Here is a 72,089-nt window from a genome sequence, read left to right as displayed (position 1 = left end):
TCGCCCTCGAAATTTTCTCTTCAAAATTTAAAGTAACCATTGGCCTGTACCTTCTCCGTCTTCAGAGTCAGAAGAAACGAGGTTCTTTATTCCAGTCCCTTCTCCACTTGACGGTCCAGGGTCGGTCTTGATTGGTTGTTGGGTTCCTTTCTTTTCACGCGCTTTAATCGTGCAATGAGCAATTCGATGCTCGGCGCTCCCACAGCGCAGACATCTCCTTCCCTTTTTCCAACAATCCACTTCAATATGATTGGATTTTCTACAATAACCACAAATTGTCACACCACCCGCTCCACGGCCCTTCTTAGCAATTGATCTACCAGCTTTACCCTTTTTCTTTGCATGAAAGATCTTCAGTTGTGGCCTTGCAATTCCCGTCCTTTGAGCTTCCTCTGGAGTCCCCCTAGAAGTATTACCTTGTGCCATAGCTACGGTCTCTTGGAAATCTCTTCGTATTTCCTCTTTAACTCCATGTTTTGGTGTAAGAGCTCAAGTTTCTCTGAATATTCTTGCTTCCATCGCCCTTCCCAGTACTCGGTCAGCCTCCTTTGAACCTCTATTTCATCTCGGAGAACCGAAATTTCCTGATACGGATCAACCCAATGTGTCATCTTACGGAAGTGCTGGAACTCGGATGCTAGCCTGTCGGGCAAAACAATGGGTCATAATACATTCCTAAGTACAAGTGGCACTCTCGGTCCTTGTCCAGCTATTGTTTCCCTTTTCTTCTCTTGATTCTTGGCCTCGCTTAGTTCCACGGCCATGACCACGTCCACGACTACCTCTTCCTCATATATATATATATATATATATATATATATTTTCCTACCTTTTTTTTCCCCTTTCCCCAAGGTAATTCAACGCATAAATACAGTAAAGTGACAAAAGTAATTATATTCTAGCACACCAATTACACCAATGACATATACACATATAACACACCATGTATCAAGAAAACGGTTAATCAAATACACCAATACATGCCAAATTAGACAGATAATCCTATGCACAATACTCAAACCACTGTTATGTCATAGCGGTATCAAAGCAAATCAAGAGTAAAGGCGATATAGTCCCAGACCCAATTAAAATAACCCCGTCAGATCCCTCACGTCACTTACTATGCAAACTAGATATCCAATAACCTCTTGTACTCATTCCAGTCAAACAAAGCCTATTCATGTTCCCAAAATGCAACTCTCACCTACGAACACCGCCTCAACTCTGGAGTACTCAGGCACAAGAATCCGAAATAAGACAATTCACCTCTCGAGCTGGCCAGTCCCAAGAGTAAATCATAAAAAATCGAAATTCCTACCAGACGTACCTATCTATGGTCCTCACATACCACAAGAAAATTTAAAGCCTATAACATTCACAATTCAGAGCTTAGGCTCAAACGAGCGCTTAATCCTTCATACCTATCCACCACTTAGTCCAGGCTCACCCCGCGCAGAGACCACGCGAAGCAGGCTCTGATACCAACTGTGACAGCCCCACCTCCCCCTAAGGCGAACCAGAGGGTTCGGCGGGCCGCCTGCCCAGTTCTCGCCAGGACTAACGGTTCAGATTAGAGCGATCGAATACGTTCCGAACCGTACAACGCGCATAGACAAGTCAAAATCCCAGAATAAAACAAAACGAAATCGGAGTCGGCCATGAATAGGAACCGACATGGCAAAACCCAACCAAACGTCAAACAAATATTTACATCTCAAAAGTTAGCATATACAACCCAAAGGGCATACCAAAGTGATTCAAAAGTGGATACATGTACGGTTTGCCAAATCCAAAAGAGAAACGGACCCAAAAGTATATTTAGGGTTTAAATCAATGAGCTATACAAAAGATATGTCTAACTAGCTCAATTCGGCAACTATTTGTCAAATCCAGTCCAAAAGTATTTGTTTTCCTGTAAGGAAAACAAAAAAGAACAGAAAGGGGTGAGCTTGCGCTCAATGAGGTACCAAACATATAGCAGAAAATCATGGCATTTCACATTTAACAAATCAGATACACATGCCAGATGTAAAGTAAACTAACTAATGATTCAAATCAGAAGGATACAGGTGGCTCTCAGGAGCCAAATTTCCAGCGCAATACTTGATCCAAACCGGTTGACTCTCCGTCAACGTATATAGAACCAACGCGTCCGTAGACCTCACTTCGCACCGAATTCCGTCCACCAAACACCCCTTTACCGGGCCCGCTCACCGTATTCGAACATAAATGGTAATACTCGAGTATACCGGAATCAAGGGTCTCAATACCCAAAGATCCCAAAACAGACTACCGTGGTTCGTTATCTAATCGTCCAGGCCCTTGCCGGCCCGACTCGAATAACTTAGCCACAGGATTTGAGCTCATAGGTCACAGATACATATACAGATACAGATACAGATATCAGATACAGATACAGATTCAGATTGACACCAAAATTGGCATATGAACAGACAAGAGAACGAGTGTGATAAAGTACACCCTCGTCTCAAACAAATTAAACAGATTGCAGAGCAGAAATCAAGTTTAACAGCAATGGAGGGGAGTGGTACACTCACCGATTCAACTTCAAAAGTTTTTACTTCAGATTGGCCTTAATCGCCAAGAAACCCTAAAATAATCAAAATAAACCAATTGAAGGTTTCACATCCATAATCGAGTAAACAAAATGCACATGAGGCTCGACTACTAGTCGTATGCCTCGCCAAATAATTACAAATGCAAGGGTACAAAACATGATTTTTGGGAATAAAAAAATAATATGAAGACCTAGATTCAACAACCCAAAAGCCCTTTCATTTCTACCAAAAGGCAAATCCAACATAAAAGAACCAAACGGCCTAGAAAATCGGGCAGCACTTCCCCTAAATTTCTTACTTTTCCAGCCATTAAGGCTTCATTATTTCCTCAAATCAGTCCCAACATCTCACACAAAAGTCATCTCATTTCCCAAAAGCCGTTCACGAGGCTCAAAGTAGTACAAGTACAAAAGTTAGCTAGGAAATGTCCGGAATGAAAGCAAGCCCTAGAACATGCAAACAAGTACAAGGAGACTCGATAACGAGTCATAAACCAATGCCAAGTATGACCCCAATAGGGTTCCATAAACATATACAAACATTAAAGAAAACCAGAAATTTCGGAAATGCAATTAACTTTGGCCCTGAAAAAAACAGGTTTTGACTTTACTTTGCGGTAATAGCACCAAATGCACCACGATTATCGGATGAGGGTGAAAGACCCACCATTTCGAAGCTAAAATACAGGGCTACAACATCATAGAAGGTCACTCAACCCAGTTTTGAGTGCAAACAGGTCAAAAATGCAAGATACTTCATCAACAACGTAAAACAGATTCACCAAAACGCATTCTAGCGGAAACATCATAACTCAGGCTCTACAAGTCCAAATCCAGAAATTCCAAAACAAGTTGAAAGCTAAGAAACAGGGATAAATTTCATCAGAAGGCCTCAACAACCAATTCGGAAGAAATTCCAGCCAAAACAACGAATTACAGTCGCAAATCCCAATTTCGGGTAGAACCAGAACAGCAATAGTAATTTCGACTTTTCTCACTCTACGCTACTCCAATTGACCTGAAATTTTGTAGACACCTCTAAAATGTCATTACCTACAACTTTCATGTTTTGAGGTTAGTCCAATTCGGCCTATATCTAGGACCAAAAATTTCGGACAGAATGAAGAACCAAGAACCCTAATTTTCCAGATTTCTTCCAAAACAGAAATTAATTGCAATCTTCCACTTTTTCCACCTCCTAGAGTCATTAAACATCAGTTCCCATCATCAAGGATAGCCACAACATCACATTCATATTAAACCAGAAAATTCATCAATAAATTGAAACTTCATCAATTCATCCAAAACCAAGAAGTAAACCACAAAATTCATCACTTTAACTACCACTAGGCACTAATTAAGCTTCATTAAGTGAAGGAGAAAGTTCAATCACCACTCACCTAGTAAACAAGAGAGGAAGAGTTGTTTGTCACCTTAGCTTCCCAAAACACTTCACCAAACCACTTACTAACACCTAAAGAAGAGATTTTATGGAGTAGAAACAAGTCTAAGTGATTGCTTTGGATGATTTGCACTAGATGGATGCCAAACTTTGAAGAGTTTTTCTTTCTTCCTTGCTCAAGGTGGCCGGCCACAATGGAGGTAAGAAATGATGATTTTTGTGGTAATTTTTGAGATATTTAATCAATTGGTCAAATAAGTCAAAAAGGTGAATAGTTGTCATAAGTTACAACCACTCTTAAGGTGACACTTGTCACTTCCTTTAAAACATCTCTATCCTTTAAGTCCCTCTCACATCAATCACATCTCAACCTCTACTTATCTCTTAACACCCGATAAATTTCAACCAGTATCCGAAACTTAACCTAATTGGCCGAATTTTTCCGAACTTCTCACACTAGTGGATCCCACGTCCGGTATACGCTCTTAATTTCTCAAAATCTATTCGATACTAGAAAAATCATCTAAAAACTATATTTACTCATAAAAATTATCTAGAAAATGTTCCGGATACAGAAAGTGCAGAAAACAAGTCATGAAAAATGCGAAAACCTAGAAAATGCAATTTACGGGTTCTCACACTCTCTCCCCCTTAAAGAAATTTCGCCCTCGAAATTTTCTCTTCAAAATTTAAAGTAACCATTGGCCTGTACCTTCTCCGTCTTCAGAGTCTTCAAACTCAAAAGTCCAAAAGGTAAATCCCTGTAAGGAAAACAAAATTCACGGAGTGAGCTTTCGCCCAATGAGGTACCATCACCAAAATATACCCGGATCACATAAGCACAAGAATATTCAGTCCAAATACGCACGTCAAGTAAGTAAAATCAACAACACCCAAGTATAGGGAATAAAAGGATACGGATGGCTCTCAAGAGCCCTTTTCCTCTTTTGCCATGCTTGATCTCATCTCATTGACTCTCCGTCAATATATACCAGGTAATCATGACCGTAGACTCCTCTTTACTCCAATTATCCGTCCACCTCACTTTCCCCTTACCGGGCCCGAACACCAAACAGTACAGAATTGGTATTACTCGAGTATACCGGAATCAAGGGTCTCATACCCAAAGATTCCCAAATACAGTCCCCATGGCTTGTCAAATGTCCCCGACCAAGTCCTTACTGGCTCGAGTCCATTGACTTCCAATGAGGTAGAGCTCAGAGTGAACAGTAAAGATTGGTATCCAAGCGATACCAAATCCAGTATAGTCAAGAATATTCAAGTCATATCATAAACAGTCAAGTAAGCTTAGTAGAATAACCAGTCAAGAAGGCCAGAGAGTACGAGAGTGGTAAAGTACACCCTCACCTCACCTAGCTCAAACAATCATCACAACTAGCCCAAATCACAGAATTCAAGTACAAGAAAGCCACAGAATAACAAACATGTGAGTAGTACACTCACCAAGTTTAACAAAGAATTTCACAAGTTTTCGCCCGACGTGAGCCTCGGATCACCGGCACGCCCTATAGCAATCAAGAAAATACAATGAAAACTCAAACACAAGTCGAATACCTTTTTCTAGGAACTATTAAGGCAAGACCCAAATATAGCTTGGAAATGAAAAATACATAACATTTAGGGTTAAAAGGAGAAACAAACCCAAAACCGTTCATTTCTAGTCCATCTCAACCCAACTCACAAGAATCTAATACCCTAGACACTCGGACAGCATTTCCCCTAAAATTTCAGCTTTTCCAACCTGCAAGACAACCAATAAAACTATCCAACACAACCACAAGCACCCAAACAAGTCATAAGCCATTCAATATACTTCATTAGGGTCACAATACCCTTCAATTATAGCCAATTAGAAGGTCAACAATCAACTATAAAAAACCCCCAATTTGAAACCCTAAATCTGAAATTTTCCGCACAAACGGAAATTGTCCGCAATTAACCACAATTAACGCACAAGAGAGCTATAAAATGCCATTTAGAACCATCAATTCCAGCTCAATCATCTCAATCATAGGAAAACAGAAAAAATCCAGAAAAAATCAGAAAATTAGGAAACTTCACTCCAATCCACCAAATCTTCCGTAAAATCGCGTAAATAGCTACTATAAGGCACCAATTGGCCAAAATTAATAACAAAAGATGAGTTCCAAGCAAGATACCTTAGTTCTTCAAGAAAGGTTGTAGCTTAGGTGATTTTCTTCCAAAACAACACCACCAAGTTCTTCAAAGACCCTAAGCAAGATGTTTTTATGGACTAATTCAAGAAACAAACGGCTAGTTTTCAAGATTTGAGCAAGGATTTGAAGATGAAGGTTGAAGAATCTTTTCCTTTTGCTTCCAAGGAGCATTCGGCCAAGAGGGAGGAAGAAGTGAAGTCATCTTGGTCAAAATTAGACTTTAAGTAAAGTTAAAGAAGTTAGGCCAAAAGTTAGGCAAGTTTAAGCTAATGACAAGTGGACACTTGGCACCTTATTGTTGCTAGAAGTCATGTTCTTGTCTCCTCAGTATTAATTCATCTAGGTAACCTCCAATTATCTCCTAACACCTAGTAATTAAATCCCTATATGCAATATTTAACCGAATCGGCCGAATTTCTCTCACTAAATGCACTAGCGGGTCCCACGTCCAAAATACGTTCCAATTTTCTCACGAACTACCTTATACTAAAAAATGATTTTAAAACTATATTTACTGATAAAATGTTGATAAAAGTAATATAATAAAGAAAATAAAAAAAAAACGGGTGCACAGGAATAAAATAATAAATAAATAAAAATAAATTTTTTTTTTTCTGGGTTCTCACACTCTCTCCCCCTTCAAGAATTTCGCCCTCGAAATTGCTCACCTGGGTTACTAAATAGCTCAGGGTATTTCGTTTGCATCTCTTCCTCCAACTCCCAAGTTGCCTCTTCTATTCCATGATTTCTCCACAAAACCTTTACCAGTGGAATTTGCTTATTCCTCAGTTCCTTAATCCTTCGATCGAGTACTTGTACAGGTCTTTCTTCGTAAGTAAGTGCCTCATCTAACTCAATCTCCTCTGGTCGCACAACGTGGGTTGGATCAGGATAGTATTTTTTTAGCATCGAAACATGGAAGACGTCATGAATCCGAGACAAACTTGGCGGCAACTCGAGTCGGTACGCTACCTTCCCAACTCGTTGGAGAATTTTGTAAGGCCCCACGAACCGTGGTTGAAGTTTCTTTCCTCTACCCGCAGTGACACTTCGTAGTGGTGTGATTTTAAGGAAAACACGGTCTCCAACTTCGAACTCCAAGTCTTTCCTTCGGTTATCTGCGTAGCTCTTTTGTCGGCTTTGAGCTGTTTGGAGTCTTTGACGAATCAATTTAACCTTCTCTTGTGCATCCTCCATCCAAGGAATGGTTGTTGGATCTAGAGCTTTCTTTTCCCCTACTTCATCCCAATAAATGGGCGAACGACACTTCCGTCCGTAGAGAGCTTCATATGGTGCCATTTGAATGGACGAATGGAAACTGTTATTGTAGGCAAACTCTACCAAAGTCATATGTTGACCCCAATTACCCCCAAAATCCAGAATACAAGTTCGTAACATATCCTCGAGGGTTTGAATGGTTCGCTCTGACTGTCCATCCGTCTGGGGGTGATAAGTGGTACTAAGGTTGATTTTGGTCCCCAAGTTCTCCTGAAACTTTTGCCAAAACCTCGATACAAAACGAGGATCTCGGTCTAAAACTATACTCACTGGAACCCCATGCAACCTCACAATTTCATTCAGGTACAATCGAGCCAGCTTATCCATGGAATCCTTCACATTCACAGGTAAGAAATGGGCCGATTTGGTTAACCGATCAACGATCACCCAAACGGCATCATGTCCTTTTTGAGTTCTTGGCAGTCCAGAAACAAAGTCCATCGTGATATTTTCCCATTTCCATTCGGGTATCTCAAGAGGTTGTAACAGTCCAGAGGGTTTTTGGTGTTCAGCCTTGACTTGCTGGCAAATCAGACAGGTTTGGATATATTGAGCAATCTCTCTCTTCATCTTATCCCACCAGTACAACCGTCGCAAGTCTTGGTACATCTTATTACTACCAGGATGGATCGTGTATTTCGATCGATGGGCTTCCTCTAAAATTTCTCTTTTCAGGTTTTCATCATTGGCTACAACTACTCGGTTCCTATACCTTAAAATCCCTTCAGGACCCAAATTGAATTCAGGTAATGCTTCCTTTTCTACCTTTTCCTTCCACTTTTGTACCATCGGATCTTTTTCTTGGGCTACTTTAATTTGATCAAGAATAGCAGATGTGACCCGAATATTTCCAAAAGTTATTTTCTTGCATCCCATCCTAGGGTTCCATTCACTAGCTGCTCCTAACATTTCCCACTCCTTGACCATCAACCTTGCTACTTGAGCCTTCCGACTTAAGGCGTCCGCTACTACGTTAGCCTTACCGGGATGGTAGTTGATCGTGCAGTCATAATCTTCTAAGAGTTCCATCCACCGGCGTTGCCTCATATTCAACTCTTTTTGGGAGAAAAGGTATTTAAGACTCTTATGGTCTGAATAAACCTCAAAGGTAACCCCGTAGAGGTAGTGTCTCCACTTTTTCAGAGCAAAGACCACAGCAGCTAACTCCAAGTCATGGGTAGGGTAGTTTTGTTCATGGGTTTTCAGTTTCCTAGAGGCAAAAGCAATCACGTTCTTGTTTTGCATTAACACACACCCTAAGCCTTCCCTCGAAGCATCGGTATAAACAGTAAAACTGTCCTTCCCATTAGGCAAGGCCAAAACAGGAGCCCTGGTTAACCTTCGCTTCAACTCCTGAAAACTGGTTTCACACCTAGTATCCCACACAAAACGGCTATTTTTCTTCGTTAGATCGGTTAAAGGGCCGGCCAATTTGGAAAAGTCTTTAATAAAGCGTCTATAGTACCCAGCCAACCCTAAGAAACTGCGAATCTCAGTGGGATTTTCGGGCCTCTTCCATTCAGCCACTGCCTCTACTTTCGCGGAATCCACTGTAATACCTTCTTTTGAAATCACATGTCCCAAGAAAGAAATTTTCTCCAACCAAAATTCACACTTACTAAATTTGGCGTATAGCCGATGATCTCTCAGGGTTTGTAACACTAGCTTCAAATGCTGCTCATGTTCCTCACGGGTTTTAGAATAGACCAAGATGTCGTCAATAAACACGACAACAAATCGGTCCAGGTAGGGTTTGAAAACCCGATGCATCAAATCCATAAAGGCGGCAGGGGCATTGGTCAACCCAAAGGGCATGACTGCAAACTCAAAATGCCCATATCTAGAATTGAAAGCAGTCTTGGGTATATCTTCTTTCTTAATAAGCAACTGATAGTAACCCTGTCGGAGATCTAACTTTGAAAAGACCACCGCGCCTTGCAACTGGTCAAACAGTTCATCGATATGGGGAAGTGGGTATTTGTTCTTAATGGTCATATTGTTTAATCCCCGATAATCGATACACAATCTTAAAGTTCCATCCTTCTTCTTAACAAAGAGTACCGGAGCCCCCCACGGAGATCCACTCTCCTGAATAAACCCACGCTCCAACAGGTCTTGCAACTGTACTTTCAACTCCTTGAGTTCCGCAGGTGCCATTCGATAGGGGGTCTTAGAGATAGGTGATGTCCCCGGTAACAGGTCAATCTTAAACTCTATCTCTCTCTCCGGAGGTAAAGTTACTAATTCATCAGGAAACACATCCGGATACTCACTTACTACCGACACATCTTCAACCCTCAATTTATCAGTGGGAGTGTTTATAAGAAAAGCTAGGAACCCTTGGGCCCCTCTATACAGAAATTTCCTAGCCCGAATACCCGAAATTAATGCAGATGAGGCTAAACTACCCCTTATATCAAGCCTTAGGGTTGCCTCCCCCGGTATACGAAATTCCACTACTTTTCTCTTACAATCAAGTTGTGCATCGTACTTCGCTAGCCAGTCCATACCCAATATAACGTCATACCCCTTAATAGCTAAACTTATAAGATTCCCCAAAAGCTTTCTCTCTCCTACCCAAATTTCGCAATTTGTATACATCAAACCAGTAATCAAACGTTGGTCCCCCGTAGGAGTACTAACTTCTAAGTCATAAGGCAAGCTAACAGGGGTTATATCAATGCCGCACATAAAATCGGGGTTAACAAAGGAGTGGGTAGCACCAGGGTCTATCAAAATCCTAGCTAGACGATGGAAAACAGGGATCGTACCTTCTACAACCCCAGAGGAATCAGGGACTTGTTGTTGCTCAAGGGAGTAAACCCGAGCTGGCACCTTCGGCTTTGTCCCTTCTACCTTGGACTGTCCCGAGTTGGCCTTCGACGACTGGGTGGTTACTCTAGCCTCCCGAGGTAACACCGGACAGTTAGCTATTTGATGCTCTGCACTCCCGCAGCGCAAGCATTTCCTTTCTTTCCTCCAACAGTTGTCCTCAGTGTGGTTGGGTTTCCCACAAAATCCACAGGGTCCACGTGCAACTGAGGCCGACCTTCCTTGTGAGACGCTTCTCTGTGGGCCTCGTCCATTGTGACCACCCCTCGGCGGAGTCCCTCGCGTCATTCCCGGTTGCCTTCCTCCTCCGGCTCCTCTTCCAAACTTAGGAGGGGTCCCTTTATCCCCTTGGTTCGAACTACTCGCAGAGAACCCCCGTTTTTTCACCTGAAAATTCCTTACTTGGAGCCTTGCATTTTCAACTCGCAAAGCTTTCTCCACAGCGTCACTAAAGATATTGATCTGGGCTACTGCCAGATCCTTTTGAATTTCCACATTGAGTCCTTGAATAAAACGCCGAACTCTCCTTTGCTCCGTTAGAATGAGTTCAGGGGCGAACTTAGATAAACGAGTAAACTGGCTCTCGTACTCAGCCACCGATTGCGTCCCCTGACGGAGTCTAATGAACTCGTCCTCCTTCTTTTCCTGGACTAGAGGGGGAAAGTATTTCGCATTGAAGTCCCTCACAAAGTTTACCCATGTTCTTGGGGTTTGTTCCCGGTCCCACTTCATTCGTATCACGTTCCACCAAGAACGCGCGGCCCCTTCCAATTGGAAGACTGCGAAAGTAACCTGCCTCTCCTCTGAATAGTGTAGGGCGGCAAAAATATCTATCATTTTCTCTAACCATTTTTCGGCTACGTCCGGATCTGGCCCGCCCAGAAATTTTGGCGGAGAAAACTTCTGAAATCTCTCTAGGGCCCGATCTTCACTCTCTACTACATGGCCAGGGTTCCCAGGTTGCTGGATAGGAGGTTGGCCCTGCTGTTGCACTACGTGGGCTAACAGGTCGGTCATTTGCTGCATAGCAGCAGCTATCTGGGCATTAGGGTCAACCCTAGGTTCAGGATTTGGTTCAGTCGTGGTATCCCTAGTACCCTCGTCAGTTGTGGGTTGCCTAACCCCGCGCCCGCGGCCTCGTCCACTACGAGTGCCTTCCATTGCCCTAATGTCACTCTAAAGTCGAGGTACAAAATAATATTAAAAGTGCATAGAAATATAGTCACATAAGCATGATCGAAGAACCAAAAATAAACATCACATAAGATATGTATACACATAGAACAGTAATACACAGAACACATAACTGTGACAAACAGTCATACATGAGCAGTCAAGCAAATATATACAAAAGTACTCCCGTGAAGCCCAAAAGAGGGTCTGTCAAAATACACTGTACAACCTAGGTCCCAAAAGGTACAAAAGGTACAAAACAGCTAACCAAAAGCGTTTCCTAGGTATCCCTCACACGGGATCAAAACAAGGCTCAAAAACCCTAATCTAGTCCTCGACGGAGCCAACCGACTCCCCCCCAGAGCTAGAGCTAGGGGCGCCTCCCTGACCTGGAGCTCCGCCACCTGGAACTCCCCCTGGCGCATTGGCGCCAATCACTCCCTGGATGAGTGCCCCACACTCATCGATAATAGCGCCGGACCGGTCTCTCACCTCCCGGACTACCCTAGTGAGGCGGTCGTTAACCACCTGCAACTGCTCTCTCAGAGCGTTCGTCCTCTCCTGCTCCATGGTCACGTCCCCCTGGAGCTCCCCAATCCTATCGGCCTGCATCCGCGTGATGCCCCTAAGCCTAAGGGTCTCAGTGCGCTCCCTGGCGGCGGCACACCTAAGCCTCCGTCGCTCAGCAAGCACTGCCACAACCACGTGGTCCGCGTAAGAATAAAACTGGCAACGCCTACAGCGGCGGGTCCGGCTAGCGGTATACCACAGCCGGATCGGACCTCCTGGTCTCTCCTGGTAGTCGATAACCCGTGGGCGCCTCTGAGGTGGCTCGTCTCCGCCCGCTCCACTAGTGCCAGCCATAACCTACAAAGATAGCAAAGGTTTATAGCTTGGACAATATATTCACACTTAATGGCGTCTAAAAGCAATCCCAAAAGTTCTAAGGACCAGGTTTTAGGTTCGCCCAGGGTATTTCTAACCTAGGCTCTGATACCACCTGTGACAGCCCCACCTTCCCCTAAGGCGTACCGAAGGGGTTAGCGGACTGCCTGCCCATCTCTCGCCAGGACTACTAAAACGGTAAAACATTAATTCAAGTCGTTCGGGAAAACTACTAACGCGCTTAACCCAACCATCAATCAAGAAACGAAAAACAAAAGTTAAAACATAAAGTAAATAGTGACTGCCACGTCACAAACAGCCAGGATCCAATCAAATGCAAATAACTGCTTACAAACTCTGAAAGGAATATATATACAAGCCAAGTATAATACATGGAACATGAATACACACACTGTTACCAACCACATTGGTATGATTACAAGCCAAAAGGAAACATGTAAATTCAAGTACAATCAAGTTGCCAACTATTGAGGAGCTATACAAAATCTCTCAACTAGCTCTACTCAACTCAGCTTCAAACTCAAAAGTCCAAAAGGTAAATCCCTGTAAGGAAAACAAAATTCACGGAGTGAGCTTTCGCCCAATGAGGTACTATCACCAAAATATACCCGGATCACATAAGCACAAGAATATTCAGTCCAAATACGCACGTCAAGTAAGTAAAATCAACAACACCCAAGTATAGGGAATAAAAGGATACTGATGGCTCTCAAGAGCCCTTTTCCTCTTTTGCCATGCTTGATCTCATCTCATTGACTCTCCGTCAATATATACCAGGTAATCATGACCGTAGACTCCTCTTTACTCCAATTATCCGTCCGCCTCACTTTCCCCTTACCGGGCCCGAACACCAAACAGTACAGAATTGGTATTACTCGAGTATACCGGAATCAAGGGTCTCATACCCAAAGATTCCCAAATACAGTCCCCATGGCTTGTCAAATGTCCCCGACCAAGTCCTTACTGGCTCGAGTCCATTGACTTCCAATGAGGTAGAGCTCAGAGTGAACAGTAAAGATTGGTATCCAAGCGATACCAAATCCAGTATAGTCAAGAATATTCAAGTCATATCATAAACAGTCAAGTAAGCTTAGTAGAATAACCAGTCAAGAAGGCCAGAGAGTACGAGAGTGGTAAAGTACACCCTCGCCTCACCTAGCTCAAACAATCATCACAACTAGCCCAAATCACAGAATTCAAGTACAAGAAAGCCACAGAATAACAAACATGTGAGTAGTACACTCACCAAGTTTAACAAAGAATTTCACAAGTTTTCGCCCGACGTGAGCCTCGGATCACCGGCACGCCCTATAGCAATCAAGAAAATACAATGAAAACTCAAACACAAGTCGAATACCTTTTTCTAGGAACTATTAAGGCAAGACCCAAATATAGCTTGGAAATGAAAAATACATAACATTTAGGGTTAAAAGGAGAAACAAACCCAAAACCGTTCATTTCTAGTCCATCTCAACCCAACTCACAAGAATCTAATACCCTAGACACTCGGACAGCATTTCCCCTAAAATTTCAGCTTTTCCAACCTGCAAGACAACCAATAAAACTATCCAACACAACCACAAGCACCCAAACAAGTCATAAGCCATTCAATATACTTCATTAGGGTCACAATACCCTTCAATTATAGCCAATTAGAAGGTCAACAATCAACTATAAAAAACCCCCAATTTGAAACCCTAAATCTGAAATTTTCCGCACAAACGGAAATTGTCCGCAATTAACCACAATTAACGCACAAGAGAGCTATAAAATGCCATTTAGAACCATCAATTCCAGCTCAATCATCTCAATCATAGGAAAACAGAAAAAATCCAGAAAAAATCAGAAAATTAGGAAACTTCACTCCAATCCACCAAATCTTCCGTAAAATCGCGTAAATAGCTACTATAAGGCACCAATTGGCCAAAATTAATAACAAAAGATGAGTTCCAAGCAAGATACCTTAGTTCTTCAAGAAAGGTTGTAGCTTAGGTGATTTTCTTCCAAAACAACACCACCAAGTTCTTCAAAGACCCTAAGCAAGATGTTTTTATGGACTAATTCAAGAAACAAACGGCTAGTTTTCAAGATTTGAGCAAGGATTTGAAGATGAAGGTTGAAGAATCTTTTCCTTTTGCTTCCAAGGAGCATTCGGCCAAGAGGGAGGAAGAAGTGAAGTCATCTTGGTCAAAATTAGACTTTAAGTAAAGTTAAAGAAGTTAGGCCAAAAGTTAGGCAAGTTTAAGCTAATGACAAGTGGACACTTGGCACCTTATTGTTGCTAGAAGTCATGTTCTTGTCTCCTCAGTATTAATTCATCTAGGTAACCTCCAATTATCTCCTAACACCTAGTAATTAAATCCCTATATGCAATATTTAACCGAATCGGCCGAATTTCTCTCACTAAATGCACTAGCGGGTCCCACGTCCAAAATACGTTCCAATTTTCTCACGAACTACCTTATACTAGAAAAATGATTTTAAAACTATATTTACTGATAAAATGTTGATAAAAGTAATATAATAAAGAAAATAAAAAAAAAACGGGTGCACAGGAATAAAATAATAAATAAATAAAAATAATTTTTTTTTTCTGGGTTCTCACACAAAACAATGGGTCATAATACATTCCTAAGTACAAGTGGCACTCTCGGTCCTTGTCCAGCTATTGTTTCCCTTTTCTTCTCCTGATTCTTGGCCTCGCTTAGTTCCACGGCCATGACCACGTCCACGACTACCTCTTCCTCATATATATATATATATATATATATATATTTTTTCCTACCTTTTTTTTCCCCTTTCCCCAAGGTAATTCAACGCATAAATACAGTAAAGTGACAAAAGTAATTATATTCTAGCACACCAATTACACCAATGACATATACACATATAACACACCATGTATCAAGAAAACGGTTAATCAAATACACCAATACATGTCAAATTAGACAGATAATCCTATGCACAATACTCAAACCACTGTTATGTCATAGCGGTATCAAAGCAAATCAAGAGTAAAGGCGATATAGTCCCAGACCCAATTAAAATAACCCCGTCCGATCCCTCACGTCACTTACTATGCAAACTAGATATCCAATAACCTCTTGTACTCATTCCAGTCAAACAAAGCCTATTCATGTTCCCAAAATGCAACTCTCACCTACGAACACCGCCTCAACTCTGGAGTACTCAGGCACAAGAATCCGAAATAAGACAATTCACCTCTCGAGCTGGCCAGTCCCAAGAGTAAATCATAAAAAATCGAAATTCCTACCAGACGTACCTATCTATGGTCCTCACATACCACAAGAAAATTTAAAGCCTATAACATTCACAATTCAGAGCTTAGGCTCAAACGAGCGCTTAATCCTTCATACCTATCCACCACTTAGTCCAGGCTCACCCCGCGCAGAGACCACGCGAAGCAGGCTCTGATACCAACTGTGACAGCCCCACCTCCCCCTAAGGCGAACCAGAGGGTTCGGCGGGCCGCCTGCCCAGCTCTCGCCAGGACTAACGGTTCAGATTAGAGCGATCGAATACGTTCCGAACCGTACAACGCGCATAGACAAGTCAAAATCCCAGAATAAAACAAAACGAAATCGGAGTCGGCCATGAATTGGAACCGACATGGCAAAACCCAACCAAACGTCAAGCAAATATTTATATCTCAAAAGTTAGCATATACAACCCAAAAGGGCATACCAAAGTGATTCAAAAGTGGATACATGTACGGTTTGCCAAATCCAAAAGAGAAACGGACCCAAAAGTATATTTAGGGTTTAAATCAATGAGCTATACAAAAGATATGTCTAACTAGCTCAATTCGGCAACTATTTGTCAAATCCAGTCCAAAAGTATTTGTTTTCCTGTAAGGAAAACAAAAAGGAACAGAAAGGGGTGAGCTTGCGCTCAATGAGGTACCAAACATATAGCAGAAAATCATGGCATTTCACATTTAACAAATCAGATACACATGCCAGATGTAAAGTAAAGTAACTAATGATTCAAATCAGAAGGATACAGGTGGCTCTCAGGAGCCAAATTTCCAGCGCAATACTTGATCCAAACCGGTTGACTCTCCGTCAACGTATATAGAACCAACGCGTCCGTAGACCTCACTTCGCACCGAATTCCGTCCACCAAACACCCCTTTACCGGGCCCGCTCACCGTATTTGAACATAAATGGTAATACTCGAGTATACCGGAATCAAGGGTCTCAATACCCAAAGATCCCAAAACAGACTACCGTGGTTCGTTATCTAATCGTCCAGGCCCTTGCCGGCCCGACTCGAATAACTTAGCCACAGGATTTGAGCTCATAGGTCACAGATACATATACAGATACAGATACAGATATCAGATACAGATACAGATTCAGATTGACACCAAAATTGGCATATGAACAGACAAGAGAACGAGTGTGATAAAGTACACCCTCGTCTCAAACAAATTAAACAGATTGCAGAGCAGAAATCAAGTTTAACAGCAATGGAGGGGAGTGGTACACTCACCGATTCAACTTCAAAAGTTTTTACTTCAGATTGGCCTTAATCGCCAAGAAACCCTAAAATAATCAAAATAAACCAATTGAAGGTTTCACATCCATAATCGAGTAAACAAAATGCACATGAGGCTCGACTACTAGTCGTATGCCTCGCCAAATAATTACAAATGCAAGGGTACAAAACATGATTTTTGGGAATAAAAAGATAACATGAAGACCTAGATTCAACAACCCAAAAGCCCTTTCATTTCTACCAAAAGGCAAATCCAACATAAAAGAACCAAACGGCCTAGAAAATCGGGCAGCACTTCCCCTAAATTTCTTACTTTTCCAGCCATTAAGGCTTCATTATTTCCTCAAATCAGTCCCAACATCTCACACAAAAGTCATCTCATTTCCCAAAAGCCGTTCACGAGGCTCAAAGTAGTACAAGTACAAAAGTTAGCTAGGAAATGTTCGGAATGAAAGCAAGCCCTAAAACATGCAAACAAGTACAAGGAGACTCGATAACGAGTCATAAACCAATGCCAAGTATGACCCCAATAGGGTTCCATAAACATATACAAACATTAAAGAAAACCAGAAATTTCGGACATGCAATTAACTTTGGCCCTGAAAAAAACAGGTTTTGACTTTACTTTGCGGTAATAGCACCAAATGCACCACGATTATCGGATGAGGGTGAAAGACCCACCATTTCGAAGCTAAAAGACAGGGCTACAACATCATAGAAGGTCACTCAACCCAGTTTTGAGTGCAAACAGGTCAAAAATGCAAGATACTTCATCAACAACGTAAAACAGATTCACCAAAACGCATTCTAGCGGAAACATCATAACTCAGGCTCTACAAGTCCAAATCCAGAAATTCCAAAACAAGTTGAAAGCTAAGAAACAGGGATAAATTTCATCAGAAGGCCTCAACAACCAATTCGGAAGAAATTCCAGCCAAAACAACCAATTACAGTCGCAAATCCCAATTTCTGGTAGAACCAGAACAGCAATAGTAATTTCGACTTTTCTCACTCTACGCTACTCCAATTGACCTGAAATTTTGTAGACACCTCTAAAATGTCATTCCCTACAACTTTCATGTTTTGAGGTAAGGCCAATTCGGCCTATATCTAGGACCAAAAATTTCGGACAGAATGAAGAACCAAGAACCCTAATTTTCCAGATTTCTTCCAAAACAGAAATTAATTGCAATCTTCCACTTTTTCCACCTCCTAGAGTCATTAAACATCAGTTCCCATCATCAAGGATAGCCACAACATCACATTCATATTAAACCAGAAAATTCATCAATAAATTGAAACTTCATCAATTCATCCAAAACCAAGAAGTAAACCACAAAATTCATCACTTTAACTACCACTAGGCACTAATTAAGCTTCATTAAGTGAAGGAGAAAGTTCAATCACCACTCACCTAGCAAACAAGAGAGGAAGAGTTGTTTGTCACCTTAGCTTCCCAAAACACTTCACCAAACCACTTACTAACACCTAAAGAAGAGATTTTATGGAGTAGAAACAAGTCTAAGTGATTGCTTTGGATGATTTGCACTAGATGGATGCCAAACTTTGAAGAGTTTTTCTTTCTTCCTTGCTCAAGGTGGCCGGCCACAATGGAGGTAAGAAATGATGATTTTTGTGGTAATTTTTGAGATATTTAATCAATTGGTCAAATAAGTCAAAAAGGTGAATAGTTGTCATAAGTTACAACCACTCTTAAGGTGACACTTGTCACTTCCTTTAAAACATCTCTATCCTTTAAGTCCCTCTCACATCCATCACATCTCAACCTCTACTTATCTCTTAACACCCGATAAATTTCAACCAGTATCCGAAACTTAACCTAATTGGCCGAATTTTTCCGAACTTCTCACACTAGTGGATCCCACGTCCGGTATACGCTCTTAATTTCTCAAAATCTATTCGATACTAGAAAAATCATCTAAAAACTATATTTACTCATAAAAATTATCTAGAAAATGTTCCGGATACAGAAAGTGCAGAAAACAAGTCATGAAAAATGCGAAAACCTAGAAAATGCAATTTACGGGTTCTCACACTCTCTCCCCCTTAAAGAAATTTCGCCCTCGAAATTTTCTCTTCAAAATTTAAAGTAACCATTGGCCTGTACCTTCTCCGTCTTCAGAGTCAGAAGAAACGAGGTTCTTTATTCCAGTCCCTTCTCCACTTGACGGTCCAGGGTCGGTCTTGATTGGTTGTTGGGTTCCTTTCTTTTCACGCGCTTTAATCGTGCAATGAGCAATTCGATGCTCGGCGCTCCCACAGCGCAGACATCTCCTTCCCTTTTTCCAACAATCCACTTCAATATGATTGGATTTTCTACAATAACCACAAATTGTCACACCACCCGCTCCACGGCCCTTCTTAGCAATTGATCTACCAGCTTTACCCTTTTTCTTTGCATGAAAGATCTTCAGTTGTGGCCTTGCAATTCCCGTCCTTTGAGCTTCCTCTGGAGTCCCCCTAGAAGTATTACCTTGTGCCATTGCTACTGTCTCCTTGGAAATCTCTTCGTATTTCCTCTTTAACTCCATGTTTTGGTGTAAGAGCTCAAGTTTCTCTGAATATTCTTGCTTCCATCGCCCTTCCCAGTACTCGGTCAGCCTCCTTTGAACCTCTATTTCATCTCGGAGAACCGAAATTTCCTGATACGGATCAACCCAATGTGTCATCTTACGGAAGTGCTGGAACTCGGATGCTAGCCTGTCGGGCAAAACAATGGGTCATAATACATTCCTAAGTACAAGTGGCACTCTCGGTCCTTGTCCAGCTATTGTTTCCCTTTTCTTCTCCTGATTCTTGGCCTCGCTTAGTTCCACGGCCATGACCACGTCCACGACTACCTCTTCCTCATATATATATATATATATATTTTTTTTCCTACCTTTTTTTTCCCCTTTCCCCAAGGTAATTCAACGCATAAATACAGTAAAGTGACAAAAGTAATTATATTCTAGCACACCAATTACACCAATGACATATACACATATAACACACCATGTATCAAGAAAACGGTTAATCAAATACACCAATACATGCCAAATTAGACAGATAATCCTATGCACAATACTCAAACCACTGTTATGTCATAGCGGTATCAAAGCAAATCAAGAGTAAAGGCGATATAGTCCCAGACCCAATTAAAATAACCCCGTCCGATCCCTCACGTCACTTACTATGCAAACTAGATATCCAATAACCTCTTGTACTCATTCCAGTCAAACAAAGCCTATTCATGTTCCCAAAATGCAACTCTCACCTACGAACACCGCCTCAACTCTGGAGTACTCAGGCACAAGAATCCGAAATAAGACAATTCACCTCTCGAGCTGGCCAGTCCCAAGAGTAAATCATAAAAAATCGAAATTCCTACCAGACGTACCTATCTATGGTCCTCACATACCACAAGAAAATTTAAAGCCTATAACATTCACAATTCAGAGCTTAGGCTCAAACGATCGCTTAATCCTTCATACCTATCCACCACTTAGTCCAGGCTCACCCCGCGCAGAGACCACGCGAAGCAGGCTCTGATACCAACTGTGACAGCCCCACCTCCCCCTAAGGCGAACCAGAGGGTTCGGCGGGCCGCCTGCCCAGCTCTCGCCAGGACTAACGGTTCAGATTAGAGCGATCGAATACGTTCCGGACCGTACAACGCGCATAGACAAGTCAAAATCCCAGAATAAAACAAAACGAAATCGGAGTCGGCCATGAATAGGAACCGACATGGCAAAACCCAACCAAACGTCAAGCAAATATTTACATCTCAAAAGTTAGCATATACAACCCAAAGGGCATACCAAAGTGATTCAAAAGTGGATACATGTACGGTTTGCCAAATCCAAAAGAGAAACGGACCCAAAAGTATATTTAGGGTTTAAATCAATGAGCTATACAAAAGATATGTCTAACTAGCTCAATTCGGCAACTATTTGTCAAATCCAGTCCAAAAGTATTTGTTTTCCTGTAAGAAAAACAAAAAGGAACAGAAAGGGGTGAGCTTGCGCTCAATGAGGTACCAAACATATAGCAGAAAATCATGGCATTTCACATTTAACAAATCAGATACACATGCCAGATGTAAAGTAAAGTAACTAATGATTCAAATCAGAAGGATACAGGTGGCTCTCAGGAGCCAAATTTCCAGCGCAATACTTGATCCAAACCGGTTGACTCTCCGTCAACGTATATAGAACCAACGCGTCCGTAGACCTCACTTCGCACCGAATTCCGTCCACCAAACACCCCTTTACCGGGCCCGCTCACCGTATTCGAACATAAATGGTAATACTCGAGTATACCGGAATCAAGGGTCTCAATACCCAAAGATCCCAAAACAGACTACCGTGGTTCGTTATCTAATCGTCCAGGCCCTTGCCGGCCCGACTCGAATAACTTAGCCACAGGATTTGAGCTCATAGGTCACAGATACATATACAGATACAGATACAGATACAGATTCAGATTGACACCAAAATTGGCATATGAACAGACAAGAGAACGAGTGTGATAAAGTACACCCTCGTCTCAAACAAATTAAACAGATTGCAGAGCAGAAATCAAGTTTAACAGCAATGGAGGGGAGTGGTACACTCACCGATTCAACTTCAAAAGTTTTTACTTCAGATTGGCCTTAATCGCCAAGAAACCCTAAAATAATCAAAATAAACCAATTGAAGGTTTCACATCCATAATCGAGTAAACAAAATGCACATGAGGCTCGACTACTAGTCGTATGCCTCGCCAAATAATTACAAATGCAAGGGTACAAAACATGATTTTTGGGAATAAAAAGATAACATGAAGACCTAGATTCAACAACCCAAAAGCCCTTTCATTTCTACCAAAAGGCAAATCCAACATAAAAGAACCAAACGGCCTAGAAAATCGGGCAGCACTTCCCCTAAATTTCTTACTTTTCCAGCCATTAAGGCTTCATTATTTCCTCAAATCAGTCCCAACATCTCACACAAAAGTCATCTCATTTCCCAAAAGCCGTTCACGAGGCTCAAAGTAGTACAAGAACAAAAGTTAGCTAGGAAATGTCCGGAATGAAAGCAAGCCCTAAAACATGCAAACAAGTACAAGGAGACTCGATAACGAGTCATAAACCAATGCCAAGTATGACCCCAATAGGGTTCCATAAACATATACAAACATTAAAGAAAACCAGAAATTTCAGACATGCAATTAACTTTGGCCCTGAAAAAAACAGGTTTTGACTTTACTTTGCGGTAATAGCACCAAATGCACCACAATTATCGGATGAGGGTGAAAGACCCACCATTTCGAAGCTAAAAGACAGGGTTACAACATCATAGAAGGTCACTCAACCCAGTTTTGAGTGCAAACAGGTCAAAAATGCAAGATACTTCATCAACAACGTAAAACAGATTCACCAAAACGCATTCTAGCGGAAACATCATAACTCAGGCTCTACAAGTCCAAATCCAGAAATTCCAAAACAAGTTGAAAGCTAAGAAACAGGGATAAATTTCATCAGAAGGCCTCAACAACCAATTCGGAAGCAATTCCAGCCAAAACAACCAATTACAGTCGCAAATCCCAATTTCGGGTAGAACCAGAACAGCAATAGTAATTTCGACTTTTCTCACTCTACGCTACTCCAATTGACCTGAAATTTTGTAGACACCTCTAAAATGTCATTCCCTACAACTTTCATGTTTTGAGGTAAGGCCAATTCGGCCTATATCTAGGACCAAAAATTTCGGACAGAATGAAGAACCAAGAACCCTAATTTTCCAGATTTCTTCCAAAACAGAAATTAATTGCAATCTTCCACTTTTTCCACCTCCTAGAGTCATTAAACATCAGTTCCCATCATCAAGGATAGCCACAACATCACATTCATATTAAACCAGAAAATTCATCAATAAATTGAAACTTCATCAATTCATCCAAAACCAAGAAGTAAACCACAAAATTCATCACTTTAACTACCACTAGGCACTAATTAAGCTTCATTAAGTGAAGGAGAAAGTTCAATCACCACTCACCTAGTAAACAAGAGAGGAAGAGTTGTTTGTCACCTTAGCTTCCCAAAACACTTCACCAAACCACTTACTAACACCTAAAGAAGAGATTTTATGGAGTAGAAACAAGTCTAAGTGATTGCTTTGGATGATTTGCACTAGATGGATGCCAAACTTTGAAGAGTTTTTCTTTCTTCCTTGCTCAAGGTGGCCGGCCACAATGGAGGTAAGAAATGATGATTTTTGTGGTAATTTTTGAGATATTTAATCAATTGGTCAAATAAGTCAAAAAGGTGAATAGTTGTCATAAGTTACAACCACTCTTAAGGTGACACTTGTCACTTCCTTTAAAACATCTCTATCCTTTAAGTCCCTCTCACATCCATCACATCTCAACCTCTACTTATCTCTTAACACCCGATAAATTTCAACCAGTATCCGAAACTTAACCTAATTGGCCGAATTTTTCCGAACTTCTCACACTAGTGGATCCCACGTCCGGTATACGCTCTTAATTTCTCAAAATCTATTCGATACTAGAAAAATCATCTAAAAACTATATTTACTCATAAAAATTATCTAGAAAATGTTCCGGATACAGAAAGTGCAGAAAACAAGTCATGAAAAATGCGAAAACCTAGAAAATGCAATTTACGGGTTCTCACACTCTCTCCCCCTTAAAGAAATTTCGCCCTCGAAATTTTCTCTTCAAAATTTAAAGTAACCATTGGCCTGTACCTTCTCCGTCTTCAGAGTCAGAAGAAACGAGGTTCTTTATTCCAGTCCCTTCTCCACTTGACGGTCCAGGGTCGGTCTTGATTGGTTGTTGGGTTCCTTTCTTTTCACGCGCTTTAATCGTGCAATGAGCAATTCGATGCTCGGCGCTCCCACAGCGCAGACATCTCCTTCCCTTTTTCCAACAATCCACTTCAATATGATTGGATTTTCTACAATAACCACAAATTGTCACACCACCCGCTCCACGGCCCTTCTTAGCAATTGATCTACCAGCTTTACCCTTTTTCTTTGCATGAAAGATCTTCAGTTGTGGCCTTGCAATTCCCGTCCTTTGAGCTTCCTCTGGAGTCCCCCTAGAAGTATTACCTTGTGCCATTGCTACTGTCTCCTTGGAAATCTCTTCGTATTTCCTCTTTAACTCCATGTTTTGGTGTAAGAGCTCAAGTTTCTCTGAATATTCTTGCTTCCATCGCCCTTCCCAGTACTCGGTCAGCCTCCTTTGAACCTCTATTTCATCTCGGAGAACCGAAATTTCCTGATACGGATCAACCCAATGTGTCATCTTACGGAAGTACTGGAACTCGGATGCTAGCCTGTCGGGCAAAACAATGGGTCATAATACATTCCTAAGTACAAGTGGCACTCTCGGTCCTTGTCCAGCTATTGTTTCCCTTTTCTTCTCCTGATTCTTGGCCTCGCTTAGTTCCACGGCCATGACCACGTCCACGACTACCTCTTCCTCATATATATATATATATATATTTTTTTTCCTACCTTTTTTTTCCCCTTTCCCCAAGGTAATTCAACGCATAAATACAGTAAAGTGACAAAAGTAATTATATTCTAGCACACCAATTACACCAATGACATATACACATATAACACACCATGTATCAAGAAAACGGTTAATCAAATACACCAATACATGCCAAATTAGACAGATAATCCTATGCACAATACTCAAACCACTGTTATGTCATAGCGGTATCAAAGCAAATCAAGAGTAAAGGCGATATAGTCCCAGACCCAATTAAAATAACCCCGTCCGATCCCTCACGTCACTTACTATGCAAACTAGATATCCAATAACCTCTTGTACTCATTCCAGTCAAACAAAGCCTATTCATGTTCCCAAAATGCAACTCTCACCTACGAACACCGCCTCAACTCTGGAGTACTCAGGCACAAGAATCCGAAATAAGACAATTCACCTCTCGAGCTGGCCAGTCCCAAGAGTAAATCATAAAAAATCGAAATTCCTACCAGACGTACCTATCTATGGTCCTCACATACCACAAGAAAATTTAAAGCCTATAACATTCACAATTCAGAGCTTAGGCTCAAACGAGCGCTTAATCCTTCATACCTATCCACCACTTAGTCCAGGCTCACCCCGCGCAGAGACCACGCGAAGCAGGCTCTGATACCAACTGTGACAGCCCCACCTCCCCCTAAGGCTAACCAGAGGGTTCGGCGGGCCGCCTGCCCAGCTCTCGCCAGGACTAACGGTTCAGATTAGAGCGATCGAATACGTTCCGAACCGTACAACGCGCATAGACAAGTCAAAATCCCAGAATAAAACAAAACGAAATCGGAGTCGGCCATGAATAGGAACCGACATGGCAAAACCCAACCAAACGTCAAGCAAATATTTACATCTCAAAAGTTAGCATATACAACCCAAAGGGCATACCAAAGTGATTCAAAAGTGGATACATGTACGGTTTGCCAAATCCAAAAGAGAAACGGACCCAAAAGTATATTTAGGGTTTAAATCAATGAGCTATACAAAAGATATGCCTAACTAGCTCAATTCGGCAACTATTTGTCAAATCCAGTCCAAAAGTATTTATTTTCCTGTAAGGAAAACAAAAAGGAACAGAAAGGGGTGAGCTTGCGCTCAATGAGGTACCTAACATATAGCAGAAAATCATGGCATTTCACATTTAACAAATCAGATACACATGCCAGATGTAAAGTAAAGTAACTAATGATTCAAATCAGAAGGATACAGGTGGCTCTCAGGAGCCAAATTTCCAGCGCAATACTTGATCCAAACCGGTTGACTCTGTGAGGCCCCAGTCCGATCGTAAGTCGATATTAGGGTTATTTGATATTTGGTTTGGAAAAAAATAGGGTTTTATGGCTAGGAAGGAAACCCTAATTCGGTTAAGTTGGAAAATCCTAGTTTACGTATTATGATTATAAGGTTCAAGCTATAATTTATATTCGGTTAGATTTTGAGAAAATAAGAACGGATTTCAGACGTGGGACCCACTAGTGCGAAAAGTTCGGAAAAATTCGGCCAATAAGGTTAAGTTTCAGATACCGTGTAAAATTTATCGGGTGTTAAGAGATAAGTAGAATGTGTGAAGTGATTGATGTGAGAGGGAAAGAAAGATAAGAATGCATTAATGAGTGTGACAAGTGTCACAATATGATTGGTTGGACTTTATGGTTTACTATTCACATTTTTTACTTTTGACCAAAATTAGTTAATATCTCCAAAAATTCACAAAATTCACCATTTTCTTACCTTGTGTTGGCCGGCCCTCTCTCTTGCAAGAAGGAAGAAAGTTCATCAAATTTCAAGCTTCCATCTCACTCAATCTTCCACAAACAAGAGCTTAGACTAGATTTCACTCCATAAAAACCTTTCTTCTAGTGCTAATAAGTGTATTAGTGAAGTTGATTTGAAGAGCTAAGGTGTCCACAAGCCCTATCTCTCTTGATTTCTTGGTAAGTGATGCTTGAACACCCTACTACATCTAATGATGCTTATGTTTGGCTTAGAAGTGGCTAAAGTGATGGATTATATGATTTATATCTTGGTTTGAAGTGATTTGGTGAAGTTTTTATTTTATTGATGATTTTTCTGGTTTAATTGGATTATGATGGTGTGGTTGTTTCTGAAGATTGGCAATGGACTATAATAACTCTAGTAGGTGTGAATTGTCGATAATTGCAATCAATTTTGGATTTGGAAGAATTTCTGGAAAATTAGGGTTCTTGGTTGAACATTCTGTCCGAAATTTTAGGTCATAGATAGAGTCCGAATTGGACTTTTCTCAAAACATGAAAGTTGTAGGTATTGATGAGGTTGAAGTGCCTGCAAACTTTCAGGGAATTTGGAGTAGTATAGAGTGAGTTATGCCGTTTTTACTGTTGCTGTTTTTGGTGAACAGAATGTCCGAACTGCGATAGTAATTGTCTGTTTTGACTGGAATGGGTTTGGATTTTGTTGTTGGTGTCTTCTGATTAAATGTAGCTTGATGTCTTAGCTTTCATATTCCTTTGGAATCAATGCTTTTGGACCTGTATAGACTGACTTGGACTGATTACAGTTTTGTGTGATTTGGGAACCTGCAATTACGGTTCTGGGTTGGTTTTCTGCATTTTGACTTAGTTGTGCTTGGATTTGGATTGAGATGCCTTCTACATTGTTGTAGCCCCTTAAGTCCTGGATATCCCTGTAAATTTTCAGGATTAACGGAGTGGTATAACCTGAGGTCTAAACGAAATACTCAGACCTGTTTTGACCGTCAAATTCTGTTCTGTTCTTATATCCGGACAGTTTACGACTGGAACTTTGGCTTCACGTTTGACTAGGTTACAAGATGTTTGGGCTTGCGACCAAAACACCAAACTTATAGCTCTATATCAGAGCTTTCTAACGCCCTTGGAATTTCATGAATCGGATTTATAGAACCTGAGATATAGCCGAGCAAATAAGGCCTGCCCGTGAAAATGACCATTTTCTGGTCAGATCTGTTTTGGTCCTGATGACCAATTTCCGTTCCGAATTTGGATTTCCGACCTTCATGAAAGTTGTTCCATTTGGAATGAACCATCTAACTACCAATTTTCAGCCCTTTTGACCATGTGTAGCATGGACAACAGTTTGCACTCAAAACTGACCATTTGTGTATTGGCCAGATTTCATAAGTGATTGTGTTTGGTTCATTTGGGACTGAAGCCTCCAGTTTCAGTTCTGGATGTCTTCATAACAATTGTTGTTCATCCTTTAAGCTTCGATATGGTGTCTCATACGCCTTAATCCGATATTCGTAGCTCAACTTATGATTACAATAGAAACGAGTGTCAAATCTGCCGTTTCCGCTAACGGCCGTTTCCGTTTCCGTCCGTCATATTTACGTGCGCGCGTGTCGTTTTTGCCGTTTTGCTTGTTTTAGGCACGACAGTAGCCGTTTGCGATATTATGTGACACAATCTTCTATGTCAGACGGTGGTGAGCTGGGCGGAACTGGTGGGGCCCACTACTAGCTGTTCATTTCGATCCGACTTCGTGTTTTTGCTATTTCAGATTCTGAGTAAGTATTCAGGCCAGTTTGGTGTGTTTTCTTTGCTATGTGTTTGAGATATGTGAAAAGGGTACTTAGGCGAGGGTGTACTTTATCGCACTCGACCTAAACCCTCTTTTGAATGTATAATTGTACTTGACATATGTATATGAACCTTTTGGAACCAAAACCCTTGAGCTGGTGGCTCGGGGCGACTTTCGAGTAAAGTTTGTGAAGTTTGCAAAGTTTGTGAGTTCGTGGGCCCGATCTAAGACCTGTTTGGACTATTCGAGCCGGTTAGGGCATGGTCGAAGTCAGTCCAACTTAGTCTGAGGTCACCAAGTTTGTAGGTTCATGTTATGAACCAATTTTGTGAATCCGGTTCACCGAGAAGGTGACCAAGTTTGTGACCCGAGCTTGTGACTCAAGCTCAAGTTTGTGATTTCGTTCGCCCGGGCAAGTTTGTGAGGTGACTGGCCAGTGAGGGTGATAAGGTGTCGGTGGGTGTACAAGTGAAGTTCTACGGACCATTGAGTGTGGTCGACGGAGTGTCGGCAGGAGATCACGCATGGCATATGAATTGGCTTTGGAGCCACCTGTATCCTTATTATGTGATGTTACTTTTCTGCTTTTGCTTTACTCTTATTGTGTAATTGTTGCTACGTGAATTTATGCTTTCGCCCCTGTTTACTTACTAAGCATTTAGCTTACCCCTTTCCTTTTGTTTTCCTTAGCAGGGGCCGACGCGGGGACTTTTGGTTCGTACACTAGTATAGATAGATTGGCTTGTATTAGTTAAACAGTTAGAATGTTTGTTTTAGTTTTGGTGGTTTGTATAAGGACCCTTCTTAGGGTCTATCTTCTGCTGGTTGTGGTTATAGTGTATTAGAGTGGTTTGACTCGAGACTTTTGAGGATGTAAATGTAACTTTTGGGATTGTATATATATTGTATATAGTGCTCTTTCGATTTATCTAGTTTTACTGCTTTAAGTTTTGAGTCCTGGCGCGAGCTAGACAGGCGGCCCGCTGATACCCTTGGGTTCGCCCTTGGGAGAAGTGGGGTCGTCACAGTTGGTATCAGAGCGCCTAGGTTAGAGGACTTGGGCAGGTGGGACATACGCGATAGAAACTAGGCATATTTGACCATTTTAAGTTGAATGATATCTTTTAAGCTGAAATGCTGGTTGACTGACGACTTAATGTTTTGTAGGTATGTATCCGGGCGGTTCGAGTGGTGCGGGACCCAGTGGCGTGGGACCGAGATTTCCGAGTTCGAGAGTCGTAGAGGATCGAGTGCTGCGTAAGCGGGCGATCCGTTATAGGCAGAGGCTGGGAGAGCCTTACACTTTGTACTCCCCTTTCGGCTAGGTGTCGTGCCGACCCTGTGCGTGTTGGTATACTTTTGGCTATCCTGACGAGGTCGTCTTGTCATTGGATGACGAGCGTTATCACCTAGACAGGACAGTCGACTCTTTGAGAGCGCAGCTGGAGGAGGCCAAAGAGGTTGGCCAGGGACGGGCGTCACGCATTAGGCACGTGGAGCGGAGTCTCCGAGAGGAGAGGGAGAGGACGGATGCTTTGCACCGTCAGCTCCAGGACACACACCAGCACCTCTTCGTTATGAAGAGGCAGCTGAGGGACAGGGCTCGGAGTATGTCTGTAGACTGCGAGCTCTTACTAGATTTAGCCGCAGAGGCTCCGCCACGAACCACCGGTCTGGAGATGATGGATGAGGTGGATACGTTAGGTTCCGTTGGGAACCTGGGTCCTAGGGGAGACGCATAGGGCCGCTTTTGTACTTTTGACTGTAAGGCGGGTTACTTTTGTTAGAACTAATTCGGCTAATTCCTTTTGTTACTTGGCCAACTAACTAGTTTTGGAGCCGGAGTGCTCGTGTATATTGGGTTTTGTACCGACTGGAGGTCGGTAATGTGTAAATCTTTTGGTGTGACTTTGTAAATACGTGTATATATGTGAATGGAATTTTGAACTTATCTTTTGTGTGCCTTTTGTGCGTAAGTTTTGTGTCTCTTCTTTTGCTCATAGTCTGGATGATAAGTATACGGATTGTTTCGAATTATAGACTTGTACACTAGATGGCCTCCGGTACTCGAGGTGGAGGTAGAGGGCGAGGACGAGGCCCTGAAGTGGAACATGAACAAGAGCCAGACCAAGTAGCTACAGCCATCCAACGAATGGCTGACTTGATGGAGCGTATGATTGACCAACAGGCTCAGGGCCACGGGAATGCTGCTGGAAACCATGGACATAATCCGGGACATAATCATGAGGGCGAGGACCGTGCCTTAGAACGGTTCCAAAAGTTTGCACCTCCTAAGTTCATAGGAGGACCTAATCCTGATTTAGCAGAAACCAGGATGGACCGAATGCTCGATATATTTGCCGCGCTTAGGTATTCGGAAGAGCGGCAGATATCTTTTGCTGTTTTCCAGTTTGAGGGGGCCGCTCGAGCCTGGTGGAATGTGATCAGAGCTAAGTGGGAGCGGGAACAAACCCCTTGGACCTGGATCAATTTTACCCGAGAATTTAATGAGAAGTATTTGCCGCCCATCGTGCAAGAGAAACGGGAAGATGATTTTATTCGCCTGCGTCAAGGTGCATCTAGCGTGGCAGAGTACGAAACTCAGTTCACTAAACTTTCTCGCTTTGCCCCAGAGCTGGTGTTAACGGAGCAGAAACGAATCCGTCGATTCGTTCAAGGTTTAAATGTGGAAATTCAGGAATCGCTAGCAGCTGCTCAGTTGAACACGTTTAGCCAAGCGCTAGGAAAAGCACAGCGGATTGAGACTGCCAGAGGACAGGTGAAAGCCTTTCACGATCGGAAAAGGAGGCAACCGAGCTCAAATGACTCCATGGTCGGACAAAGCTCGCGAAACGAGCCACCTGCCAAGATAAATAAAGGTACGGATGGTCCACGACCTGCAGGGACCCCGAAAAACTTTGTGCGGGGTCAGGTCGTGCAAGAGGGGCCGAGGAGTGTCCAGCGTGGAGGGGCAAGTACAGCCGCCAAGTCAACCTGTGGTTTCTGTGGGGGCAATCACACCGATGAAAATTGCTGGAAGAATAGTTCGGTACGCAAATGCTTCAAATGTGGTAGCACCGAACACCTGATTGCCCGGTGTCCTAAGATGAAAAAGGAAGAATTTAAGTCACCGACTGAAGGGACCACAACTAAGCCGTCCAATGCAGGGGACAATCGACCTAAAGGGCCAGCAAGAGTGTATGCAATGGGTCAACAGGAGGCGAATGACCCTTCGGCAGGTTTTGAAGGTACGCTTTGATCAACGAATTAATTTCGAGGACGAAATTGTCCTAAGTGGGGGAGATTGTGAGGCCCCAGTCCGATCGTAAGTCGATATTAGGGTTATTTGATATTTGGTTTGGAAAAAAATAGGGTTTTATGGCTAGGAAGGAAACCCTAATTCGGTTAAGTTGGAAAATCCTAGTTTACGTATTATGATTATAAGGTTCAAGCTATAATTTATATTCGGTTAGATTTTGAGAAAATAAGAACGGATTTCGGACGTGGGACCCACTAGTGCGAAAAGTTCGGAAAAATTCGGCCAATAAGGTTAAGTTTCAGATACCGTGTAAAATTTATCGGGTGTTAAGAGATAAGTAGAATGTGTGAAGTGATTGATGTGAGAGGGAAAGAAAGATAAGAATGCATTAATGAGTGTGACAAGTGTCACAATATGATTGGTTGGACTTTATGGTTTACTATTCACATTTTTGACTTTTGACCAAAATTAGTTAATATCTCCAAAAATTCACAAAATTCACCATTTTCTTACCTTGTGTTGGCCGGCCCTCTCTCTTGCAAGAAGGAAGAAAGTTCATCAAATTTCAAGCTTCCATCTCACTCAATCTTCCACAAACAAGAGCTTAGACTAGATTTCACTCCATAAAAACCTTTCTTCTAGTGCTAATAAGTGTATTAGTGAAGTTGATTTGAAGAGCTAAGGTGTCCACAAGCCCTATCTCTCTTGATTTCTTGGTAAGTGATGCTTGAACACCCTACTACATCTAATGATGCTTATGTTTGGCTTAGAAGTGGCTAAAGTGATGGATTATATGATTTATATCTTGGTTTGAAGTGATTTGGTGAAGTTTTTATTTTATTGATGATTTTTCTGGTTTAATTGGATTATGATGGTGTGGTTGTTTCTGAAGATTGGCAATGGACTATAATAACTCTAGTAGGTGTGAATTGTGGATAATTGCAATCAATTTTGGATTTGGAAGAATTTCTGGAAAATTAGGGTTCTTGGTTGAACATTCTGTCCGAAATTTTAGGTCATAGATAGAGGCCGAATTGGACTTTGCTCAAAACATGAAAGTTGTAGGTATTGATGAGGTTGAAGTTCCTACAAACTTTCAGGGCATTTGGAGTAGTATAGAGTGAGTTATGCCGTTTTTACTGTTGCTGTTTTTGGTGAACAGAATGTCCGAACTGCGATAGTAATTGTTTGTTTTGACTGGAATGGGTTTGGATTTTGTTGTTGGTGTCTTCTGATTAAATGTAGCTTGATGTCTTAGCTTACATATTCCTTTGGAATCAATGCTTTTGGACCTGTATAGACTGACTTGGACTGATTACAGTTTTGTGTGATTTGGGAACCTGCAATTACGGTTCTGGGTTGGTTTTCTGCATTTTGACTTAGTTGTGCTTGGATTTGGATTGAGATGCCTTCTACATTGTTGTAGCCCCTTAAGTCCTGGATATCCCTGTAAATTTTCAGGATTAACGGAGTGGTATAACCTGAGGTCTAAACGAAATACTCAGACCTGTTTTGACCGTCAAATTCTGTTCTGTTCTTATATCCGGACAGTTTACGACTGGAACTTTGGCTTCACGTTTGACTAGGTTACAAGATGTTTGGGCTTGCGACCAAAACACCAAACTTATAGCTCTATATCAGAGCTTTCTAACGCCCTTGGAATTTCATGAATCGGATTTATAGAACCTGAGATATAGCCGAGCAAATAAGGCCTGCCCGTGAAAATGACCATTTTCTGGTCAGATCTGTTTTGGTCCTGATGACCAATTTCCGTTCCGAATTTGGATTTCCGACCTTCATGAAAGTTGTTCCATTTGGAATGAACCATCTAACTACCAATTTTCAGCCCTTTTGACCATGTGTAGCATGGACAACAGTTTGCACTCAAAACTGACCATTTGTGTATTGGCCAGATTTCATAAGTGATTGTGTTTGGTTCATTTGGGACTGAAGCCTCCAGTTTCAGTTCTGGATGTCTTCATAACAATTGTTGTTCATCCTTTAAGCTTCGATATGGTGTCTCATACGCCTTAATCCGATATTCGTAGCTCAACTTATGATTACAATAGAAACGAGTGTCAAATCTGCCGTTTCCGCTAACGGCCGTTTCCGTTTCCGTCCGTCATATTTACGTGCGCGCGTGTCGTTTTTGCCGTTTTGCTTGTTTTAGGCACGATAGTAGCCGTTTGCGATATTATGTGACACAATCTTCTATGTCAGACGGTGGTGAGCTGGGCGGAACTGGTGGGGCCCACTACTAGCTGTTCATTTCGATCCGACTTCGTGTTTTTGCTATTTCAGATTCTGAGTAAGTATTCAGGCCAGTTTGGTGTGTTTTCTTTGCTATGTGTTTGAGATATGTGAAAAGGGTACTTAGGCGAGGGTGTACTTTATCGCACTCGACCTAAACCCTCTTTTGAATGTATAATTGTACTTGGCATATGTATATGAACCTTTTGGAACCAAAACCCTTGAGCTGGTGGCTCGGGGCGACTTTCGAGTAAAGTTTGTGAAGTTTGCAAAGTTTGTGAGTTCGTGGGCCCGATCTAAGACCTGTTTGGACTATTCGAGCCGGTTAGGGCTTGGTCGAAGTCAGTCCAACTTAGTCTGAGGTCACCAAGTTTGTAGGTTCATGTTATGAACCAATTTTGTGAATCCGGTTCACCGAGAAGGTGACCAAGTTTGTGACCCGAGCTTGTGACTCAAGCTCAAGTTTGTGATTTCGTTCGCCCGGGCAAGTTTGTGAGGTGACTGGCCAGTGAGGGTGATAAGGTGTCGGTGGGTGTACAAGTGAAGTTCTACGGACCATTGAGTGTGGTCGACGGAGTGTCGGCAGGAGATCACGCATGGCATATGAATTGGCTTTGGAGCCACCTGTATCCTTATTATGTGATGTTACTTTTCTGCTTTTGCTTTACTCTTATTGTGTAATTGTTGCTACGTGAATTTATGCTTTCGCCCCTGTTTACTTACTAAGCATTTAGCTTACCCCTTTCCTTTTGTTTTCCTTAGCAGGGGCCGACGCGGGGACTTTTGGTTCGTACACTAGTATAGATAGATTGGCTTGTATTAGTTAAACAGTTAGAATGTTTGTTTTAGTTTTGGTGGTTTGTATAAGGACCCTTCTTAGGGTCTATCTTCTGCTGGTTGTGGTTATAGTGTATTAGAGTGGTTTGACTCGAGACTTTTGAGGATGTAAATGTAACTTTTGGGATTGTATATATATTGTATATAGTGCTCTTTCGATTTATCTAGTTTTACTGCTTTAAGTTTTGAGTCCTGGCGCGAGCTAGGCAGGCGGCCCGCCGATACCCTTGGGTTCGCCCTTGGGAGAAGTGGGGTCGTCACAGTTGGTATCAGAGCGCCTAGGTTAGAGGACTTGGGCAGGTGGGACATACGCGATAGAAACTAGGCATATTTGACCATTTTAAGTTGAATGATATCTTTTAAGCTGAAATGCTGGTTGACTGACGACTTAATGTTTTGTAGGTATGTATCCGGGCGGTTCGAGTGGTGCGGGACCCAGTGGCGTGGGACCGAGATTTCCGAGTTCGAGAGTCGTAGAGGATCGAGTGCTGCGTAAGCGGGCGATCCGTTATAGGCAGAGGCTGGGAGAGCCTTACACTTTGTACTCCCCTTTCGGCTAGGTGTCGTGCCGACCCTGTGCGTGTTGGTATACTTTTGGCTATCCTGACGAGGTCGTCTTGTCATTGGATGACGAGCGTTATCACCTAGACAGGACAGTCGACTCTTTGAGAGCGCAGCTGGAGGAGGCCAGAGAGGTTGGCCAGGGACGGGCGTCACGCATTAGGCACGTGGAGCGGAGTCTCCGAGAGGAGAGGGAGAGGACGGATGCTTTGCACCGTCAGCTCCAGGACACACACCAGCACCTCTTCGTTATGAAGAGGCAACTGAGGGACAGGGCTCGGAGTATGTCTGTAGACTGCGAGCTCTTACTAGATTTAGCCGCAGAGGCTCCGCCACGAACCACCGGTCTGGAGATGATGGATGAGGTGGATACGTTAGGTTCCGTTGGGAACCTGGGTCCTAGGGGAGACGCATAGGGCCGCTTTTGTACTTTTGACTGTAAGGCGGGTTACTTTTGTTAGAACTAATTCGGCTAATTCCTTTTGTTACTTGGCCAACTAACTAGTTTTGGAGCCAGAGTGCTCGTGTATATTGGGTTTTGTACCGACTGGAGGTCGGTAATGTGTAAATCTTTTGGTGTGACTTTGTAAATACGTGTATATATGTGAATGGAATTTTGAACTTATCTTTTGTGTGCCTTTTGTGCATAAGTTTTGTGTCTCTTCTTTTGCTCATAGTCTGGATGATAAGTATACGGATTGTTTCGAATTATAGACTTGTACACTAGATGGCCTCCGGTACTCGTGGTGGAGGTAGAGGGCGAGGACGAGGCCCTGAAGTGGAACATGAACAAGAGCCAGACCAAGTAGCTACAGCCATCCAACGAATGGCTGACTTGATGGAGCGTATGATTGACCAATAGGCTCAGGGCCACGGGAATGCTGCTGGAAACCATGGACATAATCCGGGACATAATCATGAGGGCGAGGACCGTGCCTTAGAACGGTTCCAAAAGTTTGCACCTCCTAAGTTCATTGGAGGACCTAATCCTGATTTAGCAGAAACCAGGATGGACCGAATGCTCGATATATTTGCCGCGCTTAGGTATTCGGAAGAGCGGCAGATATCTTTTGCTGTTTTCCAGTTTGAGGGGGCCGCTCGAGCCTGGTGGAATGTGATCAGAGCTAAGTGGGAGCGGGAACAAACCCCTTGGACCTGGATCAATTTTACCCGAGAATTTAATGAGAAGTATTTGCCGCCCATCGTGCAAGAGAAACGGGAAGATGATTTTATTCGCCTGCGTCAAGGTGCATCTAGCGTGGCAGAGTACGAAACTCAGTTCACTAAACTTTCTCGCTTTGCCCCAGAGCTGGTGTTAACGGAGCAGAAACGAATCCGTCGATTCGTTCAAGGTTTAAATGTGGAAATTCAGGAATCGCTAGCAGCTGCTCAGTTGAACACGTTTAGCCAAGCGCTAGGAAAAGCACAGCGGATTGAGACTGCCAGAGGACAGGTGAAAGCCTTTCACGATCGGAAAAGGAGGCAACCGAGCTCAAATGACTCCATGGTCGGACAAAGCTCGCGAAACGAGCCACCTGCCAAGATAAATAAAGGTACGGATGGTCCACGACCTGCAGGGACCCCGAAAAACTTTGTGCGGGGTCAGGTCGTGCAAGAGGGGCCGAGGAGTGTCCAGCGTGGAGGGGCAAGTACAGCCGCCAAGTCAACCTGTGGTTTCTGTGGGGGCAATCACACCGATGAAAATTGCTGGAAGAATAGTTCGGTACGCAAATGCTTCAAATGTGGTAGCACCGAACACCTGATTGCCCGGTGTCCTAAGATGAAAAAGGAAGAATTTAAGTCACCGACTGAAGGGACCACAACTAAGCCGTCCAATGCAGGGGACAATCGACCTAAAGGGCCAGCAAGAGTGTATGCAATGGGTCAACAGGAGGCGAATGACCCTTCGGCAGGTTTTGAAGGTACGCTTTGATCAACGAATTAATTTCGAGGACGAAATTGTCCTAAGTGGGGGAGATTGTGAGGCCCCAGTCCAATCGTAAGTCGATATTAGGGTTATTTGATATTTGGTTTGGAAAAAAATAGGGTTTTATGGCTAGGAAGGAAACCCTAATTCGGTTAAGTTGGAAAATCCTAGTTTACGTATTATGATTATAAGGTTCAAGCTATAATTTATATTCGGTTAGATTTTGAGAAAATAAGAACGGATTTCGGACGTGGGACCCACTAGTGCGAAAAGTTCGGAAAAATTCGGCCAATAAGGTTAAGTTTCAGATACCGTGTAAAATTTATCGGGTGTTAAGAGATAAGTAGAATGTGTGAAGTGATTGATGTGAGAGGGAAAGAAAGATAAGAATGCATTAATGAGTGTGACAAATGTCACAATATGATTGGTTGGACTTTATGGTTTACTATTCACATTTTTGACTTTTGACCAAAATTAGTTAATATCTCCAAAAATTCACAAAATTCACCATTTTCTTACCCTGTGTTGGCCGGCCCTCTCTCTTGCAAGAAGGAAGAAAGTTCATCAAATTTCAAGCTTCCATCTCACTCAATCTTCCACAAACAAGAGCTTAGACTAGATTTCACTCCATAAAAACCTTTCTTCTAGTGCTAATAAGTGTATTAGTGAAGTTGATTTGAAGAGCTAAGGTGTCCACAAGCCCTATCTCTCTTGATTTCTTGGTAAGTGATGCTTGAACACCCTACTACATCTAATGATGCTTATGTTTGGCTTAGAAGTGGCTAAAGTGATGGATTATATGATTTATATCTTGGTTTGAAGTGATTTGGTGAAGTTTTTATTTTATTGATGATTTTTCTGGTTTAATTGGATTATGATGGTGTGGTTGTTTCTGAAGATTGGCAATGGACTATAATAACTCTAGTAGGTGTGAATTGTGGATAATTGCAATCAATTTTGGATTTGGAAGAATTTCTGGAAAATTAGGGTTCTTGGTTGAACATTCTGTCCGAAATTTTAGATCATAGATAGAGGCCGAATTGGACTTTGCTCAAAACATGAAAGTTGTAGGTATTGATGAGGTTGAAGTGCCTGCAAACTTTCAGGGTATTTGGAGTAGTATAGAGTGAGTTATGCCATTTTTACTGTTGCTGTTTTTGGTGAACAGAATGTCCGAACTGCGATAGTAATTGTCTGTTTTGACTGGAATGGGTTTGGATTTTGTTGTTGGTGTCTTCTGATTAAATGTAGCTTGATGTCTTAGCTTTCATATTCCTTTGGAATCATTGCTTTTGGACCTGTATAGACTGACTTGGACTGATTACAGTTTTGTGTGATTTGGGAACCTGCAATTACGGTTCTGGGTTGGTTTTCTGCATTTTGACTTAGTTGTGCTAGGATTTGGATTGAGAGGCCTTCTACATTGTTGTAGACCCTATAACATTCAGAGCTTAGGCTCAAACGAGCGCTTAATCCTTCATACCTATCCACCACTTAGTCCAGGCTCCTCCCCGCGCAGAGACCACGCGAAGCAGGCTCTGATACCAACTGTGACAGCCCCACCTCCCCCTAAGGCGAACCAGAGGGTTCGGCGGGCCGCCTGTCCAGCTCTCGCCAGGACTAACGGTTCAGATTAGAGCGATCGAATACGTTCCGGACCGTACAACGCGCATAGACAAGTCAAAATCCCAGAATAAAACAAAACGAAATCGGAGTCGGCCATGAATAGGAACCGACATGGCAAAACCCAACCAAACGTCAAGCAAATATTTACATCTCAAAAGTTAGCATATACAACCCAAAGGGCATACCAAAGTGATTCAAAAGTGGATACATGTACGGTTTGCCAAATCCAAAAGAGAAACGAACCCAAAAGTATATTTAGGGTTTAAATCAATGAGCTATACAAAAGATATGTCTAACTAGCTCAATTCGGCAACTATTTGTCAAATCCAGTCCAAAAGTATTTATTTTCCTGTAAGGAAAACAAAAAGGAACAGAAAGGGGTGAGCTTGCGCTCAATGAGGTACCAAACATATAGCAGAAAATCATGGCATTTCACATTTAACAAATCAGATACACATGCCAGATGTAAAGTAAAGTAACTAATGATTCAAATCAGAAGGATACAGGTGGCTCTCAGGAGCCAAATTTCCAGCGCAATACTTGATCCAAACCGGTTGACTCTCCGTCAACGTATATAGAACCAACGCGTCCGTAGACCTCACTTCGCACCGAATTCCGTCCACCAAACACCCCTTTACCGGGCCCGCTCACCGTATTCGAACATAAATGGTAATACTCGAGTATACCGTAATCAAGGGTCTCAATACCCAAAGATCCCAAAACAGACTACCGTGGTTCGTTATCTAATCGTCCAGGCCCTTGCCGGCCCGACTCGAATAACTTAGCCACAGGATTTGAGCTCATAGGTCACAGATACATATACAGATACAGATACAAATATCAGATACAGATACAGATTCAGATTGACACCAAAATTGGCATATGAACAGACAAGAGAACGAGTGTGATAAAGTACACCCTCGTCTCAAACAAATTAAACAGATTGCAGAGAAGAAATCAAGTTTAACAGCAATGGAGGGGAGTGGTACACTCACCGATTCAACTTCAAAAGTTTTTACTTCAGATTGGCCTTAATCGCCAAGAAACCCTAAAATAATCAAAATAATCCAATTGAAGGTTTCACATCCATAATCGAGTAAACAAAATGCACATGAGGCTCGACCACTAGTCGTATGCCTCGCCAAATAATTACAAATGCAAGGGTACAAAACATGATTTTTGGGAATAAAAAGATAACATGAAGACCTAGATTCAACAACCCAAAAGCCCTTTCATTTCTACCAAAAGGCCAATCCAACATAAAAGAACCAAACGGCCTAGAAAATCGGGCAGCACTTCCCCTAAATTTCTTACTTTTCCAGCCATTAAGGCTTCATTATTTCCTCAAATCAGTCCCAACATCTCACACAAAAGTCATCTCATTTCCCAAAAGCCGTTCACGAGGCTCAAAGTAGTACAAGTACAAAAGTTAGCTAGGAAATGTCCGGAATGAAAGCAAGCCCTAGAACATGCAAACAAGTACAAGGAGACTCGATAACGAGTCATAAACCAATGCCAAGTATGACCCCAATAGGGTTCCATAAACATATACAAACATTAAAGAAAACCAGAAATTTCGGAAATGCAATTAACTTTGGCCCTGAAAAAAACAGGTTTTGACTTTACTTTGCGGTAATAGCACCAAATGCACCACGATTATCGGATGAGGGTGAAAGACCCACCATTTCGAAGCTAAAATACAGGGCTACAACATCATAGAAGGTCACTCAACCCAGTTTTGAGTGCAAACAGGTCAAAAATGCAAGATACTTCATCAACAACGTAAAACAGATTCACCAAAACGCATTCTAGCGGAAACATCATAACTCAGGCTCTACAAGTCCAAATCCAGAAATTCCAAAACAAGTTGAAAGCTAAGAAACAGGGATAAATTTCATCAGAAGGCCTCAACAACCAATTCGGAAGAAATTCCAGCCAAAACAACCAATTACAGTCGCAAATCCCAATTTCGGGTAGAACCAGAACAGCAATAGTAATTTCGACTTTTCTCACTCTACGCTACTCCAATTGACCTGAAATTTTGTAGACACCTCTAAAATGTCATTACCTACAACTTTCATGTTTTGAGGTTAGTCCAATTCGGCCTATATCTAGGACCAAAAATTTCGGACAGAATGAAGAACCAAGAACCCTAATTTTCCAGATTTCTTCCAAAACAGAAATTAATTGCAATCTTCCACTTTTTCCACCTCCTAGAGTCATTAAACATCAGTTCCCATCATCAAGGATAGCCACAACATCACATTCATATTAAACCAGAAAATTCATCAATAAATTGAAACTTCATCAATTCATCCAAAACCAAGAAGTAAACCACAAAATTCATCACTTTAACTACCACTAGGCACTAATTAAGCTTCATTAAGTGAAGGAGAAAGTTCAATCACCACTCACCTAGTAAACAACAGAGGAAGAGTTGTTTGTCACCTTAGCTTCCCAAAACACTTCACCAAACCACTTACTAACACCTAAAGAAGAGATTTTATGGAGTAGAAACAAGTCTAAGTGATTGCTTTGGATGATTTGCACTAGATGGATGCCAAACTTTGAAGAGTTTTTCTTTCTTCCTTGCTCAAGGTGGCCGGCCACAATGGAGGTAAGAAATGATGATTTTTGTGGTAATTTTTGAGATATTTAATCAATTGGTCAAATAAGTCAAAAAGGTGAATAGTTGTCATAAGTTACAACCACTCTTAAGGTGACACTTGTCACTTCCTTTAAAACATCTCTATCCTTTAAGTCCCTCTCACATCAATCACATCTCAACCTCTACTTATCTCTTAACACCCGATAAATTTCAACCAGTATCCGAAACTTAACCTAATTGGCCGAATTTTTCCGAACTTCTCACACTAGTGGATCCCACGTCCGGTATACGCTCTTAATTTCTCAAAATCTATTCGATACTAGAAAAATCATCTAAAAACTATATTTACTCATAAAAATTATCTAGAAAATGTTCCGGATACAGAAAGTGCAGAAAACAAGTCATGAAAAATGCGAAAACCTAGAAAATGCAATTTACGGGTTCTCACATATTTTACTTCAAGTAAAATGAAATGAAATGTAATGCATGGAAATTATTGCAATACATAGGAAATATATTGTAAGGGCATATATTAAATGGTCTAGATCTTATAATAAGGCATGTAAATAAGAAAATTGTGTTTTAAAGTGAGGGTCAATACAAGGGATTTGTTGTAACACATTGCAAAATATAATGCTAGGGCATATAAGAGGTGGTTTGAAATCTTGGTGCAAGGCATGTAGTTTGGGAAAATTGTATTTTAAAAAAATGAGGGTTCTCACACTCTCTCCCCCTTAAAGAATTTCACCCTCGAAATTCTCAGTTTGATTACTGGGTAGTTCAAAATATTTTTAGTGAATATCCTTTTAACTCTCTCGAGTCCTGTGAGCACGTGTTTTAGTAAGAACAGCAATACAAAGCCATATTATGTTGGAATTGACGCTCCAAATCTCTATTTAGAACATTTATCAATTTACAAGTTTCATACTCGTATAACCTATCAAAATATAATACTAACTTGTTCCAATGCAGGAATGATCCTCATGTCCTTACTAATCAATGTTGCAAAAGTCATTTAGAGTAGAAAAGTATCACTTATAGCCAAACGTTTGGAGAAAGTAGAAAAGACGTTCAAAATGCAAAGTTGTAAACTGTCTGACCTAAAATGATTTGAGGAACTCATTTCCCTTTTATTTAAGCCTCAATCCACTCATAAACCAATTTCAAAATAGTTTACCAACTCCAATTCTAAAGTTGGGAATGTAAGTAGGAATAATCCTAGGAAAAAAAAAGAAATTTTCTAGTTTTGCGTGATCTCATTTGAAAATCATATCTCGAGATTCTTATGTCCAAAACTTAAAAACTTTATACCGTCGGAATATAGATTCAAATTGTTACAACTTTCTAGAAGGTACCATTGTAAGATCCAATCCACAAGTCAGTCAAATTCCAACCTAAAGTTGTTGCTTCACCCAGTAACAGACAGAACAGGTATACAATTTCAGTCAACTTTGAAAATCGTAGATATTCATGGGAATTGAAGACAATACTGATACTCTGAACCTAGTTTCAAACATAATAAACGAAACTCAATTTTGACTTTTCTACATCAAGATATAACAGCTTTCGTAAAACTTTTCAAGGTGCCCTGCGGAAAACTTTTCAGCGGCACTTCCTTTGTGTTTACTAACTTTTTCTAACCCATTCAAGGCTTCATTCTTCCCATGAAATAGCTTCAACCCAAGCATATAAATATCAAGCCAACAACTCACTACATCAAGCATATAACTGTCACCTATTCAAGTTAGAAAATGAAACCCTAAGCTGAAATTCCTAATCACAAGCTAGAAGTTTCTTTAGGCAATTCAAACTAGCATATAAAAGCTAGATATTTCACATAGCAAGGCTACCAAACCATGGCCAAGTATCATGTGTGGACAGAAAAGTACCATAAAACTGAAAATTCCACAACACAACTTCAAACCATGATATTTTCTCATAAAACAACCGAAATTGAAACCCTAAACCACCCGTTTGCACATATTTAAAGTAGAGGAAAGTTTATTGCCAAAGTTACCCTGTAACCTCAAGAAAGATGAAAACTTAGCTTCTTCCTTCAAAATCACCCCACCAACACCTTGAAATCTACCTTAGTTATCATTTCTATAGAATAGTTTGCAAATTAGTTGGTTGAAACTCAAGATTCAAGTACAAATTTGAGGTTAGAGTTGAAGGTCTCTCTTTGGTTTTTCTTCTCCATTTGTTCGGCCAAGCAAGAGGAAAATGAAAACAATTTGGTCAACTTTTTGATTTAGTCAAGGTGAAGAATGTGACACAAACTTTAATCTTGATAAAAGAAAAGTTAAAACTTGGCTACTATTCTTGCTAGTTCTCAAACCCATACACTATACGTTAAATAGTTTATTCCTTTGGAACGGCAAACGAAAATCTTTACCTAACTCAAAGACTAAATTATAGCAATAGGCTCATGGGCAAGAATCCAATACTGCCCAACCATTCACTAATGGCTAACTTGACAAGTGATGTCTTGATATGCTATTCGATTAGGCAAATGCACTAATTCAAACTTATTGCATACCCCTTCTGAAATCCCTTCATATTTCTTTTTTTTTTAATTCTATGTTCTGGTGCCGTAGTTCAATTTTTTCCAAGTATTCTTGTTTCCTTCGTCCTTCCCAGTGCTCAGTTACTCTCTTTCGGAACTCTACTTCCTTTCAAATAATCTCTATTTTCTTTTGCAGATCAGTCACATTTGTCACCTTGCCGATTTACTTAACTCAACGATAGCTTGCCAGCCAACTCTAATTACGACTGGCTTCATGGAAGCTCTAGACATATAACTTTTAAGTTCATTCATTTCCAACCCAACCACGAAGAATTAAACTTAGCTATTCTCAAATGAGATAGACAAGGAAGTAAAATACAAGTATGGCAATATCTCAAAATATTATGCCACTTATTCTTATTCAGGAAGTTTAACACAAGGAGTATTCTTATTACTTATGTACATAATGAAATCCTAAAGTGTACTTCGTATCTCAAAAATTCCACATCCTATCTCAAGATTTTGCATACAGGTGTAGGAGCCAACTCTTTTCTCAAATCCCATACATAATTCCAAAACCCTCGATCTTAACACGGTAATAATTAAGCCAAGTCCATACTTTGGCATTAGTGGATAGGTGTCAAGGAAGTATAGGTAAGGGTAGTTCATTGAGGACCAAACTACAGGTATCAGATATTACAAGAGAGGTAGAAATACCTATATAGTTACAGTTAAACTGCCTCAAAATCCAATAAGCATTTATCAAGTCCTCACAGTCATAGGAGAAGGAAACAGATATTCAGTGCAAATTTCTCGACGTACACAACAATTTGGTCACCGTCTATAGAAACCCTAGTCAGACTATTACTAGATTAGTCCATGATAACCTTTCGGGATCCGTTCTCTCGATCAGTCCAATTACTAGGTCAAATGTTATAATCTTCCGCGCCTTGGCCTTTGCCATCAAAACCTACCTCAAGAGCAAGCAAGATACAGACCCTTATTCTAGCGCTCTCCACTATTTGGTACCCATGTACAGGAATCCACAATAAGACAATTAACAACTCGAGCCGGCCGGTCCCAAGAGTAAATCACCTATATTAGAGATTCCTACCCGACGTACATATCTATTTCTCCCAAGTATTCTGATGAAGGGTTTATGCTTATAACAGTCATGATTCATAACTTACGCCCAGAAGAGCACCTAGTCCTTACCACTTACCCACATAATCGGACAATAACACCACTTGATCCCAAGCTCACTCCGCGCAGGGGCCACGCGAAGCAGTAAAATATCTTCCATTCTTTCAAACCAGTTCTCGGCAGCTTTGAGATCTGGTCCTCTAAGAATGTAGGGGAAGCGAACTTTGGAACCGTTTCAGGGCCCTATCTTCACTTACTTCAAGGTTCCTTTACTAGTTACCCGATACTTGACCTCGATGGTCAATCAAACGGGCCAGTAAACAGTAGATCAGTCATACGATTGATAGGTGTAGCCACCTGGTCTCCTTCTCCACATTCGGGTCCTTGGTTCTCATTGGCTACAGACCTTTATTTCTCCTCTTAGTCCTGGACCTACCTAGATCCACACCCATGGCCCCAACCATATTGTCGTTTAGTCTCCATTATTACTCACTAGTCTAGGGCCCAAGTATTATAACTAATAGGGTAAACAAATAGGGGTATAACAATATATGCTTATTCATATTTAAAGGTCATATAAGAAATGGAATTGAAGTCACGATAAACGAGTGAAGTTGAAAAGCAGTTAAAGGCCAATGCCGAAACAAAGTCAAAGTCCAAAGTCAAAAGTCAAAGATCCAAATCAACAGTCAAAACACTGTACATAAAGGCTCTTAACAGTCATTTATAAAATAACATGACCAAAAGTAGCAAGTACGAGCCTCAAGAGTACAGATATAGTCGTAGAGTCATATCAAACAAAACCCTAGCACAAGTGATCAAAAGAAAGCTGTACAACCACCGAGTCACAACCTCCCCTATCCCTTCTATGTACAATAGTCAAAATCATCCAAAGTAATAGCCTAGAAGTAGAGGCTTAATTCGTCGTAGGGCTAGTTGACCCCCCAGACTGGGCGGGTTCAGCTACTGTATCACCTCCAACGTGAGAAGCCTCGTCACTCACTTCTCCCAGCAGATCATCACAAATATTCAGAATGGACTCTGCTCTAATCCTCACTTTCCTGGCTCTCTTAACCATGCGCTCTTGAGCTTTGCCAAGCTGCGCGCTCAGGTAATCAACCCTTTCTCGGCCCTTGACCACATCATACTCAAGTTCCTTAATCCGCTCAACTTGCATTTCAATAGTTTTCTTCAAGTAATTCATTTCGAATCCAAGCCTAGTATTGTCCCTCGCTAGGACCTTCCGCTCCTTTACTACGGCTAGAACTACTTCATTAGGATAAGTGTAAATATGCCGACACTCGCAATGCCTATAACGGTCAGATGGGCTCCAATATGCTATAACTCCTCCGGGCCTGGTCTGGTATCTAATCATCGGTAAGTCCTCACAGGGCCACAAGATCCGTCCATCCTACACAAAGTGTAGATAAAACATAAGTACTCTTAAGGGAAAAATAATCACATATAATTTTCAAGTCGAAAATACCTAATTCGTCCAGGCCGATTCAACCCTAGGCTCTAATTCTTATCCCTTTTAGTGGTCACTTAACTTTTTAAACCAATCCAACAATCCAGCATCCCAAACGTTTAAGTCTAGGATATACTACAAGGATCTGAAGCTTAGGCTTTGATACCAACTGTGACAGCCCCACCTCTCTCTAGGGCGAACCCTAGGGTATCAGTGGACTGCCTGCCCAACTCTCGCAGGGACTCAGTCGTTCAAAGTGCTAATAACACAGATGAAACGGATGAGATTTCTTCCAAGCAAAGGAATGAAACCCTGATTGAAACATAATCACTAATCCAACGTTCAGGCTTAGTATTTAGATAACTAATTGTCTACTACCACTCCATACTCAAAATTACATAGCTGTCGCGCCCCACTTTTCGATTCGAGTGATGTGTGTGTGAAGTGTGGTGTGAACGTGTGCAAAATGAAAAGTAAAAAGGCCATGGGACTTTGGAAAGCGACGATTTGGCCAAATGAAATTTTAAAAAGGGTTTTTTAAATATGAAAACGGAGTCGCCACTTGGTATAGATTTGGGGTGTACCAAGTCACCCAAAAAAGTGTTTTTTAAAGACAAAGTAGTAAAACCCTTTTTAAAACGACTCCTAGTCCACGTAAGCCAAAGAAAAAGGTTCGGGGGTCACGTTTGACAAAGGGGAAGGCAAGGATAGAATCCAAGGCACCCCTTTGACCTAGCCAAGGCTAGTTGCGCGACTCAAACCAATTTTTCCTAATTTTTCTACCCAAGGTATGTATCGCGTATTGGATATGTCTATATGAATGCAAAAACCTAGACCTAGGGGGATTGGGGGAAATTTCTCTTCAAAGGTTGAGTGGTGCCAATCACATTAATTGTGAAGCCCAATAATGATCCTTTTGGAGAGGTCACACCTAAACCTAAATGACGTGAAAAATGAGTGGAATGCATGCCATGTGAAAGTGTGAGTTTGTGTGAAGTGAGAAAAATGATAAAAGTAATAAGATAAGAGTGAAGGTGTGCAAATGTAGATGAAAGTACTCGTGTGCGAGTGAAGATAAAATGCTCGTGTGCAAGTGTAGATAAAAGGGTTCGTGTGCAAGTGGAGACAAAAAAGTGTTCGTGTGCAAGTGAAGGTGATAAAAAGGTGCATGTGTGCAAATGAGACAAAAGTGAAAGTGTAATGATAGAGTGGATTGAGAATGCATGAGCCTAGGGAATTCATGCATATTGGGTACGGGGAGACCTAAATCGTGACTTGATTTTCCCTTTGATTAGAAGGCAAAACTAGCGTGCTAAGACTATCGAGTAGCCACACTCGCTCGTTTTCCTTATCAGAAGGGGACACTCAAGCAAAATGAACCCTATAGCTAGTATGGGATGCAAAACCTAAAGTGAGGGGAAAAGGGGGTCGAGGATCATGCCAAATGATAGAACTAAGAAAAAATGCATGATATGTAGTGAACAGGCAAATAATGCATTAATAAAAAAATAAAGAAAAAATTCTATTGGGTCTAGCGTTGGACTAGCCCTTTCTATGAATTCCTAATGAAATAATGAGCCACAACTAGCGTTGGACTAGTGTGGTGACGTACATTCATCCATTCCATTCATTCATGGTTATGAAAGCAAGTAGACATGCCAAAACGCTTGTAAACACGTAGCACGTAGCACTTAGCATGCTCGACTAGATGCAAGAGCCTACCAAAGCAATTAAACATGTAGCAACAAAAGCAAGCAACCAAGGGGAAGGGGAAATGGACAGATGCTCTCCGAGCCCTATCTATTACAAGCCAAGAGGTGTACACATACCCCATAAAAGCATAAAAGGGAAAGGGTGAATGGACCAGATGCTCTCCGAGCACTATCTATTACAAGCCAAGAGGTGTACACATACCCCATAAAAACTTAAATAAAAGTAAAGATAAGTAAATGCATGCAAGGAGGTAAGGAAAGCGAAGTAGACATGCATATTCACATAGCACGTAGATCACATAGGAGAGACAAAAAGGGATGAGAGAGATTGTACCTTCCCCCGTGTGTAATGCTAGCAAGGTGAACAAGACTCAACTTGGGTTATGGTCACTAAAGAAGAAGCTAATTTGGGCTAAAACCATTCAAAGGAAAGGATTAATGCACCAATTTAGTGATAAGATATAAACTAAGCAATTTGAATCCACCAAAACATCAAACTTTCCCTCAATTGCAACTCAATGAAGCCAAAACTACTTAAAGACCCAGGCAAAAGGCATGATCATCCAATCCCCAAGCATAACATCTACTAAAGACCCAAAAGCAAGCATTACTCAATCATTTGAACCTAATTGAGGCATTTAAGAACTCAAAGGTCCCCAAGTAAATAATAAAGTCCAAGCAAACATCATGTCTCAAGAATCCAAGAGTGAATGAAGGCCCATGAATGGTTCAAACTTGCATTTCTAGGACCCAATAATGACCACTAATCAATCACAATCAACATCAAAATGAATCATCAAAGAGTTTCAAAGGTCCCCAAAATAATAAAGATCAATTAATGACTCAAACGCAAACACCTTAGAACCTAATTGCAAGAACATGGAATGTAATTGGGCCATGATGTATTGCTGCAAAAACACAAGGGATCCAATTGATTAAATTTCCAAAGTTTTTGGGCCTTAGTAGCTTTGGGGGAGACTTGGGGGCCAAAGTGTAAAATCTGGAATTTATCTCATGCAATCTCCATGCAAGAACGTGAGAAAACATGCTGCAGCAATATTTTCAGTAGGTTATGAAGCTTTCGGCAGCCAAGAAAGAATCAGATATTATTCAATCAAACATCAAAACTTTGAATTAAGATAAAGCCACAACATTGCCAGAACTCAATCAAACGACAAGCATAAAAAGAAACCATGCAAACTCTTAAAATTTCTGTGCAAGCCTACGGATGACTGCTGCAACAGCTTGCTCTTTGAGCTTGCATCGGCCAAAACAGAAAATCTGCCCATAACTTTCTTTCAAAATAAAAAAAAAGGTTTCAAACATAAACTTGGAACTTCAGCACACCTTCTTTAACCAAACCTTTCACCTAAACACGTCTCAAAAAATTTCAAATAACAAACAGACTAAGTAATTTAAACACTCAAAGGATTTCAGCATGCCGAATGTAAAAGCCTGCTGCACTTTGGTTTCCCAACTCAAATTTCCAATTTTAACACACGACTTTGATTAGATACCTTCAGCTCCAACGTCACAGCTTTAAGCTAAGCAACATGCAACATGATTTCAACATGCAAACAAAGCAAAACATAGAAAAGAAACTCATGCAAATGACTGGAAAATTCTGGGCAAAGGGTTCGGCAATTCTGACTTTTCATTTCAGCAAACATTCGACCATAGCTCAAGTTTTGTTGTCTTCCCTTAACTATCCCAAACGAAAATGTTGTGAGCCCAAAATCAAATAAGAACGACAACCAAAATGCAGCAAGCAAACGTGCAACATAGAAGGAAATCATGCGAATGCTAACAAAACTTCATGCAAGAGAGAAGAAGATTGCTGCAATTCAGAAACCTTGGCAACGGGTGAAGACTTTTGAGCAACCAAACTAGTTGTGACTTTCATCTCCAAGTGCAGACTTCAGACCCAAAAGGATAGCTTTGTTCAAAAACAGAAAATGCTAACCAAAAATCATGGCATGGCACTAAACATAAGGCCTGAAACTTTGACAGCAAACCAGCATAACAAAAATTGATGCAAAAATTATTGGCAACCTTTATGCAAAAATGGTTCGGCTGCTTATTGTCTATGTGGCTAAGAAACATTCAATCACAGCTCAAATAGACCCAAACACCCAAGACCAATCTAAGCATCATAACACACCATCTCAATATTCAAACAAACCCAAAAAAAATCATGCAAAGGCTGGAAAATTAGAAGCTTTGCTGCAATTTATATTTTCAGTGCGAGTGTGCGGGTCTTTCCCATAAGAAAAAACTGGACCAGGCATCAAGCTTTAATCTGGAACAAATGCAATCACATACATTCCTCTATCCATACACACAGACCTTCGGCCGAAGCCTTCAGCAAATTTCTGCCGCAAAACTGCAGCCTTTCAACAGTTTCGTGCACTATGCAAACTGATTACTCAACAAGCGGTGGAAAGAAAAATGACTACGGTCTGTGATTTCACAAAATTCAGTCCTCTTAACAAACATCAACTACCACTCCAGTAGATTAAGTTCCAATATACGAATGCACCAGACAGACCAAAACTTTGATCAAAACACAGCAACTCACGACGCTTGCAACCAAAGGTCATGACTTTATACTAATCCATAAAAACACTTAACGGTGCAAACCAACTCCTAAGCAAAGCTAGCAACTTGTTTCATCTAACACTAAGCTGGACAGCCAAACAAACAACAAAAGCAGGAAGAGCAAAGACGCTGCACTTTTATGGCTGGTTTTCATGTAGGACCGAAAATAGAAACATAGACTATGGAAATAAAGACAGGTAGCGGAACTCTTGGTTGCGGAAAAGGATAAAAGAATAGGCTACCTTGAGAAATGATTGAGCTTCTCAGTAGACCAAAGGAACCTGCTGCAACCTCTTTGCAGAAGACCGCAAATGAAAGCCCACAGCTCCGGCAACCCTGGTTCCTTTCGTCTCCGCCTCCAACCGTCAAAGCTCTCTCCTTTTTCTTTCTTTTGTTGCTTTCTAAACCTCCCCGTTGATCCCTCACTCTTGCTCTCCTTTGGATTTTAGCCGTGCCCTTCTGTTTTTGTTTAAGCTCCAACCCCCCAGAAATTCTCCCTTCCTTTCCGTATGTTTTCTTTTTTTTTTTAGCCGTCCACTCTTGCTGATTTCTTCCCCCTCTTTCCAGACCAAAAGCTCTCCTGCGGCTCCCCTTTCTCTTGGCTTTTATACGAGCAAACCCCAACCCTAAAACTCCAGCAACTTTTCCTGTATTTGCAGCTAAGGAGCCGCTCGATGACCCCTTTGCAAGCTGCGGCAAAATGCAGCTTGCATGCCGCGAGCATTTTTTTTTTTTTTTTTTTTTTTTAAAAACAACTTGATAATTACAGAAATGATAAAATAAAATATAAATAATACTAACAAAACTACACAAACCAGGTAATAATAATAATAACAAAACAAAAAATAATTTTAAACAAAAAACTAAACAAAAATAGCCATTTTTAATTTTCAATTTTTTTTCATCATTTTCTTTTTCTCAAAATAACTTAATAAAAATAACTAAAGTGCAAAAGGGTTGAATTTAAAGAAATAAACATATTTTTGTGAACAAATTTCCCTTTTTTCCTTTTTATGATTTTTCTTTCTTTCTCTCTTTTCTTTTCAACAAATTCTATGATAAAACTTAAAAATAAAACTGGAAACTAAAAACTAAAAATGAACACGACAAAAAAAAAACTAAAAAATGAAATTACACCAAAAATTTGGTGTCTACAGTTTGCCCCTCTTTGTCTGAGTTTTGGAAAAACTTGAGACAAAGAAGTAGACACCAAATACTTACATGTGTTATTGGGCTGCAAAAGACTCCAACGAACAGGAATTCTAACACGGGACTGACACGAATAAGAATTTAAAATTGGGATAGACCCACGGAATAGACCCGGACAGAAATGTAATATTGGGATAGACCCACGGGATAGACCCGGACAGAAATTTAAAATTGGGATAGACCCGGACAGAAATGTAAAATTGGGATAGACCCACGGGATAGACCCGGACAGAAATGTAAAATTGGGATAGACCCACGGGATAGACCCGGACAGAAATTTAAAATTGGGATAGACCCACGGGATAGACCCGGACAGAAACTTAAAATTGGGATAGACCCACGGGATAGACCCGGACAGAAATTTAAAATTGGGATAGACCCACGGGATAGACCCGGACAGAAATGTAAAATTGGGATAGACCCACGGGATAGACCCGGACAGAAATGTAAAATTGGGATAGACCAACGGGATAGACCCGGACAGAAATGTAAATTTGATTTTGCTGGGGAATTTTTTACAACGAATTGAGTTCTTACCTGAGAGTAGTTCAAACTTTTGTACCAAGAGGGAGATTTGGATCTTATGGCTAGAACGATAGCTGATGTTGTTCCTTATGACCCAACCTTTGCCAAATTATCATTTCGTCTTTGCTTACTGGGGAGCTTTTCTGACGTCGATTTAGGTGCGAAAAGAAGTGTAGTCGTCTGTGTTTGTAAATGCAATGTTCCTGCAAGAAAAGAAGAGATAATGGACTTGCCACCATCATTCGATCCGGTTTGCCTTGAAAATCGTGTAAACATGAGTCTTTTGATGCCTTTGCCAACTTTTGCTGCGGCATCTGCCTTGGTTGAATTTGCAATTTTGATTGAAACCTTTCAATTCCGGAGACCAATAAAATGCGCATTTACCATGTCACCAAATCCATGTAGCAGCTTGGTTGCATTTTACTCACTTTAAAAGATGATTGAATCCCATATTCTTGCACAAACCTTAGGGTTTATCATTCATCCGAATCCAATGGTAAAAGAAAAAAATCAATGCAAAATGATTTCATATGTTATGCAGGAATGCCAAAGAATGTAAAACACCACCAACTGCGCCTAATCTTACAAAATGCCATGAATACAAGCAAATGAGGAAAGATGAATATTTTTACAAAGCGACACAGTTTTGGCCAACAGATGTCATATTCAAATCTCTGGATATCTTTGTTCTGGAATTTAATATTGGCAGAAGTATGACAAAAATGAGAAGAAATCCAAATGAACCAAGTCACCAGCTGTTCCTCCTCGTGCTTGCTCGTTGCAAAAAACTTGCCTTGGCGCCCTTTCGGGTTTTCACCAAGGTTGCCCCCACCCTTTTGTTTTTGTTTTGTTTTGTTTTGTTTGTTTTTCTTTTGTTTTGTTTTTTTTTTGATTTTTTTGATTTTTTGATTTTTTGATTTGATTTTTTGAGGTGCCCTTTCGGGCTTTCACCTAAGTAAGCAATGGAAGAGCTCGTCCATAAACGACTCAGAAATGTAAGTTGAAGATTGCTGGCATCAGTAAAATGCACTTCCCTTGTAAGATTAGGCGAAGGCATTATGGACATCACTTGCCAGTTGGTTAGCAAAATTCCTAATAGAAATACAACAAGTGACGAAAGCCAGGACTTTGGGCTTTTGTAATGAGGTCAGGTGGGGTGTTTTCAAGAAAAGTTGAGGCTTGAAAGCAAATCTGATGAGAGGTGTGAAATAACCTGAGATTGCATCATTTTGAGATCATCTCCAAATTTTGAACAAAACTGAGGAAAATTTTGCCCCAGTTTGATTGAATTCTTCTCTTTGCATTTTCTTCATTGCATTCTTCTTACTTTTGCATTTTTTTTCAAAAACTAAATTTGCCCCAGTGTGGGGTTCTTTTTTCTTTCTGACCGTTTTTCAAAGTGAATTTGCCCCAGTGTGGGGTTGGCAATTCTCAGGGGCTGCCAAACGAAAATTTGTCAATTCTGATGGCTCAAAGGGGACAAGTAGGGATAAAATGCTTTAAATGTAAAAGAAGAGGGCCTGACTTGCATTTCGCCATTTGCATGAATTTCTAAGGAAAATTTGCATGATCAAATGAAAATCTTCTTGCACATATCTGATTTGATGGGTTGAGGGAATGTTCGACCATCCATCTCCGCCAAAATGAGTATTCCGCCAGGTAATACCTTTTGGACAACGAACGGCCCTTTCTGATTTTGGGCGAATTTGTCTCTGCCTTCGTCTTGTATTGGCGAAGTTTACTTGAGTGCTTTGTCGCCTTTCTCAAAATGTATGCTGATGAAACTTCTTGTCGTAGGCTCAGGCCAGGCGTGTTTGTAACATTTCATGACAAACGGCATTCTTGGCTGAACTCCTATTAGAGTGTGCGAAGATTGAATTTCTGCTACTGCAAACGAGACTGCCTCCAACCATCTGTACACCTTGACACATAGTCAAACTCTTAATCATCTCCTTTTCTGCTTTTGTTCAAACGAATGCTGATTTATGTCCTTTTGACCTTATTCTCAGTGCCAATGTGAACACTTGCTATGGCTTCTAGGTTTGGTTTGAATTCCTTCTCGTTTTGTTCAAGATTTTTTTTTGAAAAAGAATCAAATACTTTCTCATTATCACTCTCGCTTTGAAATTTGGGTTCCAAAATTCTCAAGTCGTGAGTGAGATAGAGATTGCCATTATTGAATTTCAGAAAAGTGATATCCAAAGGGTCAAATAATTTTATCTTTGGTCATTTGAAAGAATTGACGAATTTGGAATAATAAACAAACAAATATACAACAAACAAATGAACAAGCAATATGACCGAAATATAAACAAACGAATAAACAAAATAACCTGACAAGAATGACTTGTGCATTTCCATAAAACCTTTGATTGAAAGCAAATGAAATAAAACTTAAAAAATATTTACATGCGCAAATTTTAGTCAAAAGTAAAGATGTTTTCATTAGCTAATTACAGATGCAAAAGTTTTTTCCTCATAAATTCGCATGAATGACAAACCCCCTTTAGGTTTACCGAAACCCCTTCTGAATGGGTAGAAATTCGGCTGTCCAATTAGAAATTGATCCCTCAGGGATATCGGGAAGTTCTGCATCATTTCCAAACATTTCAGCCTCACTTGATGAGTTTTTAGCAGGCTCCTTAAATTCCGTATGGTCCATAATAACCCCAATGGTGTTATCGTACTCTGGCAGGGGGTTCTTATCCACATTTGGCGCTTGTGCCTCTTTTCTTCTAATTACAATCTCTCCTGCTTCAATCATATCTTGCACCTTGTGCTTAAGTGCTCTACAATCAGTGGTTGGGTGGCCGGGTGCTCCCGAATGATAGGCGCAAGTGTACTGAGGATTGTATCCGGCAGGGACGCCATGAGAGTAAGTTGGAGGGAGAATTATGCCAATTCTACCAGCAGCCTTTAATTGTTCATACAATTGGTCCAGAGGCCTGCCTAGGTTGGTGAATGTTCGGGTACGGCTTTGATTGTAGATTTTAGTGTGTTGGGGATAGTTGTAGGTAGGTCTGTTTGGTGGAGAAAATTGTTGATTGTAGGGAGGTCGGGGTCGAACTTGTTGGAAGTTAGGCTGAGATATTTGAAAAGGGGCTATAGACGAGTTGGTGTATTTAGGGCGAGGACGAGGTTGAGTGGTATTAGGGTGATGAACAGGATGAGGGTTCGAATGATAAGGGTAGGAGTTTGAGTAGGTAGGGTGTTGTCTAGGCCTGGATCTTGGGACACGGTTTCGATCCCAGACAAAAACAATTTCCCCCTCTTTCTTTTGGAATTGTTGCTTTTTCCCACCACTCCTTTGTCCTTGTAAAGCATCCAACTGTGATTCGAGGGCAGAGACATTACCCGTCCTATCATACTTGTTAAATTTAGGGGTTTTGAACCTCTCAGGCAACCGCACATTCGGCAAAAGGCAAAGCTTATCGTAATCCAAAACTCCTTGCTTGTTCAACCCCTGACTTTTCCCCATAAACTCATCAAAGCGGTCAAGGCGCTTGAGCAGCTTCATATCAACGGGAGTGGAAGATTCCCCCATTTCTGGCTTGGTTTGAACAGTGTGGTCTGGTAGGAAAGGTTCAGCAGCAGGGTAATAAAAGGTATGTAGCTCAGGTGATATATTTGAAGTAGCTTGGGGTTGTGAGCCTTGTCTGCGAGTAAGAAAAGATGAGGGATTAGGAGGGTAAGCGTATGGCAAATTTGTGGTGGGATAGGCGAAAGTTTCCTCAGGTGGAATAGGGAATGATGGAGTAACAATGACTTGAGTTGAAGGGATGACCAACGATTCTGGCTCAGCCTGCTTGACGGGTATAGGTTCAGGTTGAACTCCGTTGCTGATTAGCTCGTCAATCAATTTTCTTTGGGCCGCCATCTCAGATGCCATCTCACCAAATTTCGTAAGCATCTCGGTCAATTGAGCCCCCAAACTTGCAGTCTCAGGTTGGGCTGTAGTAGCAGACCTATCCGACTGTTCCGGTTGTGAACTCATGTTTACACGATTCCTCTGGGCTTGACTGCGGGATCGCGTTATGATGGGGCTTCGACGAGAAGCTATGTTTAAATATTACCTAAAAATTTTTGAAAAGATTGCCTTTAGACTTAACCCTCGCTTAGATATTCCAATAAAAATAAAGAAAAGGAAAAGAAAAAGGAAAGAGTTAGTAACTGTCCAAAAAAAATCGGATGCATGTCCTATTGGGGAGCCCTTTTATGCCAAGGGTAGGCCTAGCATGAAAATGCGATCCTCTAGGGTAAGCACTATACCATACCTGACGGATCTGATCAACTCATTGAATGACAAATAATTTTTGAAACATTTGGTCAATTGGAGTGACGAGAGACACTTGTCAAAATGAGGTCAACGTTCGAATGGATTGATCACTTTTGATTGATACAGGAATTTGCAAAAACGCACGGGTTTGACCTTGACGAACTTCCTATCAAAGAGATTGGAATTCGTTGATAAAATTTCTCAGTGAATTACGGGTCAAAACCCTAACTGATCAAGTGATTGGATGCAATGGACGGTTTTCTTCAAAATTGACTAGATTTCCCAATTTGGAATTTGACAATGAAATCCTAATTGGTCAAATGAAATTGACAATTTATTGAAAATCAACCGGATTACCCTAAAAGGGAAACAGGTCAAATGAATTCAAAGAAATTTATCCAAAATTAATCAAATCACCCTAACAAGGGTAAATCGATCAAATAGATTGAACGAAACTTGATCTATTCAAAAATCGGCTCGATTGCCCTAAAAAATGGGTAAATTGGTCAAATGAATGAAATTGAATTAGGGATTTATTCAAAAATCGGCCGAATGACCCTAAAAAGGGTGAATTGGTCAAAAGACCCTAAAAAGGGTAATTTGGTCAATTGAATTCATAATTTATTCAAAAGCGACCGAATGACCCTAAAAAGGGTAAATTGGTCAAATGATTTGATGATTTATTCAAAAATCGACCAGGTGACCCTAAAAAGGGTAAATTGGTCAAAGGAATGGTTTATTTAAAATCGATTATGAATTGACAAAATGGATTGATCGAATCGGCCGGCCATTGGTGGTTCCTGAAAATCAGTCTATGAGCCTTCTAAAATCACAATTTGGCCTCAATTTATTTATCATCTCAATAGGAGGAATCATTTGTGAATTTCTTCAAATTAATGTCCTTCACGCAAAGGATTTTTACCAATTTTTGATAAAATGGCCAAAAAGTGATTATTAGATGCTCACATTCCAAAGATCACTCTATAAAAATGATCAGATCCTACCTTACCTTGTGCACTCCCCCTTTGGATGGTACAGAAATGTAAACGTGCAAGTCTCACTGGATTAAGTACCCGAGACACAAGGTGGCTTATTTCTAAACACGGGATTCCCTATGTGGCATTCCCTTTCTATGGTTTATGCATGATGCCATTTATTAAAGCGATGTAAATATGTGACAAATATGGCCTAAAGGACATGAATAATGCATCGGGGGAAAAGGTCTAAAATGGCATGTACTTATCGAAAATTAAGTGTAATGACTGAAATTTAAACATGTGAGTTAACCAGTGGGTGAGTCACTAAAAGAGTGCCAAAAGGGCCTCTTATCGCTAAGGCATATGAATGCAAGCCAAGAAACAAAGAAATGGTTAGTGCAATTGATAGTACACATAACACATTGGGAGCAATTAAGAAAAGAAATACAATAAAAACAAGTAAAAGGGGTGGAACCCCTTCCCTCGTGCCTAATGTGCTTAAAATAGGGTAAGGCTGACTCTAACCTAGGAAAATTCTAACATGGATGCATGAGGTTGGGGTTCACTAATGCAACTAGACTCGATAAGTCTCGGCTCCCAAGCCTTCAGACCTAAAGGCGAAGGGTCATCACTCCCAGGGCCTTTGGTCGGTGGCTCGAGTGATCCCTTAGGTAGCGCTATGGGCGCAGAGCACACCATCCGCCTACCCAAGGCAATCGGTCCTAGTCCTACAAGGCGGTGTGGGATGGCGCCCACGAAAATAAAAATAAAATGGGATAAAGCAAGTAAACATGTACGTATGAAGTGTTCCCCTATTTTGAGGGAAAAGGGTTGAGAACCACGCGAGGCTCTAAAGGTGACACACACCCCCCCCCAAATGCAATGCAAGCGCGAGATAATCAAGTAAACAACATCCAATCAACCAATCACACGTACGTGAGTGAGGGAAAAGTTTGAATACGCGCGCGAGGCAAAAGGCCCTAAAAATGGAAAATGCAACCCTAATATCCAAAATGCAATGCATAAAAAGGGTAGAAAAAGGAAACGAATGGCTAAGTCAAATGCTTGGACCCACTTAGGAAGTCCCCAGTGGAGTCGCCAACTGTCGCGCCCCACTTTTCGATTCGAGTGATGTGTGTGTGAAGTGTGGTGTGAACGTGTGCAAAATGAAAAGTAAAAAGGCCATGGGACTTTGGAAAGCGACGATTTGGCCAAATGAAATTTTAAAAAGGGTTTTTTAAATATGAAAACGGAGTCGCCACTTGGTATAGATTTGGGGTGTACCAAGTCACCCAAAAAAGTGTTTTTTAAAGACAAAGTAGTAAAACCCTTTTTAAAACGACTCCTAGTCCACGTAAGCCAAAGAAAAAGGTTCGGGGGTCACGTTTGACAAAGGGGAAGGCAAGGATAGAATCCAAGGCACCCCTTTGACCTAGCCAAGGCTAGTTGCGCGACTCAAACCAATTTTTCCTAATTTTTCTACCCAAGGTATGTATCGCGTATTGGATATGTCTATATGAATGCAAAAACCTAGACCTAGGGGGATTGGGGGAAATTTCTCTTCAAAGGTTGAGTGGTGCCAATCACATTAATTGTGAAGCCCAATAATGATCCTTTTGGAGAGGTCACACCTAAACCTAAATGACGTGAAAAATGAGTGGAATGCATGCCATGTGAAAGTGTGAGTTTGTGTGAAGTGAGAAAAATGATAAAAGTAATAAGATAAGAGTGAAGGTGTGCAAATGTAGATGAAAGTACTCGTGTGCGAGTGAAGATAAAATGCTCGTGTGCAAGTGTAGATAAAAGGGTTCGTGTGCAAGTGGAGACAAAAAAGTGTTCGTGTGCAAGTGAAGGTGATAAAAAGGTGCATGTGTGCAAATGAGACAAAAGTGAAAGTGTAATGATAGAGTGGATTGAGAATGCATGAGCCTAGGGAATTCATGCATATTGGGTACGGGGAGACCTAAATCGTGACTTGATTTTCCCTTTGATTAGAAGGCAAAACTAGCGTGCTAAGGCTATCGAGTAGCCACACTCGCTCGTTTTCCTTATCAGAAGGGGACACTCAAGCAAAATGAACCCTATAGCTAGTATGGGATGCAAAACCTAAAGTGAGGGGAAAAGGGGGTCGAGGATCATGCCAAATGATAGAACTAAGAAAAAATGCATGATATGTAGTGAACAGGCAAATAATGCATTAATAAAAAAATAAAGAAAAAATTCTATTGGGTCTAGCGTTGGACTAGCCCTTTCTATGAATTCCTAATGAAATAATGAGCCACAACTAGCGTTGGACTAGTGTGGTGACGTACATTCATCCATTCCATTCATTCATGGTTATGAAAGCAAGTAGACATGCCAAAACGCTTGTAAACACGTAGCACGTAGCACTTAGCATGCTCGACTAGATGCAAGAGCCTACCAAAGCAATTAAACATGTAGCAACAAAAGCAAGCAACCAAGGGGAAGGGGAAATGGACAGATGCTCTCCGAGCCCTATCTATTACAAGCCAAGAGGTGTACACATACCCCATAAAAGCATAAAAGGGAAAGGGTGAATGGACCAGATGCTCTCCGAGCACTATCTATTACAAGCCAAGAGGTGTACACATACCCCATAAAAACTTAAATAAAAGTAAAGATAAGTAAATGCATGCAAGGAGGTAAGGAAAGCGAAGTAGACATGCATATTCACATAGCACGTAGATCACATAGGAGAGACAAAAAGGGATGAGAGAGATTGTACCTTCCCCCGTGTGTAATGCTAGCAAGGTGAACAAGACTCAACTTGGGTTATGGTCACTAAAGAAGAAGCTAATTTGGGCTAAAACCATTCAAAGGAAAGGATTAATGCACCAATTTAGTGATAAGATATAAACTAAGCAATTTGAATCCACCAAAACATCAAACTTTCCCTCAATTGCAACTCAATGAAGCCAAAACTACTTAAAGACCCAGGCAAAAGGCATGATCATCCAATCCCCAAGCATAACATCTACTAAAGACCCAAAAGCAAGCATTACTCAATCATTTGAACCTAATTGAGGCATTTAAGAACTCAAAGGTCCCCAAGTAAATAATAAAGTCCAAGCAAACATCATGTCTCAAGAATCCAAGAGTGAATGAAGGCCCATGAATGGTTCAAACTTGCATTTCTAGGACCCAATAATGACCACTAATCAATCACAATCAACATCAAAATGAATCATCAAAGAGTTTCAAAGGTCCCCAAAATAATAAAGATCAATTAATGACTCAAACGCAAACACCTTAGAACCTAATTGCAAGAACATGGAATGTAATTGGGCCATGATGTATTGCTGCAAAAACACAAGGGATCCAATTGATTAAATTTCCAAAGTTTTTGGGCCTTAGTAGCTTTGGGGGAGACTTGGGGGCCAAAGTGTAAAATCTGGAATTTATCTCATGCAATCTCCATGCAAGAACGTGAGAAAACATGCTGCAGCAATATTTTCAGTAGGTTATGAAGCTTTCGGCAGCCAAGAAAGAATCAGATATTATTCAATCAAACATCAAAACTTTGAATTAAGATAAAGCCACAACATTGCCAGAACTCAATCAAACGACAAGCATAAAAAGAAACCATGCAAACTCTTAAAATTTCTGTGCAAGCCTACGGATGACTGCTGCAACAGCTTGCTCTTTGAGCTTGCATCGGCCAAAACAGAAAATCTGCCCATAACTTTCTTTCAAAATAAAAAAAAAGGTTTCAAACATAAACTTGGAACTTCAGCACACCTTCTTTAACCAAACCTTTCACCTAAACACGTCTCAAAAAATTTCAAATAACAAACAGACTAAGTAATTTAAACACTCAAAGGATTTCAGCATGCCGAATGTAAAAGCCTGCTGCACTTTGGTTTCCCAACTCAAATTTCCAATTTTAACACACGACTTTGATTAGATACCTTCAGCTCCAACGTCACAGCTTTAAGCTAAGCAACATGCAACATGATTTCAACATGCAAACAAAGCAAAACATAGAAAAGAAACTCATGCAAATGACTGGAAAATTCTGGGCAAAGGGTTCGGCAATTCTGACTTTTCATTTCAGCAAACATTCGACCATAGCTCAAGTTTTGTTGTCTTCCCTTAACTATCCCAAACGAAAATGTTGTGAGCCCAAAATCAAATAAGAACGACAACCAAAATGCAGCAAGCAAACGTGCAACATAGAAGGAAATCATGCGAATGCTAACAAAACTTCATGCAAGAGAGAAGAAGATTGCTGCAATTCAGAAACCTTGGCAACGGGTGAAGACTTTTGAGCAACCAAACTAGTTGTGACTTTCATCTCCAAGTGCAGACTTCAGACCCAAAAGGATAGCTTTGTTCAAAAACAGAAAATGCTAACCAAAAATCATGGCATGGCACTAAACATAAGGCCTGAAACTTTGACAGCAAACCAGCATAACAAAAATTGATGCAAAAATTATTGGCAACCTTTATGCAAAAATGGTTCGGCTGCTTATTGTCTATGTGGCTAAGAAACATTCAATCACAGCTCAAATAGACCCAAACACCCAAGACCAATCTAAGCATCATAACACACCATCTCAATATTCAAACAAACCCAAAAAAAATCATGCAAAGGCTGGAAAATTCGAAGCTTTGCTGCAATTTATATTTTCAGTGCGAGTGTGCGGGTCTTTCCCATAAGAAAAAACTGGACCAGGCATCAAGCTTTAATCTGGAACAAATGCAATCACATACATTCCTCTATCCATACACACAGACCTTCGGCCGAAGCCTTCAGCAAATTTCTGCCGCAAAACTGCAGCCTTTCAACAGTTTCGTGCACTATGCAAACTGATTACTCAACAAGCGGTGGAAAGAAAAATGACTACGGTCTGTGATTTCACAAAATTCAGTCCTCTTAACAAACATCAACTACCACTCCAGTAGATTAAGTTCCAATATACGAATGCACCAGACAGACCAAAACTTTGATCAAAACACAGCAACTCACGACGCTTGCAACCAAAGGTCATGACTTTATACTAATCCATAAAAACACTTAACGGTGCAAACCAACTCCTAAGCAAAGCTAGCAACTTGTTTCATCTAACACTAAGCTGGACAGCCAAACAAACAACAAAAGCAGGAAGAGCAAAGACGCTGCACTTTTATGGCTGGTTTTCATGTAGGACCGAAAATAGAAACATAGACTATGGAAATAAAGACAGGTAGCGGAACTCTTGGTTGCGGAAAAGGATAAAAGAATAGGCTACCTTGAGAAATGATTGAGCTTCTCAGTAGACCAAAGGAACCTGCTGCAACCTCTTTGCAGAAGACCGCAAATGAAAGCCCACAGCTCCGGCAACCCTGGTTCCTTTCGTCTCCGCCTCCAACCGTCAAAGCTCTCTCCTTTTTCTTTCTTTTGTTGCTTTCTAAACCTCCCCGTTGATCCCTCACTCTTGCTCTCCTTTGGATTTTAGCCGTGCCCTTCTGTTTTTGTTTAAGCTCCAACCCCCCAGAAATTCTCCCTTCCTTTCCGTATGTTTTCTTTTTTTTTTTAGCCGTCCACTCTTGCTGATTTCTTCCCCCTCTTTCCAGACCAAAAGCTCTCCTGCGGCTCCCCTTTCTCTTGGCTTTTATACGAGCAAACCCCAACCCTAAAACTCCAGCAACTTTTCCTGTATTTGCAGCTAAGGAGCCGCTCGATGACCCCTTTGCAAGCTGCGGCAAAATGCAGCTTGCATGCCGCGAGCATTTTTTTTTTTTTTTTTTTTTTTGAAAAACAACTTGATAATTACAGAAATGATAAAATAAAATATAAATAATACTAACAAAACTACACAAACCAGGTAATAATAATAATAACAAAACAAAAAATAATTTTAAACAAAAAACTAAACAAAAATAGCCATTTTTAATTTTCAATTTTTTTTCATCATTTTCTTTTTCTCAAAATAACTTAATAAAAATAACTAAAGTGCAAAAAGGTTGAATTTAAAGAAATAAACATATTTTTGTGAACAAATTTCCCTTTTTTCCTTTTTATGATTTTTCTTTCTTTCTCTCTTTTCTTTTCAACAAATTCTATGATAAAACTTAAAAATAAAACTGGAAACTAAAAACTAAAAATGAACACGACAAAAAAAAAACTAAAAAATGAAATTACACCAAAAATTTGGTGTCTACAGTTTGCCCCTCTTTGTCTGATTTTTGGAAAAACTTGAGACAAAGAAGTAGACACCAAATACTTACCTGTGTTATTGGGCTGCAAAAGACTCCAACGAACAGGAATTCTAACACGGGACTGACACGAATAAGAATTTAAAATTGGGATAGACCCACGGAATAGACCCGGACAGAAATGTAAAATTGGGATAGACCCACGGGATAGACCCGGACAGAAATTTAAAATTGGGATAGACCCGGACAGAAATGTAAAATTGGGATAGACCCACGGGATAGACCCGGACAGAAATGTAAAATTGGGATAGACCCACGGGATAGACCCGGACAGAAACTTAAAATTGGGATAGACCCACGGGATAGACCCGGACAGAAATTTAAAATTGGGATAGACCCACGGGATAGACCCGGACAGAAATGTAAAATTGGGATAGACCCACGGGATAGACCCGGACAGAAATGTAAAATTGGGATAGACCAACGGGATAGACCCGGACAGAAATGTAAATTTGATTTTGCTGGGGAATTTTTTACAACGAATTGAGTTCTTACCTGAGAGTAGTTCAAACTTTTGTACCAAGAGGGAGATTTGGATCTTATGGCTAGAACGATAGCTGATGTTGTTCCTTATGACCCAACCTTTGCCAAATTATCATTTCGTCTTTGCTTACTGGGGAGCTTTTCTGACGTCGATTTAGGTGCGAAAAGAAGTGTAGTCGTCTGTGTTTGTAAATGCAATGTTCCTGCAAGAAAAGAAGAGATAATGGACTTGCCACCATCATTCGATCCGGTTTGCCTTGAAAATCGTGTAAACATGAGTCTTTTGATGCCTTTGCCAACTTTTGCTGCGGCATCTGCCTTGGTTGAATTTGCAATTTTGATTGAAACCTTTCAATTCCGGAGACCAATAAAATGCGCATTTACCATGTCACCAAATCCATGTAGCAGCTTGGTTGCATTTTACTCACTTTAAAAGATGATTGAATCCCATATTCTTGCACAAACCTTAGGGTTTATCATTCATCCGAATCCAATGGTAAAAGAAAAAAATCAATGCAAAATGATTTCATATGTTATGCAGGAATGCCAAAGAATGTAAAACACCACCAACTGCGCCTAATCTTACAAAATGCCATGAATACAAGCAAATGAGGAAAGATGAATATTTTTACAAAGCGACACAGTTTTGGCCAACAGATGTCATATTCAAATCTCTGGATATCTTTGTTCTGGAATTTAATATTGGCAGAAGTATGACAAAAATGAGAAGAAATCCAAATGAACCAAGTCACCAGCTGTTCCTCCTCGTGCTTGCTCGTTGCAAAAAACTTGCCTTGGCGCCCTTTCGGGTTTTCACCAAGGTTGCCCCCACCCTTTTGTTTTTGTTTTGTTTGTTTTTCTTTTGTTTTGTTTTTTTTTTGATTTTTTTGATTTTTTGATTTTTTGATTTGATTTTTTGAGGTGCCCTTTCGGGCTTTCACCTAAGTAAGCAATGGAAGAGCTCGTCCATAAACGACTCAGAAATGTAAGTTGAAGATTGCTGGCATCAGTAAAATGCACTTCCCTTGTAAGATTAGGCGAAGGCATTATGGACATCACTTGCCAGTTGGTTAGCAAAATTCCTAATAGAAATACAACAAGTGACGAAAGCCAGGACTTTGGGCTTTTGTAATGAGGTCAGGTGGGGTGTTTTCAAGAAAAGTTGAGGCTTGAAAGCAAATCTGATGAGAGGTGTGAAATAACCTGAAATTGCATCATTTTGAGATCATCTCCAAATTTTGAACAAAACTGAGGAAAATTTTGCCCCAGTTTGATTGAATTCTTCTCTTTGCATTTTCTTCATTGCATTCTTCTTACTTTTGCATTTTTTTTCAAAAACTAAATTTGCCCCAGTGTGGGGTTCTTTTTTCTTTCTGACCGTTTTTCAAAGTGAATTTGCCCCAGTGTGGGGTTGGCAATTCTCAGGGGCTGCCAAACGAAAATTTGTCAATTCTGATGGCTCAAAGGGGACAAGTAGGGATAAAATGCTTTAAATGTAAAAGAAGAGGGCCTGACTTGCATTTCGCCATTTGCATGAATTTCTAAGGAAAATTTGCATGATCAAATGAAAATCTTCTTGCACATATCTGATTTGATGGGTTGAGGGAATGTTCGACCATCCATCTCCGCCAAAATGAGTATTCCGCCAGGTAATACCTTTTGGACAACGAACGGCCCTTTCTGATTTTGGGCGAATTTGTCTCTGCCTTCGTCTTGTATTGGCGAAGTTTACTTGAGTGCTTTGTCGCCTTTCTCAAAATGTATGCTGATGAAACTTCTTGTCGTAGGCTCAGGCCAGGCGTGTTTGTAACATTTCATGACAAACGGCATTCTTGGCTGAACTCCCATTAGAGTGTGCGAAGATTGAATTTCTGCTACTGCAAACGAGACTGCCTCCAACCATCTGTACACCTTGACACATAGTCAAACTCTTAATCATCTCCTTTTCTGCTTTTGTTCAAACGAATGCTGATTTATGTCCTTTTGACCTTATTCTCAGTGCCAATGTGAACACTTGCTATGGCTTCTAGGTTTGGTTTGAATTCCTCCTCGTTTTGTTCAAGATTTTTTTTTGAAAAAGAATCAAATACTTTCTCATTATCACTCTCGCTTTGAAATTTGGGTTCCAAAATTCTCAAGTCGTGAGTGAGATAGAGATTGCCATTATTGAATTTCAGAAAAGTGATATCCAAAGGGTCAAATAATTTTATCTTTGGTCATTTGAAAGAATTGACGAATTTGGAATAATAAACAAACAAATATACAACAAACAAATGAACAAGCAATATGACCGAAATATAAACAAACGAATAAACAAAATAACCTGACAAGAATGACTTGTGCATTTCCATAAAACCTTTGATTGAAAGCAAATGAAATAAAACTTAAAAAATATTTACATGCGCAAATTTTAGTCAAAAGTAAAGATGTTTTCATTAGCTAATTACAGATGCAAAAGTTTTTTCCTCATAAATTCGCATGAATGACAAACCCCCTTTAGGTTTACCGAAACCCCTTCTGAATGGGTAGAAATTCGGCTGTCCAATTAGAAATTGATCCCTCAGGGATATCGGGAAGTTCTGCATCATTTCCAAACATTTCAGCCTCACTTGATGAGTTTTTAGCAGGCTCCTTAAATTCCGTATGGTCCATAATAACCCCAATGGTGTTATCGTACTCTGGCAGGGGGTTCTTATCCACATTTGGCGCTTGTGCCTCTTTTCTTCTAATTACAATCTCTCCTGCTTCAATCATATCTTGCACCTTGTGCTTAAGTGCTCTACAATCAGTGGTTGGGTGGCCGGGTGCTCCCGAATGATAGGCGCAAGTGTACTGAGGATTGTATCCGGCAGGGACGCCATGAGAGTAAGTTGGAGGGAGAATTATGCCAATTCTACCAGCAGCCTTTAATTGTTCATACAATTGGTCCAGAGGCCTGCCTAGGTTGGTGAATGTTCGGGTACGGCTTTGATTGTAGATTTTAGTGTGTTGGGGATAGTTGTAGGTAGGTCTGTTTGGTGGAGAAAATTGTTGATTGTAGGGAGGTCGGGGTCGAACTTGTTGGAAGTTAGGCTGAGATATTTGAAAAGGGGCTATAGACGAGTTGGTGTATTTAGGGCGAGGACGAGGTTGAGTGGTATTAGGGTGATGAACAGGATGAGGGTTCGAATGATAAGGGTAGGAGTTTGAGTAGGTAGGGTGTTGTCTAGGCCTGGATCTTGGGACACGGTTTCGATCCCAGACAAAAACAATTTCCCCCTCTTTCTTTTGGAATTGTTGCTTTTTCCCACCACTCCTTTGTCCTTGTAAAGCATCCAACTGTGATTCGAGGGCAGAGACATTACCCGTCCTATCATACTTGTTAAATTTAGGGGTTTTGAACCTCTCAGGCAACCGCACATTCGGCAAAAGGCAAAGCTTATCGTAATCCAAAACTCCTTGCTTGTTCAACCCCTGACTTTTCCCCATAAACTCATCAAAGCGGTCAAGGCGCTTGAGCAGCTTCATATCAACGGGAGTGGAAGATTCCCCCATTTCTGGCTTGGTTTGAACAGTGTGGTCTGGTAGGAAAGGTTCAGCAGCAGGGTAATAAAAGGTATGTAGCTCAGGTGATATATTTGAAGTAGCTTGGGGTTGTGAGCCTTGTCTGCGAGTAAGAAAAGATGAGGGATTAGGAGGGTAAGCGTATGGCAAATTTGTGGTGGGATAGGCGAAAGTTTCCTCAGGTGGAATAGGGAATGATGGAGTAACAATGACTTGAGTTGAAGGGATGACCAACGATTCTGGCTCAGCCTGCTTGACGGGTATAGGTTCAGGTTGAACTCCGTTGCTGATTAGCTCGTCAATCAATTTTCTTTGGGCCGCCATCTCAGATGCCATCTCACCAAATTTCGTAAGCATCTCGGTCAATTGAGCCCCCAAACTTGCAGTCTCAGGTTGGGCTGTAGTAGCAGACCTATCCGACTGTTCCGGTTGTGAACTCATGTTTACACGATTCCTCTGGGCTTGACTGCGGGATCGCGTTATGATGGGGCTTCGACGAGAAGCTATGTTTAAATATTACCTAAAAATTTTTGAAAAGATTGCCTTTAGACTTAACCCTCGCTTAGATATTCCAATAAAAATAAAGAAAAGGAAAAGAAAAAGGAAAGAGTTAGTAACTGTCCAAAAAAAATCGGATGCATGTCCTATTGGGGAGCCCTTTTATGCCAAGGGTAGGCCTAGCATGAAAATGCGATCCTCTAGGGTAAGCACTATACCATACCTGACGGATCTGATCAACTCATTGAATGACAAATAATTTTTGAAACATTTGGTCAATTGGAGTGACGAGAGACACTTGTCAAAATGAGGTCAACGTTCGAATGGATTGATCACTTTTGATTGATACAGGAATTTGCAAAAACGCACGGGTTTGACCTTGACGAACTTCCTATCAAAGAGATTGGAATTCGTTGATAAAATTTCTCAGTGAATTACGGGTCAAAACCCTAACTGATCAAGTGATTGGATGCAATGGACGGTTTTCTTCAAAATTGACTAGATTTCCCAATTTGGAATTTGACAATGAAATCCTAATTGGTCAAATGAAATTGACAATTTATTGAAAATCAACCGGATTACCCTAAAAGGGAAACAGGTCAAATGAATTCAAAGAAATTTATCCAAAATTAATCAAATCACCCTAACAAGGGTAAATCGATCAAATAGATTGAACGAAACTTGATCTATTCAAAAATCGGCTCGATTGCCCTAAAAAATGGGTAAATTGGTCAAATGAATGAAATTGAATTAGGGATTTATTCAAAAATCGGCCGAATGACCCTAAAAAGGGTGAATTGGTCAAAAGACCCTAAAAAGGGTAATTTGGTCAATTGAATTCATAATTTATTCAAAAGCGACCGAATGACCCTAAAAAGGGTAAATTGGTCAAATGATTTGATGATTTATTCAAAAATCGACCAGGTGACCCTAAAAAGGGTAAATTGGTCAAAGGAATGGTTTATTTAAAATCGATTATGAATTGACAAAATGGATTGATCGAATCGGCCGGCCATTGGTGGTTTCTGAAAATCAGTCTATGAGCCTTCTAAAATCACAATTTGGCCTCAATTTATTTATCATCTCAATAGGAGGAATCATTTGTGAATTTCTTCAAATTAATGTCCTTCACGCAAAGGATTTTTACCAATTTTTGATAAAATGGCCACAAAGTGATTATTAGATGCTCACATTCCAAAGATCACTCTATAAAAATGATCAGATCCTACCTTACCTTGTGCACTCCCCCTTTGGATGGTACAGAAATGTAAACGTGCAAGTCTCACTGGATTAAGTACCCGAGACACAAGGTGGCTTATTTCTAAACACGGGATTCCCTATGTGGCATTCCCTTTCTATGGTTTATGCATGATGCCATTTATTAAAGCGATGTAAATATGTGACAAATATGGCCTAAAGGACATGAATAATGCATCGGGGGAAAAGGTCTAAAATGGCATGTACTTATCGAAAATTAAGTGTAATGACTGAAATTTAAACATGTGAGTTAACCAGTGGGTGAGTCACTAAAAGAGTGCCAAAAGGGCCTCTTATCGCTAAGGCATATGAATGCAAGCCAAGAAACAAAGAAATGGTTAGTGCAATTGATAGTACACATAACACATTGGGAGCAATTAAGAAAAGAAATACAATAAAAACAAGTAAAAGGGGTGGAACCCCTTCCCTCGTGCCTAATGTGCTTAAAATAGGGTGAGGCTGACTCTAACCTAGGAAAATTCTAACATGGATGCATGAGGTTGGGGTTCACTAATGCAACTAGACTCGATAAGTCTCGGCTCCCAAGCCTTCAGACCTAAAGGCGAAGGGTCATCACTCCCAGGGCCTTTGGTCGGTGGCTCGAGTGATCCCTTAGGTAGCGCTATGGGCGCAGAGCACACCATCCGCCTACCCAAGGCAATCGGTCCTAGTCCTACAAGGCGGTGTGGGATGGCGCCCACGAAAATAAAAATAAAATGGGATAAAGCAAGTAAACATGTACGTATGAAGTGTTCCCCTATTTTGAGGGAAAGGGTTGAGAACCACGCGAGGCTCTAAAGGTGACACACACCCCCCCCCAAATGCAATGCAAGCGCGAGATAATCAAGTAAACAACATCCAATCAACCAATCACACGTACGTGAGTGAGGGAAAAGTTTGAATACGCGCGCGAGGCAAAAGGCCCTAAAAATGGAAAATGCAACCCTAATATCCAAAATGCAATGCATAAAAAGGGTAGAAAAAGGAAACGAATGGCTAAGTCAAATGCTTGGACCCACTTAGGAAGTCCCCAGTGGAGTCGCCAACTGTCGCGCCCCACTTTTCGATTCGAGTGATGTGTGTGTGAAGTGTGGTGTGAACGTGTGCAAAATGAAAAGTAAAAAGGCCATGGGACTTTGGAAAGCGACGATTTGGCCAAATGAAATTTTAAAAAGGGTTTTTTAAATATGAAAACGGAGTCGCCACTTGGTATAGATTTGGGGTGTACCAAGTCACCCAAAAAAGTGTTTTTTAAAGACAAAGTAGTAAAACCCTTTTTAAAACGACTCCTAGTCCACGTAAGCCAAAGAAAAAGGTTCGGGGGTCACGTTTGACAAAGGGGAAGGCAAGGATAGAATCCAAGGCACCCCTTTGACCTAGCCAAGGCTAGTTGCGCGACTCAAACCAATTTTTCCTAATTTTTCTACCCAAGGTATGTATCGCGTATTGGATATGTCTATATGAATGCAAAAACCTAGACCTAGGGGGATTGGGGGAAATTTCTCTTCAAAGGTTGAGTGGTGCCAATCACATTAATTGTGAAGCCCAATAATGATCCTTTTGGAGAGGTCACACCTAAACCTAAATGACGTGAAAAATGAGTGGAATGCATGCCATGTGAAAGTGTGAGTTTGTGTGAAGTGAGAAAAATGATAAAAGTAATAAGATAAGAGTGAAGGTGTGCAAATGTAGATGAAAGTACTCGTGTGCGAGTGAAGATAAAATGCTCGTGTGCAAGTGTAGATAAAAGGGTTCGTGTGCAAGTGGAGACAAAAAAGTGTTCGTGTGCAAGTGAAGGTGATAAAAAGGTGCATGTGTGCAAATGAGACAAAAGTGAAAGTGTAATGATAGAGTGGATTGAGAATGCATGAGCCTAGGGAATTCATGCATATTGGGTACGGGGAGACCTAAATCGTGACTTGATTTTCCCTTTGATTAGAAGGCAAAACTAGCGTGCTAAGGCTATCGAGTAGCCACACTCGCTCGTTTTCCTTATCAGAAGGGGACACTCAAGCAAAATGAACCCTATAGCTAGTATGGGATGCAAAACCTAAAGTGAGGGGAAAAGGGGGTCGAGGATCATGCCAAATGATAGAACTAAGAAAAAATGCATGATATGTAGTGAACAGGCAAATAATGCATTAATAAAAAAATAAAGAAAAAATTCTATTGGGTCTAGCGTTGGACTAGCCCTTTCTATGAATTCCTAATGAAATAATGAGCCACAACTAGCGTTGGACTAGTGTGGTGACGTACATTCATCCATTCCATTCATTCATGGTTATGAAAGCAAGTAGACATGCCAAAACGCTTGTAAACACGTAGCACGTAGCACTTAGCATGCTCGACTAGATGCAAGAGCCTACCAAAGCAATTAAACATGTAGCAACAAAAGCAAGCAACCAAGGGGAAGGGGAAATGGACAGATGCTCTCCGAGCCCTATCTATTACAAGCCAAGAGGTGTACACATACCCCATAAAAGCATAAAAGGGAAAGGGTGAATGGACCAGATGCTCTCCGAGCACTATCTATTACAAGCCAAGAGGTGTACACATACCCCATAAAAACTTAAATAAAAGTAAAGATAAGTAAATGCATGCAAGGAGGTAAGGAAAGCGAAG

Source organism: Coffea arabica, chromosome 11e (assembly GCF_036785885.1).
Source record: "Coffea arabica cultivar ET-39 chromosome 11e, Coffea Arabica ET-39 HiFi, whole genome shotgun sequence".
Lineage (NCBI taxonomy): Eukaryota > Viridiplantae > Streptophyta > Magnoliopsida > Gentianales > Rubiaceae > Coffea > Coffea arabica.
The sequence above is the reverse complement of the archived record's forward strand: the minus strand, read 5'-3'. Positions refer to the sequence as shown.